The sequence below is a fragment of the Harmonia axyridis genome, chromosome 7, assembly GCF_914767665.1.
Source record: "Harmonia axyridis chromosome 7, icHarAxyr1.1, whole genome shotgun sequence".
Lineage (NCBI taxonomy): Eukaryota > Metazoa > Arthropoda > Insecta > Coleoptera > Coccinellidae > Harmonia > Harmonia axyridis.
Genome location: NC_059507.1, coordinates 24,850,056 through 24,922,144, shown reverse-complemented (window position 1 = coordinate 24,922,144; position 72,089 = coordinate 24,850,056). Strand labels below are relative to the sequence as shown.

Genomic DNA, 72,089 nt, shown 5'->3' with positions numbered 1-72,089 from the left:
TGCTATAAAAAACCACGTTATATTGAATCTTTGAAATATGAATTGAATCTTCGAATAATTTTTTAAATTTATATTTCATGTCTTGAGAGCCAGTGTTGTACTGGGCCAGTATCTGACAAAGCGCTCTATTATGTTTTGAGTGTAAAGGGGAAGACGAGCAAAAGCGCAAATCTAGAATTTACAATAAATATGCTTCTTTTCAAAAACAATCAACCTGCTCCGCAAAAACCACAACATCATGAAGAACAAGTTACAAATTCCACATCGAAACATAAACTACCAATGAATGCAATAAAAAGTGCTAGAAAGATCCAAATTTTCTTGTGGACTACGCCACTGGCAATAATTAAACTGAAATCCGAAATGCGGTTCTCGTAACCCTGGAATGTTCCCACTGCAAAAAATTAAGCCTTAATGTTTAATCATGTAAAGAGGCAGAGCTTTGTTTTCGTTTTTGATTTTTTATGGCCAGAATGGCCAAAGAAGAAGTAATGAGTGTCCCGCATCTGAATAGCAAGTGAATCCAGTTGCAGGGAGACTAGCTGGGACTATCAGAGGATTGAGTGGTGTGGGAAAACGCGCTATTCGAGACACCAGGTGCGGTGCTTTAGGGGAGAGTCCGAAAAATAACTTTGATTTATAATATTTGTAGTTCTATTTGTTTATGAATCAGATTATATATATCATGCTTGGATGAACCAATAGAATCCATAAATTTCCCATAGCTACGGCGTATTGATAAGTGGCATAAAATAATAAACAGATAGAGGGAATATACGCAATTTTTAATATCACCATGTTAGATTACGTTGTCGGATTGTGATCTATTTTCAAATCCACAATTTTACTATATCATTATGAATGTATATTATATTGAATGAAATATATTTATTTGAGTGATTCTCAATTGAATATGCAAATTTGAATATTTGGAATCCGAAATCCGATATTTTTCCTAATTGTCGAATTTATTGTATGCAGAATATTTATTATTTACTGTATCTACCTGCTGAAATCCAAGGTTTGGCAACTATTGCCCTCCTGGTGCCATCCATGGTTTCACGTTGTTTGGCGCGCTTGAAGTTTGTTTTCTGAATTTCTGATATATTTAGGTATTCATCTCAATATATTTTGAGTTGATATGAAACGTTAATTCACTATGGGACATAAGAAGTGCCGATCTTTGAGGAGAAACTCGCGAATTGAGTGAAATATGGTATAACTAATATGTTTTCATTTCCGCGCGTTTCATGTCAAATTTGGTTCATGTTGTGGACAAAATTTGCTTACAGAAAATGACATATCTATGTTTATTACTCTGAGATAAGTGTATATATCCTTGACAACGTATAGTATAATCATTTCCATAGTAACATTCGTGGACGTTCGCCAAAAAAATAAACACCACTCGAGCTGCGCTCTCGTGATGTTTCGCGAACAACGTCTCGTATAATCGAATATTGTCTAGGCTCTTATGATATTATAAGTGAATAATTCAAATGACAAACATCATAGAATGAGGCCTCTCATAGCTCATAGATGCGTTGGCCTCTTCATTTCCATTAATTTTCGAGTGACCGAGAATCCACATTATTATCATAAGTAATTGCACAAGTGCATCAAAATAACCGATAATTTTGCATGACAGCGTGTTGTTATAAAAACTGCATGAGTTCCACCTTCGGTGTCGGGCTCTTTCTCCAAAAATGAAAATGACCGAATGCAGTTTTTCAAAGAAAACACGCTGGAATGCAAAATTATCAGGTCATTTTGATGCACGAGTGTAATTCGGGGGAATATTTTCCGAATAAACTGTTACATCACTTGTCAAACTGTTTAGAATGGAATTGCCATAGCTTCGAACTGTGTAAGATGCATAGAAACTATGCATCTATGAACAGAACAATTATCGCAGTGCTGTTTCGCTTCCTACACTGCAATTATCGCTGTAATTTTCGATAATTGTTCTCCATATACATAGAATTTTTGACAGGAGGGAAATATTCATTATTATTATTATTATTCACTGAATCAGGGTCGTTGTGGCTCTATTAACCTTCTGGGAACTGCGACCAATTTGATCTTTTGTCCTTAACCATATCTATTCATAAAAACCTAGGGAGGCCGTCGATACTGTTAAAGAAACTGACGACATCTTTAGGAGCCTTGGCTATCTCTTTGTGAGTATCCAGGACTGACATTCCAATATGAGTGGTTCTTAGGGCAGTCAGCCACGCACATTTGCACATTATGTATTCGGCTGCTTCTACTTCCTTTCCATAGAGCCTGCAGATCTCATCTGCTGACTTACTATGCGGTACGAAAGGTATTTGCTCCGACAGTGTCTTGTCAGGCACAACATCACCCGAAACTGCTTGTAGTAGCTTCAGAAGCTTTCTGGTATAGGTTGGTGAAAACACCACAAATTTCTTTGCCTTTTCCAAGACCACAGAAGGGCTCAGAACTAACAGGTTGCAAGTTCATCAGCTTTTCCGTTTCCTTCAATACCACAATGCCCCGGTACCCATATTTGAGTTACTTTATTTCCTCTGGTAAGTTGCTTCATGGTATTACGGCACTCGTATGTCAGTAGAGACCCCTGGCTATAATATCTCAGGAATCTCAGCGTGGCCTAGATCCTAATTTTAGGGTGATATTTATTATTATTATTATATACCCCAATACCTTTGTTTCTTTCTGAAACCCAGACTAAACATACCTTGTTATTCTTGCCTATTTCATCGAGTTCTGTTCGTCACTCCAACATCATCTGAGAAACGGTAATATGTTAACTCGAAGCTCCGATTGCAGCCTGACTGTCAGAATGTATCGCTATATTACATTTCTGATAGTTTCTTACTAGTTCAATTTCCATACATCTTCCGATTGCAAGCATATCTGCCTAAAAGACACTTGGTCAGTGGCCTAATGATAGTGAGCATTTGGTGGCAGTCCCGAATACTCCAGCGCCAGTCCGTCGTGGTTTTGGAACCACTCGTGTACCATTTGATGGTATTTTTCCCTTTCCCAATTTTATTTTCTACTTAACATCGTTGTGAATGTTTTCTCGAAGCTAGTTTTCTTTATGATCAGGTCACTGGGAAGGATGTTATGTAATTGGTCAGAGAACCAGGTTCTCTAATTCTCTCACTACCGGTTGGTATCTTCCCTGGATAGTCTCAGAATGGCCTCACGGGCTAATCTATCTATCATAAGATGAAGGGGTGTGATATCTATAATGATCTTCAACGCCCTAGTAGTCATAGTTCCCTTGTGTTGTTCTTTGGCATACCAATTGCCAGGTTATTACCCCATAAGATATTATCGGTCTCAAAATCATGACGTACATCCATCGCAGTATTTTTGGGTTTCATTCCCAAGTCTTACCACACTACGTCAATGAAATGTTAAAAATTCAATCAAGAATCAGATTTTAAGCTTTGCAGATGACAGCACTCTTATAGCGTCCACGACAAACAAGCAGCCTGTATCAGCGTCAACATCCAGTTCCCAAAGAATAGCTCAAGCTGTGACAATCAACAAAGATCTAGAAGTTATTCTACAATGGGGTTCTGACAATCTGGTTGAATTCAATGCCTCTAAGACCCAGGCTACTCTGCTCACAAGAAAAACATCGACAGTTGCACCCCAACTAATAATGGACAATAAAACAATAAAACCAACCAATGGACTTAAGCTTCTAGGGGTCAATATCAGTCCAAATGCAACCTGGCATGAGCACGTCTGCTCAGTTGCCAAGTCAGCTGCACAGAAGCTTAGCTATCTATTTCTTGCGAGGAAATTGTTCACTCCAAAGCATCGGTGTATCAGAAGGCTTTTCTTTACCGAACTGCAAGGCTATGGAATACCCTACCTCAAGATGTATTCCCCCTTGGTTATAACTTACAGCAGTTTAAGACACGCACAAACCGATTTCTTCTAAATTCATCTCGGGGCGCTTGAAAGGGCGTTATAAGCTCAGTCTTTTCCCGAGAGATGCGTATAAAAAAAAAAAAAACGAATTTGTTACAACTTTTATATTTGAGTTAAAGGTTAATCTTTACTTTAACGCCCCCTCCCCAATTTTGATAATTTGGCTTTTTCAAACTCGTGAGATCCAAAAAACAATCATTAATCAAATGAAACAATGATAAACTTAATTTATCCACATATTAAGATAATTCGACAATTGTTTGGCTTCGCTGTAGCTTCATCAAATGCTTACTCGAATTACACTTAACATACCTTGAAGATTGACATTTTATGGAATAAAAAGAGACCTAAACACATTCAGAATTTTCGAATTTTTGAGTTCATTGCTGGATTATTTTTCTGAAAGACTGATCAAATATTTGTTCAACTAAAACAATATTCAATTTGACAGCGATGTCAAATCCATTTGGGTTTCTAAAATATTGATCAGTGTAAAATTAGACTAATCTATGTTTGTTTGGATTTGACATGTGGTGGCCCTGTACGAGACTATCGAACCTGAATATGCCTTAAAATTGATTTCAGAAATCCAAAACGACGCTTGACGTATAATTCAAGTGTAATATTTGGCCATTGTGTTAACTAGCGGAATGTTCAAATAAATGGAGTTAACCTTACTTTCAGCAATCCAAATGACGCTTGACCATAGAATTGACAGCTATTAAGTAGGTTTTTACGTTGATTGGCCTTTGAGAAACCGGGGGTAAGTGTCTTCATGTTCTATATTACTCAAAAGGTAAACAACATTTCATTGAAGAAATCACAAACTTAAAACTGCACTTACTCTTCGAACATCATCAACATTTCGATGAGCTTATCACACTACTAGATCTGCACTTTTACGCCATTTCCAGCTTACATCGACTAATAACGTCGTAATAATTCTGTACAACGTGGTCATTAACTTTTGTAGGTGTCCATAGAGTGTTGTAAATCACACGAAGATAAGAGTCAAGTTGAATGAAGAACATTGGAAGAAAGTATCATAGAAGTATCGTTACACAGCAAAAGAACCGAAAATATTTATAGATTGGTTTAAGCTGATGACGTTAATTATCTTTAAGCACCTTGCCGTATAGCTTTAATGTGCTTCTCTCATCTTGCTGTTATTTATTATGGGTCTGTCATGGAGATTCTTGGAAGTATCAATATTAATATTGTGAATAATTTTGAAATGGTCTCATTTCCTCATTTGAACTGAATGGGCTACGGAATTATTTTACTGAGTGTAAATTATACAGAAATTGTTGAAGAACCTGTTGGAAAATATTTGGTTACATAGAATCAAATGAAAAATTGATTAGTTGGAAGATTTGCGTCATTGAGACAATTAATAATTTGATGTTGTGAATTCACCACAGCACTCTAAGGAACTATCAGTCAATGTCAACAATAATTTTTAGAGATCATTGGAAAATTTAAGTGGATACTTTTATGAGACAGAGCTGCACATGATGTTAATTGACAATTGAAAAACCCTGTCTGAGGAGAAGATAGAAATTTTTCCTGAATTTGAGGAGCATTTGGAGAATGTGACAGAAAACCCGATTCGTAAAATGAAATCCTTACAAATCATCGTTTGAAATCACCATAGACTTTTTATAAATTTTGAAAAAACTGATAGATATATATTGGACTCTTATGTATTGTATATAGGGTGTACACTTTCGAAACGGCCTAATTTCAAGGGGAGATTATACAAGTGATTTGCAACAAAAATGTCATATAAAACACATGGTCGAAACGTTGGTGGTTATTCTTCAATTTAACATTTTTTGATTTCACGGAATTCATCACTTTTTTCCATAAAACCTATTATATCTTATTAATTTCTGCGTCCTCATCGAAGTTGATCATATATTCCGAAAGCGCATTAAATTTGCCTTAATATGAGCAGTCATGAGTGGCAAAAGGTTTTTACTGACGAGTATGGTGAAGTGGTGAATACAAATATTCGAATAGAAGCGAAATAAGTCGTATCTTTCTAATCGTTTTATGAATGAAAAACTATAAATGAGAATATGTTTACTTTGCAGTAAAAACTTCTCCATTTTGCAGGCTTTCGAATGACATATCAAGTTTTGTGCTAGCTGCTTTCCTTCTGCTGTAATATCATGGCTAACGTGATGACAATGAAAAAGACGAAAATACTCAAACTTTCCTTTTCCCTATTTTAGAGCTTCTTTCGATTGGATAGTGAGATAATTCTCATGGAAAATATCAATTTCTACTAAACTTAATATTTCATAAAATACAAACAGGTTTCATAAATAAATCAATTGAATTCTAGTTATTTTTACCGAATAGAAAAATAAGTTCAACTGCCACCTGCTACTCGAAATAGCGATTTATGGAGAGGGGAAAACCCACATGCGACTGTTGTTACCCATTTCCAACATGAGTAAAGGGTAAACGTACGTTTGGGACTGATGAGGGGCGAACTTTTTGGTTCAGTAATTCTTCCAAATCGTCTCAATTCTGAAGAATTCAAAAATATTTTCATAGAGAACCTACCAGGCATATTAGACCAAATGCCTACCAGACAAAATGTTTGGTTTCAGATGGATGGCTACCCGGCCCATAATAGTCGGACTGTAGTGGAATTAACAAACCAACATTTTGGAATGAGGTGGATAGAAAGATACGGTCCAGTGAGATGGCCACCCAGGAGCCCCGATCTGACCCCTTTAGATTTTATGTTTGAAGAGAAAGTGTGCAAAATTCGCGTTCAGACTCAAGGAGATTTATTGATAGAACCCACTCGTTGTGTGAAAGAATGCGTCAAAAATGTAGTGAACTTCGAAGAGTAAAAGAGTCAACAAGAAAAAGATGTGGAAAATGTATTGAACAAAGGAGAGGACATTTTGAACAATTATTTTTTTTATTTAATAATCAAATTTGGTTATCTTTTTAAAATACCTGTTTGTATTGTATGAAATATTAAGTTTAGTAGAAATTGATATTTTCCATGAGAATTATCTCACTATCCAATCGAAAGAAGCTCTGAAATAGGGCAAAGGAAAGTTTGAGTATTTTCGTCTTTTTCATTATCATCACGTTAGCCTTGATATTACAGCAGAAGGAAAGTAGCTAGCACAAAACTTGATATGTCGTTCGAAAGCCTGCTGAATGGAGAAGTTTTTACTGCAAAGAAAACATATTCTCATCAATAGTTTTTCATTCAGAAAACGATTGGAGAGATACGACTTATTTTGCTCTCTTCAGAATATTTATATTCACCACCTCACCACACTCGTCAGTAAAACTCTTTTGCCACTCATGACTCCTCATATTAAGGTAAATTTAATGATCTTTCGGAATATATGATCAAATTCGATGAGGATGCTGAAATGAATAAGATATAATTGGTTTTATGGAAAAAAGTGATAAATTCCGTGAAATCAAGAAATGTTATATTGAAGAATAACCGCCAACATTTCGACCATGTGTTATATGACATTTTTTGTTGCAAATCACTTGTATAATTTCCCCTTGAAGTTAGGCCGTTTTAAAAGTGTACACCCTGTATTACCCTGTATTAAAAGAAAGTATTGCAAGAAACTCATATTGAGGAAATTGTGTGATCAATCGTGACTTGAAAAATGACAACGTGTACGTTTTCTAGAACGAACGAATAAAAAATTGACTTATACCATTAGCCAATTATATATTTCCTTTATTGTTCGACGAATATTGTCCGAATTTCTTAATGGGTTTAGCCATACAGGAATTCCCTGAAAGTTCACCGAAATATTTCCGGATTTCCAATTTTGTTCGAAGTATTCAAGAAATTTCCTAGAATATATCCTATGTATCAATTATAACCATCAATTATGGATCTTTTGGACATACCTCTTCCTTAAAAAACTGAATGGCTCATTTTGGGAACTGTTACTCAGAATCATGAATAATGCAGAAGAATGAATGAAATTCGATTTTTAAAAGAATATCACATATGATTCTTAGAAAAAAATGGCCAGTGAGTAATTCTAGATTTTAAATTATAAACTTGTATTTCTTGGAATTCCATATATTGAAAGGTCACAAGAATGGAATGAGTAATACCAGTAGTTTATTCGTATGAATATACCTAATTTTTCAAGTTATTATACCTACAGGTGGTGCGAAAATATTGAGGGCCTGCTCTTTTTCTAATGATAATCTTCCAAAATCATTTGGGGAAAATATGAAAGATAAAAAGCTATAAGAACTATTCTCATAAAATATGGTAGAAAAATTAGCTTTCAGCTCAAACAGGAATCATGAAAAAAAATCGTTCTTGCACAAATTGACGATTTAGAATAATGCTAGTCCCAGATCTAATCGTTCTGGTACTATTTCTCCGGAAGAGGTTTAGATATAAAAGAATAAGAAAATTTCGATATTTTCCGGAAAAATCCTGCTGTAAAAGTCCAGTTTTCTTTTAGGTATACGTTTTTAAATTTAGGTGAATATTTTTAAGATTGTAGAATTTCTGAATCATTCTGTTAGAAAGACAGTCACACAGTACACGGCATCTGGACGGACGGACAGATACGATATCGACCTCGAATTGTTCATCAGTGAGTCGAACCACACAAGATTCGAAAATTACATGCATTTGGGTGAAGTGATAGACCTTTGGTTTCTTGTAACAAGCACGCAAAAAAATGCCAAATAACGTTAATATTTTTTGAACGCTCGTTTTTCGAGTAGATCGCTCTAACATTTCGAAATTGAAGGAATGGTTTCAATCAATGAGGTTTGATTTACTGATGATGAAATCTTATTATATCTTGCCGTAAACACGATAACTCCCAAATGAAAAGAACTAGAAATTTTGATAGTCGTCATGAACCTACCTTAAATGGATAGGTTCGGAAATCGAATGACACGGTTGCATTCGTTGATGTACAAAATTTGACTAGTGGTTCAAAAATTTGACCATTAGAGATTTTGTTTTTTCGTTTTTTTCAAAACTGCAGATTCAATCGAATTAAAAATTTGCATCTGGATGTAGAATGAGACTTTCGAGCCTCGTGCAGAATTTCATGTTGATCGCATAACCAGAATCATAGAAAATCCATGAAGAATATCGAAAAAGAAATGACCCTCTATTTCCTTGACCACAAAACCAACAGAGTTTAGATTTTGGGTGTTGATTTGATATTTCAAATCAATAATATAAAGCTCCCGGCAAAACTTCAAGCTGATCACATCATCAGAACCATGAAAAATCAAGAAAAATATCGAAAAAATCCTCAGTATTGCATTTTCGCGCTTTACTCATTTTTTCTTATTTTCAAATATTCCTTGATATTATATTCTCAGTGCCATACGAGAAGGTTTCATTCTCCCACAACCAGTTTTCGAAGAACAGAAAAATTATAAACCGAAAAAAATTCCATACGAATCATCTCCTGCTGACCGCGAGGTCACGTCGATTTTTCCTGAATGGCCGATGGAAAACGTTTCCATATCTCGGATTCCCACAGCCAACGCTCCGCCCCTGACGACATTGTGTCTTGTCAGACCAAGTTGGTGCAATTAACATTCCTGAAGACTTGCCACCAACCATGTCTTAGAACAAAGATATCTCTAGGTGATTCTTATTTTATAATACTACTTACCGTTGCGTGAAGGATGCTGTGAGAGAGGCATGGAAGCTCGCTGTCTCATCTTGAACCCAGAAAATTAAGAGTCATGGCCCTTCTAATGTGCTTAGTCAATACGATTTGGGCGTTGAAGGTTTTCCACAAACAATGATAATCCTATTCTTTGGGATGGACATTATTGGAAGCAACTCTTGGTGGAAGATTGATTTTATTTTCGACAGCTTTAACTTGGTCGTTTTATCGTTGTATGTTGTGGTTTAGTGCACTAGGGCGATTGAACTTTACGTTGGTCTTCTGAAAGTTACCAACAAAAAGTACAGCGTGTGGATTCATTTGATAAGCCTGCTCAAGGAAGAATTATTCTTCTTCTTTGAGCAGGCCGTTTGCCGCTATGTTGCTACAATTTTTCTCTTCACCCAGGGGAGTTTTACATGTGTCATTAACTTTGTTCTCAGAGCTTCAATTTGTTGTATTATACACTGTGTCCGTAAAGTATGGAACAAATTCATTTTTAGCTAAACAGAACGTTTTAAGATATAATCCTGAAACAGGTCGATTTTTGATTTTAATTTACCATATTTTAAAATATTAATCTAATATACAGGGTGAATTACTTTCGAGTAATGACGTCACCGTCATTTGTTTTAAGTAGAACACCCACATTTTGTCTCAATTTTTCGAATACTCTAGCTGAGCTGATTTCAAAAATGTATCACATGTTGATTCCAATTGGTACAGGGTGGACAAAAATACAATAGTTTTGTGTGTGCTCATAAAGTAACGCGTAACATTTTTTATTAGTTAAATTAACAATATTATCAATAATACTTATTGTCTATAGCAGCAATTGGTTTGAATGTAACACCCTGTAATTTGTTACATTTTTAGATTAATAAAAATGAGCTGTTTCCAAACATGTTTGGTACTTGTGGTCTAGCAGGCAGAATATGAAAGAAATTATTTCTTATCAATTTTAAAAAAACATAGTCGTCTAGTTTTTTGTGAAATCCCAATATTTGATTAGTGATTTATTGGTGTTCAATGACAGTTTAGTACTACAATATTTTTGGTATTCGTGAATGTTTTAATTATTGCTTATATTTAATTTATTATTTTTGTCCCCAATGTACCAATTGAAATCAACATGTGATATTTTTGGAATCAGCTCAACTACAGTAATCGGAGAATTGAGACAAAATGACGTTGACGTCAATAATCGAAAGTATTTCACCCTGTATATTAGATATTTATTTTGAAATACGGTAAATTAAAATAAAAAATCAACGTGTTTCAGAATTATTTCTTAAAATGGTCTGTTTAGCTAAAAATGAATTTGTTCCATACTTTACGGACACATTGTATACGAGAACAGTGCATACATAAAGTAAGGAAAAAGTCATTATTCACAAAAAGAAAAACTTTTCGAAAAAAACCGATAACACGTCACCTTTTATTTCAAGATGCGTATCTTTTAACGTTATAATCGCGTTGATGTTTCGGATATGACATCATTGATATTTTTTTCAAATTGCACCCGCCATTTTTCGCAAATGCCGTTTTGAAGACCATATTTTTCTCTACACAGCACATCAAAAGTTTTGTCATATTTTATAAGGGCTTTTTCGAGAAAATTAATGATATAATTATTTTAATATCGAGGAATTGAAAACTGAAATAACAATGAATGAAACAATATTACTCAACAAATTGTCACTAAGGACCAGTGAGAATTTATTGACGTTTTTGGATAGTGCCAAGCTCAGGAAGGACTTCAGTTTGAACATCAGATTATTTAGTTTTTTCAATATATCGTGTAAAATAATTCCTTCCTGAGCCAAGACTGTCAATAAATTCTCTTTGGACCTTAGTGACGGTTTATTTTTACATCAATTTAGTTCTCAATTCCTTCATATTAAAAGCACTGAAACATTAATTTTTCTTATGATACATGAGCTGCTTGAAAAAAAAAATTCAAAAAAATTGCGGTTGTTGAAAAAAATTTTAAAGACGTCATAGACGATTTTTTCGAAAAGCTTTTCCTTTTCTAAATAATGAATTTATTGCTTACTCTATGTACATACTGTATATATTCATATTTTAATAAAATATATCATAATTTATAGAATCATTTTCTTGGTTTATGTCAAAATCATTTTGTGATTTGAATTGGAAATGGGAAATTTGTGTACATAGAATTATTCAAAATCTAAATTGAATAACTGTTATTCTATTTCCTTCAGTTTAGCTTTTTCTTATTTTACATTTTTAATAACTGAAGAAACCACTGTGTAGCGAAACAATTCTAATTAAAAGAATGGAATTGTGGAAATAGATAACAGTCATTTTATTTCGATTTTCATGCCTAATTCAAATCACAAAATGACTTTGAGATAAACCAAGAAAATGATTCTAAAATTCTATAAATATAATTGCTTCGCTATAAATAAGTTTTTTCAGAGTTCACAATTTTAATAACCGTAAAATCCGAATAAGTCACTGTGTGGATTTGATTTTTTGAAAAATAATAATTTAATTATACTAACATTGTGTGAAAAAGATGGAAACCCAAAAAACCGACACAATTTGTGTAAGAAAAACCACAAGAATAAAAACCAACCATATTTCCATTCCAGCAAGCTTGCATGACCACACCCTGGTCACAAATCCCCAAGAAAATAATTCTCACGGTATTATCCAGTTGACAAGAACTTTAAAATTGAGAGAATATGAGATCCGAACTTTGGAATCAACCAGCAGGGTTCATTAATAATAGCGCTGCCCAATAATTGTAAATTCAAGCCAGCAGCAGGTTAAAACAAGCATAGGCGGTGAAAACAAAGATAGGGAACCCTCAGGTGGTACCAAATCATATCCCTTGTCATATTTGACGTGAACGTTCTAAACAATTTATCTGTCGAAATGGGCCCCCACACAATTGAATAACCTGTGACCACCTCACAGCGGACTGCCATGGGAATAACTCTTTGACAAACATTGCGAACTGGTTCACGAGCACTTAGATCGGGAGATAAGGAGGGCCATTTGAGCGACGGGGCTGGAAAATTGGTCAGTGCCGATATTCAGATGGGGTGTATTGTACACGCCCTTCTTGTGTGATAAGATCACCGGAAAAATAATGGTTTTGACGTAGAGTATCGATATTAGGGTATAGTAGTTTGTGAAATTCGATATTTTTCATATAAGCCTTTGAGATGGTTCGAATTAGTTATGGCTGCTTCACCGGTAGATATTGAGGTATTGGAGAGGTTTAAATTCTTTATTTTACCTTTGATAGTTGGTTTTTGATTTGATGATAATTCAGAAAAATACTTGAATATTGAAGGTATTTCACAGGCAGTAGTGATTTATTTTGTTGACATTGGCCATAGAGAATGACGCGGTGGTCAACAAATTCGTGTAAGAGGATTTTCAGCAGTTATGTATTGATATATTGCCTATTGAGTTATGTTTGTGCACTGACTAATTTTATTGGAAAATCATCAGTTAGTTTTTGGCCTTTATTCTTTCTTATCCTTCAATTCATTGTGGTGATTTCAATTGTCATCATTCAATGAGAGGGCTGTGCAAAATAAAGATTATGAAGTTGTCCACTTCAAAATTTTTTTTATAACGTCACCAACATAAGGTGATGAGAGAATAAGGTAATTCTTTTCGAAACAAATCACATTCAATGAAACAATATTTACAAAAAAAATTGAATAGAAAAATATGGATACCGGAATGAAATAATTATTATAATTGCTAATAAATAAAGAAAATTCAACGAGTAATAATAAAAAAAAAGATATATACATATACACTCGATAAAACTATGTTTATAAAAATAATAAATGAATGAGAATAAATCTTGAAATATACACTGAATGACGCAAACATTTAAGTTTGAAACTTGATACCAAAATATGATTCAAAATTCACAGAGAAAACATAACTCATAAAAACAATATTAATTCAAGTGCGTTCGGTTCCATGATTTTTCTTCACCCAATAAGTCGAGCAATAAGTGCTCAACGCGCCCAAAAAAAGTTCTCAAGTCAAAAAAAGCTCTGCCAATTATAGCTTATACCTATGTATAGTAATTTCATTGAAAACCGGAAAATTGTTGTGAATCCATTTTCCTTTTTTTCTTGCCCTTTCGATTGAGAAAGTGATATTGAGGGTGCTGAAAAATGAGGCAACCAAAATCTCACGGGGGCAATGTCCCCTCCTGGTCCCCCCTACAAGCGCCCATGTGGAAACTATAACATTTATTGCTCCTGGTTTTTTTTTTCAGATTTGATTAAAATATAGGGTGCTTTTTTTCGAAGTATATAACTTTAAGTTGGCATTACTGTTCAAGATGGCGACCCATTCAACAGCTGTCAAGTGATTTATTCTCAGTTTGGTTTGGCAATTCATAATAAATAGACTCACGCCTGAACAACGCTTACAAATAGTGCAATTTTATTTCGAAAATAATGGTTCTGTGCGGAATACGTATCGCGCACTACGTCCATTTTATTTTGTTTTAGCGATGAAGCGCACTTCTGGTTGAATGGCTACGTCAACAAACAAAACTGCCGCATTTGGAGTGAAGCTAATCCTCATGTGTGTGTCGAAACACCGTTATATCCAGAAAAACTGACTGTTTGGTGCGCTTTATGGGCTGGTGGAATCATTGGTCCGTACTTCTTCAAAAACGATGTTGGCCAGAACGTTACAGTCAATGGTGATCGGTATAAAGCCATGATTACTAACTTTTTCATTCCTGAATTGAACAACCATGATGTCCAGGAGCTGTGGTTTCAACAAGACGGCGCAACATGTCACACAGCTCGTGCCACAATCGATTTATTGAAAGACACGTTTGGTGACCGCCTAATTGCACGTTTTGGACCTGTGAATTGGCCTCCAAGATCTTGTGATTTAACACCGCTAGACTACTTTTTGTGGGGCTACGTAAAGTCATTGGTCTATGCGGATAAGCCACATACCCTTGACCATTTGGAAGACAACATTCGCCGTGTAATTGCCGATATACGGCCACAAATGTTGGAAAAAATCATCGAAAATTAGACATCAAGATTGGACTTCATCCGAACCAGCCGTGGCGGTCATATGCCAGAAATTATATTTAAAATGAAATGCCACAAGATCATCTTGCAGATAGATAAAATTCATGTCAATCGAATAATCCATCGTTGTTTTATTGCAATTTAAAGTTCTATAGCTCTAAAAAAACACCCTGTCACATAAATAATGTGACAGTAAAAAAAATGCAACACAATTTCCAATTAAATACTCAAAAGATCTTATGGATTATAAAATAAAATATTTCATTAGAGAAAAAACTTTAACAAGGAATGTTTTTGGCATCAATTCAAGCTGTTCAATTCAAACAATTCTTAGAGGTACATCACTTGACCTATGAATTAAAGAAGAACATTTTTGCATGCTTTTATAGTTGGGGAAATTACTTTTCAAAAATATCATACTCAAATATTTTTTAAATTGAATGAATAATTCCTATGATTTACCGTAATATAATTCATCTAATTTTACGGCAATGAAATTTCACATTTTCTCCTCATTAAATCAAGAAAATCTCAGAACAATGATGTTATATTCGAAGATTTCCTAGTAAACTCCGTATATCGTACCCCCTGTATGTTCAGGTCAGACATTTAGCAGACAAGACCATCACTGGATTTTATCTGGATTTGATTTACCATTATAGCGTTCTTATTCAAATAGAAAGATGATATAAGCACAGAGGATTTTAGTATATGCGTCATCTCTGCCTCGTAGTTCTCACAAGTTATGAATTATGACCATAAATATTCATTCTGGTGTCAAACATCCGAGATATTCGAATTATTCACGAGAGATTCATTAGTTATTAACAACTACAAGCGGCATCATTTGAATTCTAAGTTTCCTGACATTTTAGAAATCAAGGTCCTAATCATTTCAATCAATATCATCGATTTGGGTTACCATTGGTGTTTTTGAATTCATCATGTAGAGTTTTGATTTAAAATGTTTGAATTTTCATGGAGCTCGATGAAGGAATTCCATATTTTAATTCAAATTTGATAAATATATAAAGTTCCCAAATAGAAACGATACAATTTGAAATGATTATAGTGGCCACATTGTGTACTATTTTTTGACATTTCTTACGTCAATTGTGTTCAGTAGGTTATGATATTTATATATAAAAAGATACACGTTTCAACAACGTTCAGAATTGTCAAATTTTTTTATCAAAATCAGTGCTTATTCAAGAGATGTAACAAAATAACAAAAAGAATGACCAATAATAGACTATATTGTGGTTAGAACCATATTGAACTGTATCATTCCTATTAGCAAAGCAATTATATGGATGATATTATGTGAATCAAAATCACTGGAATCTTATAGATTGTAAACAATTTTGTTGGATAAATTTCAATTTCGCCAGATTAACCTCAAATGTGTAGGTACCCTTTGAAATTCTGACGTATTTTAATTTTCTTGTTTCTTGTCTCTTTTAGAATTTGTTATTGCTTTCAAGGATGAATAGCAATATCTGGAGAGTCAAACGATGAATAAATTCAGGTTTTAAATAAAACTGAAATAATTATGACAATAAATATTTAATAAACGGAAAAATGAAAACCACTATAATGCTGAAGGTCATTATGGACAAATCTGAAACTGAATTGAAAATTTCAGGCTTTTTAGATCTAATCGATTTTTCACCTGACATATCGCTTACTACTGCGATAATCATCTTCAGAGGTTTTTAGGTCTTTGATTATAACTCGACATTGTATTTCAATCAAAGAAATCTAGCGGAGGTAAACATCACGGAATTTTTTAATTCTGTTGAAAGCCACTAAACAGAGTGTTCCTAAATTGGAGGTACAAAGGAAAATGAGAGATGTCATGGATAATTTTAAGAGAAATCCTATGAACATGGGCCGCAAACGCTTTATTTTGGTGATTGGTGGATTTTCGTTTATCGTATATTCATTAATGTTCGCTGCAGATGGTGTAAATAATTACCAAATCACAATTAATTAATTAATTCATTACAGCTTACTGACTGAATCTTCAAAGTAATTTGGATTTTCCTGAGGGTTACTAAAGAATTGTTTGAAATTTCTTCTCGAACTCAGTAGCAGATACGACAAAACTACAAGAAACCAAAAAGTTTCTTTTACATTTTTCATTTTTCTAAACTAGCAGTGGTCCCCCAAATAAATATCTGGAGCAAAGAAACGAGCACTGTCCAGAAAAAATATGATCTTTTTTTTAAATTTATTTATCACACCATTCAACAGCAAATGAATGGGCAAACAAATCACAAGAAATGAAACCTTATTAAACCAAACACATTTCATGTGAAGAATAAAAAACAGAAGAATCTGGTAGATTTGCATTTAAAATTAGTAAATCACATGATGAGAACTTTAAATTGGATTAGCTATGTCAAATTTGAGTTGAAGTATGCTTCAGCAATTTTCATACACCCCTCAAAGTGCTGAAAAGTAGAAGATTGATCTCAGATAATCCTGCCCTGAAGAATTACCATATTTCTGATGATAAATCACGCGAGCAAGTTGAAAAACTCAACCGAACTCGTGAAGAACTCAAAAATCGGTTGGATAAAGGTGAAAAGAATATCACAATTAAATATATAAATGGCGAACCCTCCATCGTTTCTTCTCTTGGTGTTTCTTCATCAGACAGCTTGTGGCTCTCTTCGAGGAATGGACAATCTTGTACACGAATCTGGCTTCTATCACGGCAAAAAAAAACATCCAATGCTAATAATATAGGTTAACTTTGAGTGAAGTGTGTCGGTGTTAATTAATTTTTGTTGTGCTCTTTACTCTCTGGGATTTTTAATTTCTGTTATTTAGTTTTCTTTTTAATTTTAGTATATTGATTCTGTTATTTGGTTGTTTATTCAATGATGTGTGTGTATATGATTATTTTTTGGTGAGTTTCATAGGCTTGAAAGCCTCTACTCCATATTCAATTGTAATAATAATAATAATAATATTTTGTAAAGGGAAGATGCTATGAGAAAAAATCAAACTTCAACACCCTGTACCAATTTCGAAAACAAAGCGTTTGTGGGTCCATTTTTATGGGACTTTTTTTTCTCAAAATGATCCGAAGAATCTGTCGTTTTCGTTTGTACCTTCAATTCAGGAACATCCTGTATATAGAACAAATTAAAATTGAATTTAGAACATAATCCATTCGAAGAAATTTATCTGTTTGGTCCATTTCGCAAAGGAGAAATAATCATTCATAGTCAAATTCAACATTGATCAAATTTCCTATATACTCCAATACCGATTGCGGTAGTCCTACATTCAAGCCATAGAAAATCATACGATGACAGCTTAGCCATAGATACATTTTTCATTCCTCTTTTTCCTTTCGCCATCTCAACGATCGTTGCATATTTGCGAGACTTTTCCGAGACACCTTGTATCGCGAATACTTAGCGAGCAGACCACGTAAAGCCTCGAAATCGACAGGTGTGCTCTTCTCTCGATCCTTCCTTAACCCCTCAACACCTGGCCGAGGATACGAGACAAACTTACCGTTGTTCTTCCGAACGCTGGCTACTATTTTTATCGACTATGTAATCTACGAACTGGAAATGAAGGAATGAACATTGAATAAATTGACGGTGTTATAAGCCAGATAAACATCTTCACGTCTGATTTTATTTATTTTTCTGGAGATAAGCATCTAGCAACCCCCCACTACTAGTCGGAGTTGTTCATTGTGACTCGTGTTTCTTCTGTTCAGGGGACGTTATTAACCTTCCATGTTAATTTTTGGTAGATGTTGGAATTGGTTAATTTTTTTAATTGTTTTGGAGGATAGTTGAAATTGATTGAGTTTTAGAGCGCTCGTCACTGAAGATCGGTCAAATTAAAGAATGCCTTTCTGTCCGTTAACACGATAACTCTGAAATAAAAATACTAGAAACTGGAAATTTTCAGTAGTAGACTTCATCAAAATTTAACAAAACTTTAGATTCGTTGCTGTTCTTTACTATAGATGATCTATTACCATTGCATCGCGTGCATCTCAGGCTGATTTAAATACTGCATTGTTAAACGGGTCAATCATAATGTTATAGTCATTAGAGTACTTTTTTGCAAGAAATTGCCCAAAACGTTCCATATTGTCTTCACCATTGCTTCTCTATATTCGGTCCCGTCTTTCTTTCTCTTATTGACCACCCAATCTTTTAGTATTAACGTTAATTCTTCTAAGCTCCTATGTTCATTCAATTCATATTCTCGTTCGCAGCAAAAATCCATAAATATTCCCCAAATATATTTGTTAATGTATGTTGTATTTCTGGGAATTATTCCTATTTAGCGAATGAATTCTTTGATGTACTTTGATCATACGCGACGTTTTGAAATTTATTTGGAATGAAGTTGTCAAACTCAATCGTGTTGTCATAGTGATTGATAATTGCACTGAATTCAATTATCAGTGTAATGTTGACATGATTGGGTGAAATTGTTTCATATAACACAAAATGACAAAATTTGATTGGTTGTTAGAACTGTCAAAAAATTTTCAGGATAGTTCCTGATCTTGAATAACGCGGTTGATTTCGTTGATCAGCAAAATCCGATGGTTGACCGTCAGTTGAGTTCAACCGAGCGTTAACGAAAAAAAAATAAGAGGTTGAAGACATTGAGGCATATAGAATTAACAGTTTTTTTCCTTTCTGTTCGGACTAGGAAATCTAAGAGAAAACTGTTAGAATTAAGCGAGCAGTGTAGCCAACCGAAATAAATATGGCCATAATCGAAATGCAACCGATGTAATCGATGTAATCAAAAAAATGTTTTTGATGACAACGTTTGCTCATATCTGTAATATGAGAAAAAAAAGTTTGATAACGAAGTTTGAATCAAATTACTTGAAATAATTTTTTTTATTACCAATTCGTTTGTTCTTACCTTATACTGGATTATACTGGGTAGAATTACGGAGGAAAATGAAGGATTCCTTGGATAATTTCAGATATAAAAAGTCCCATGAATATAAGCCCGCAAATGCGCAAATTTTGAGATACAGGGTGTTTCTAGTGTGTCATACTTTTTAGCGATGCTAAATCAGTTTATTGAATCGTTATCAATCTTCGCTACATTCATTATTTACAGCTAACTATGGATCTTTATAATAATTTGGATTTTTTTGGAAATCGATAGTAGATACGATAAAACTATAAGAAACCAAAAAGTATAGTATTGGACCAGAGTTTCTTTTTACATTTTTCTGATAATAGTTCTGAAGGAAAGAATCAGGCACTTTTCCAGAAAAAATATGACCCTATGGATTTGCATTAAAACTTACCAAAATTAGCATATAACATAAAACTTCAAATTGGAATATCTATGGTCAATTCAAATTGATTATCTTGTAAAGAGAAGGTTCTATGAGAAAAAAACTTAAACTTGTATGTATATCTCAAAAACAAAGTGTTTGGGGACTTATGTTATAGGACTTTTTCCTTGAAATGGTCCGAGAAATCTATCATTTTTATTCGTTCTTCCAATTTAGAAACATTGTGTGGATATAGTCAATTCTAAACTGATGTCTTCACAAATAAATTGCAATTTGAACGAAACACAAAATGCTACAACACATCCCACACAATTTTTCTATGCGAATTACTCAGTTCAGTTCTTTGATAACTACACTATGGAAATTTTGTGACGAGAATGATACAAAAAACCGAAAACAACGGGTGAGTATATAACGATGACGAATGCAAAAATCACAGATGGCAAATAAGAGGCCGAGAAAGCGGATAGATAAAGGAAAATAATAAACCTCGGACATAGACGTGCCCGTAGTGCAATAAAAGTACTCATCTTGAAAGCGATAATAAATCTATAAACCCTAAGAGGGTCCGATTTTTTACTGCCGTGGGGATTTCGAAGAAAAGTAAAATGATTATTGGTTCATTTTATGGACAAATTTTCGTCTTTGCGAGAACACCCTCTATAAGTGATGACGTCACACACCGCCATTTTAGTTCTCCTGTCAGTGTTCGGAATCCAAACAAACAAATTGTCATTCAAATTAGTACGTTGTCGTTGAAGAAATTCGCTTATTTTGATGAATAAGATTATTTAAGGAACGATTTTACCATTAATTGATAGACAGAGATTAATGCCAGTAAATTCGAACTTGAAGTTCAACTAATAAACACGGCTTTTTACAAAATCTGGGGAATGATACAGGATTCAAACTTACCGGTATTAACCTCGTTCCTTCTGTCTATCAATTAATACTGAAATCGTTTCTCAAATACTCTCATTTATGAAAATAAGCCAATTCCTTCAACGACATCGTACTAATTTGAATGACAATTTATTTTTTTGGATTCCGAACACTGACAGGAGAAAAAAAATGGCAGTGTGTGACGTCACACTAATAGAGCATATTCGCGATTGGGTAATTTGAAAATCTTGGGGGGTAATTACCCGCAGTACCCCCTCATTTCTACGCCCTTGCACTTCGTACATAATAGAATAGTGGAACTCAAAATAACTTGTATTGAAAATCAATGAATCGCTATTATATTGTTGTATCGTGTTCTCTTGCTTTATTTGCTTTGAGTAACATTTGTTTTGTCCAAAGGTACGATTATTTACATCAATATTTTGGACGAAGAAGAAACTTCCTGGAAATTTATATTCGGTCAGTATTCATTGCCAAACCAAACAAAAAAACTAAAGAAATCCACTTTCCTTCTCAAAACACGGCTGTCAAACATTTCAAAACCCATTTAAACCCTTCGGTATCGATTTCAAACGTTGGCCGAACTGTGCGATTATCCCCCTACGGGATTGAACCGTCAGAATAATACGTCAATTGTCGCAACGAGATAACACGCGAGGACCGGCCTGTATCTTCCCCTGGTCCATTACCATTAAATCTCGAATACCTGGAGTAGTTGTCATGCCTATTTTCGAATGATACGAGAACACCGACTGAAAACCTACCATTCCAAAGATCCGACCATCAAAGCACCGATACAAATCGTTCGGACCATAGTTTATTGAGTTGCAAAAAGGAACAGTCCAAATAAAAAACAAAGGGCTGACCGGAGGCCTACCTGATTGAGCCGAATTTATAATGCCAGCCTTGTAGAGGCGGACGGTGTCGAGAGAACATCTGATGGGGTATCTTTACTAATTACTGGAATCACTCCGGTTTCATTACGGGAATATTTTCATCTTTTTCTGGGGTAATAAGTATTAGGGTATAATCAAAGATCACAGGGATTAACCAAATGTGTCGCATTAAGTAGTAAGTACTATCAATACTTTCTAGTTTGAGATGTGGGCTTAATTCATAGGTATCGGGTGTTGAATACATATACATGAATATTTCCCTCCTGTCAAAAATTCTATGTATTTGGAGAATAATTATCGAAAATTACAGCGAATTTTTCCCTCCTGTCAAAAATTCTATGTATATGGAGAACAATTATCGAAAATTACAGCGATAATTGCATTGTAGCAAGCGAAACAGCACTGCGATAATTGCACTGTTCATAGATGCATAGTTTCTATGCATCTTACACAGTTCGAATCTATGGCAATTCCATTCTACACAGTTTATTCGGGAAATATTCCCCCGAATTACACTCGTGCATCAAAATGACCAGATAATTTCGCATTCCAGCGTGTTTTCTTTGAAAAGCTGCATTCGGTCATTTTCATTTTCGGAGAAACAGCCCTCCACCTTCGGTGTCGGGCTCTTTCTCCAAAAATAAAAATGAACTTATGTAGTTTTTATGACAACAAGCTGTCATGCAAAATTATCGGTAATTTTGATGCACTTGTGCAATTACTTACGAAAACTGTACCTTCTTACTTTTTTAAGGAAGTAAATAAGAATATTTTGAAAATAGGGACTGTGGGGCAAGTGCGTCTTTCGCAATATCTTCTTTGACCGGCAATATATCCGGCAAAAAATAATATAGTTCACCAGTGAATCAGTGTAAATGAAAACCTTCATGAAAAATAGTGAAACTTAAGTAGATATGGAGATTTATCGTGTCTCGTTATATTTTATGTGAATTTAACAAGGATTTTTCATAATTTATAGGGAAATTCTAAATATTTCATAGAATACGTCATATAACATCAAACTCATGTTATTAGGCTTGATATTTAGAACGTTGCCAAACATAAGCGTACTTTGCAAACATTAATTTCACTTCTTATGACACATTGGGGCAAGTGAATCTGGAGTACTAAAAAAATCACGAATTCATCCTATAAATACCAACTAAAAGAAAAAGCAAAAACAGCAAGAACCAAAGCAGTCATAGAGACTTTGAGAATGCTGAACCAAGTTATTCGAATAAAAAAGAGGAAAAAAGAATAAACTCTGAGGACAAAAAAAAATTGAGACAATTTTCATGAAGAATGAATAATGTGTATTGTGAAAGAAGAGTAGAATAACTTACTTGCCCCACGATATGGGGCAAGTGAGGCATTTGAAGTTTTTTTTTCAAGTCATAAATTCTCACCTAAAAATTATTATTTTGTTAAATTTTTATAACTCATTTGTGTTGATTATGTATTTAAAGTTTTGTCTCCATCAACAAACATTATTTTATTCGCATTTTTGAGGAAGTTATAGTTCGTTAAACCTTAAGGTGTCTCAGTTGCCCCACCCTCCCCTATATTTCATGATGGTATAGGGTAATCCGAAGCACAATGTAAAATTACAATTACAATAACTTACAGTGAACCAATTTGATCGAACTCAAATTCAGAAATAAGTTGCAATATAATATAATATAATCTGAATTTTTCATTGAATTTCGACAATATATCACAAAACTCGACTGAAATAGAGAAAATATCGTTTAATACTCTTTGCAGAAGGTAATTTCAACACAATACACTTCGAAAATTCGCTCCTTCGTCGCTCATTTTTGAATTTCGCATTCGTGTTGGAATATGAGCCCATTCTGCAACTTGTTTTAGAATATACTATTTTTCTGATAATGCTCCAGAAAAATGGAATATAACTCCCGAAACTTCTCACCTTCATCATTGCCCCAATCAAAATATCTCAAATATAATTCCCTCCAAATTTTAAAATTTTCCTCAAATTTTTTTGTTTTCAAAATTTTCTCATCACTCCTCCGGACCGCATCTCCGAGTCCCCTCGCCCGAGATTGTAATCAGACCGTAGAGGCAATAAACCAAGTAAGTGGGCATGATCAATGCACATAAGCCATAAGATACTGCAGGAGATGATGATGTGTAACAAGACGCAAGACCCTTTGGAGGGGATCGGCCAGGTGCACAGCCTCCGGGCATGCATTCCGGATGAAACACGCGCTCTTTGCTCATCCTCGCTGCCCCCCTCGGCCCCCCTCATCTTCAATTATTCGTGTTTTCATCCACACAAATTATGCATCGGCCATTTCGATCTTGATATTAACACTTCGAACCTCTCGTATCTTTTTCTATGGTGTCGTACTGTTTTTGTTTTGGAGACGATTACGTCAGTGGGGAGGTGAAATCATTGCTTCTTCTCGGAAGGTTTATTTCCTCCTTATTTTGACATGACGTAGCCTTGAGGTGGCAATAATGTATGTTTATTGAGAATTCATTCAAATTCGATGCCATTTGGAATTTTACGTATGTTTGTTTTTTCAACTTTCTACGCAACTGATCTACTGGGAAATCACACCTGTTTTTCCTGGGAAAACTGTTATTATATGTAGTTTCAAAACGTACTACAAGGTTCTTTTTAGTTCATTTTTCAATTGTTGAGGTCAATGGATTGGGGGAAGAATAATATTCAGTGGTGCTTCGATAGATATACAACTATCGCCATCTTCTGGTTGTACTGCAAACATTCGGTATCTAGGAAACTGTACTATATTTATTATACGAATCGTTCCTAAATTGAAAAAAGTTCTAACTTGTGTAGTTTTGAGTTCACATTATGGCCTATGGAAAATGAAGAATTCAAAGAGTATTCAAATACATTTAGCTTTGTCCTGGTGTTCCTCAGGGATCCATCCTAGGACTTTCACTGTTTTTATTGTACATAAATGACCTGCCATCTAATGTTTCAGCTGATGTTGAAGTGATCTTCGCTGATGATGCCAGCTTTTGCGAAGAGGGCAAAACGCGCTCACCATCCAAAATCTGATAAAGAAAACTCTTGCTCAGGCAAAACTATGGTTTTATGCGAACAAACTGAAGATGAACATAGATAAGACTCAGCATTTGCTACTCGAAACCCGACCAACACAAAGAACCAGCCTTAAGCTACTATAGGGGTAACAATCGAGCCTGATCTTAAATTCACATGTCATATGAAAGATATGAAGAGGAAGCTGTCTAGGTCAATATTCACTGTGAGAATATTCAATCTGCAAAGATAGCATACTTAATCTACTTTCATAGTATAATCTCCTATGGCATCATCATCTGGGGTGATAGTCCACATACTGTGGAGATATTTATTAAGCAAAAAGAGGCCATTAGTGCATTGTGTGGTGCAGGACGCCTGGATAGCTACAGGGGTTTGTTTGTTAGGGAGTATATACTAATGTTACCATCTCTCCTGATCCTGGCCTGTATGTTCTTTGTTCCTGATAACCTAGATACTTTTCAGAAGAACAACTTTCTTCATGACTACTCTACCAGACAGGCTAACAATCTTGCCCTTCAACATCATAGGGTAGGATCTTTCCAGTTGACCATCAATCATACAGCCCTGAAGGTTTATAATAAGTTACCCCAACGTTTCAGGCAACTAACAAAAAGAACCCTGAAAAGCCATTTACGGAAAAATCTACTGGAGAAGGCCTACTACTCCATAATATATTTTATGGATCGGTGATTTATCTGTTTTTTGTTTGCTGTTTATGGTGTTGATGTTTTTTTATATATTGTTTCTATATCAGATGTTGACTCCTCTAGTACTTTCGATGTGTTAAAATAATCTTCCATGTATTTATCAGGTGGATGAATAAATAAATAAATAAAAAAACTATGAGAGTTATCTATATTTTTCGAAATTGAGAAACTTCAAATATCTGAGGTGTAAACGATAAAATTGCCAAAAAGATCTTCAAAAGTGGACCTGGCACTATCGAAAGTTTCCGATGAGGTTGTAAAGATTTGATTTCAATTGAATTATTTGAATTTCACATATAAAAACATTGGAACTTGTTTAAGAAAACTATTTGCCGATAATACAATTTTTTTTTGAGGGCATCATCTACTTAGAAGAAAAGAAGAGAAATATTTGATCGTAATCCAATCATTAGTTCAACCGTAATTCCTTATATGTGAATAAAACTAAGAAACAACAAGCTGCCATTAAAAGTAAAAAATAAAACACCAGCAAATCATTCAGAGTTCCTTAAGAAGGTGCACTAGCATTTAAAACAAACAGAGAGTTGCAAGGAGGGATTTCAAGAACTTAAAATTCCTACAATTCCTGCTATTTATATAGGGTTTTCCAATAAGAGGTTTCATTTTGATGGACCAATTCGAAGACCAATTCGCACATTTGCGGCTGCATGTCCTCGATAACTTCACGAATTTCATCTCGAATCTTGAATCAATTGGAACGATGGAAATCATTGGCATAGATAATATCTTTCATGTAACCGGAATAAAGTCTGAAGGTGTTAAATCAGAAGATCTCGAAGGCCAATTAATCACCTATTCGAGGAATAGCATGGCCTGGAAACTTTTTTTTTGAATGTAGGATTATTTCGTTTCGTCCGTGGCACGTAGCATTGTCTTGTTGCAAATAAATATCGTCCACATCAAAATCTTCCAATTTCGGACATAAAAAATCTTTCATTATAGCTTAGTTGCTTAATTGAACCAGCCTCATTCTAATCATAACACCTCATCACTGTAGATTTTGCGACCAAAATCTGGATTATTTTGAAACCTACATTTAAAGGACCCAATCAGCAAAAATAGGACAATGCTGGTGATCAACCGGCTTAAGTTCTTGTGTTAAATGAACTTTAAAAAACTTAAATCTTCATGCAAAATACGCTATAATGTCGTTTGTGGAATCCTAATTTCCAAGATCGTCAAGGAATTAACAAACCTGGGTTTTCGTCAACAATACGGTCTACAGCAGCAATATTCTCAGTGGTTCATCTTGAGCGACACACACGGTTTCAATACTTCTCATCACTAACTTGTTTCAAGAGCTCAAATTTTTTCATCAGTTTTACTGTTGCCGGCCGAAATGGAGTTTCACGACAATCCAAAGTTTTCAGTTTTACGAACTGTGCCTGCGAAATTTTCCCCATTTTCTGGTGAATTTTAACAACTTCAATGCGTTGTTGAAGCGTAAATCCCCCCATTTGTAGTCAGGGCCGCCGCCAGGAGCGGCATACCGGACATTTTGCCGGGGCGCCAATTTGTAGGGGCGCAGAGTCAGTTGATAAAACAAGACTTTTTGCATCTTTAAAAACTACGTTGTCTCTTTACCATAGTCTTTTGAATAGAGCGCCGAACTTTTAAACAATGCAGGACGGTTTTTGATGAAATCGACGAAATGGCGTTTGATAAATATGACAAGGTGATTTTAAATTGAAAAATACGATTTCATATGAAAATGAAAAGATGCCTGAGAGAAATAGTAGAGGCACCTTCAAAGAAAATTCGTATAAATGAGGCAAATCAGGGCAGCGAAATCTTATTTTGCCAGGGTGCCAAAATGTCTGGCGGCGGCCCTGTTTGTAGTAATAAGATAGTTTTTACTTGTTATATGTCAAAAGATTCAGCTTCGATAGTGATACCTGCCCAGCTGATATTCAAAAGAAATGCTCCTATTGGAAAATCCTTCATTATCTTATGTTTATTTGAATCTAAAATAAACATCTATCTTCACAACAAATAGGTAGGTACAACAATAAATTTAAATCAAATAGTTCTTACCACTCATTTGATACAAGAAACAATTGATCATTCCACATCGTATAGATGCAGATTTTCCCTACAGAAAGTGGACTAAAATCTCCAAAAGGCAATAAATGTATTGACAAAAAAAAGTTTAAAAAATGTGTAAAAACAATAGACGAATTTATATAAAGTTGAACCCTTGAATATCTGTTGAATTGGCATGTAATGTATTGATAGAGCGAATATTTATTCTTATTATATGAAACTACTATTCTTATTATATGAAACGCCACTGTGGCTTCTGTTGTCAACATGTCGCCATCTACAACATTTGAGTTGAAACTCTCGTAATTAAACAGAAGAAACCTGCTGCAATTAATTCTCAATTCTAATTTCTAAGGAAATAAATAACCTGGAACATTTTGAGCAGCTTAATATTTATAAAAAATTATTGAACGAGAAGTCTCGAGTGAAGCCATGTCTTCAGTAGCAGAAAGAAATATAATAATTTTATAGTTTTTTTCAAACTTTTACCATTGGCTTACGATCAATTCCCTATTTGTCATGACAATTATAAGACTATTTTGAAAAAAAAATAATGAATTGTCACTAGTTATCAACTTTTATTTTATAGTTCTTCTACATACATCCACAAATTTGAATTCACGTAAAAAACTGATTCCTATTTACAAAAAAAAACGATGATCACAGACTCGCTTCAAAGAACTGATACTCATGTATAAATAAATATCTCTAATTGGAAGGAAATGAAAAAATGAACGATGGTGAAATTACAATGAGGTTAAGTACAACTATATACAAAAAAATACTAATGATTCAATTATATGTCGTTGAAGAGAACATTCCGGATCATTTTGTGGACACACTGTGCACATTCGGATTCTTAAATCGGAAATAATATCGGTAAAAACTTCCGCAGAAGTAGTCACATACATTTTAATGATATATTACGAAAAAGTATTCTAGAGGAGCAAGAGATGAGGCAGTCTGTGTATTCTATAAAATATTGTGGGTATTTTATTCAAATACGAATAAAATAATGAAAATCATTAAAATATCTCAAATAAATAAAAAATTAACGAAATTCTTAAAACAACTCAATTTTTTTACCCGAAATAAAAAAAAATTACACAATGAATCACAGAATATCAGGATTCTTCCACTCTCCTTGAGTTTCTCGATCACTTGAAAATAGTATAGACTTAAGTATCCTACTCTTTTTACCAGGGTAACAGATGAAGTTATAGTCAACCAAAAATCATAAATTACATAATGGAATTGTAAGATGTGATTGAAAAAAACATTTTTGTGTTTGTTTTCATAGTTGACCATAACTTTCAAACCAACAGTTTTGATGATGTTCAGTAGGTATCTACATATGTATATAATCGAATTCTTTCAACATATGGTTATTATAAGGGCTTTTTCAATATCTAGTAGTACCAACTAGATATTGAACATTTTTTCACTACACTTATTGTCATTTTCACTGGTGAGTAACAATGTATACTCGCAGCAATTGTAATCACTAGGACTTGAATAAACTATCGAGTGAAAAGTAGACACCAGAAATCGACGCAAAGATCGAAATCGCCATCACCAGCACATTTTTATACAACTTCCATTTGAAAATACCCAAGTCATCTTCCCAATTCACCACCAGGTCTAAGACTGCTGGTACGAATAGTCCAAGTGTGGCCAAAAACACGGCACCCACAAGGTCTATAATGGTACCAAGGTCTGGCACACTGATAGCGATCACAGTTATGAAGAGTACAGCAATAATTCTCCAAACGATCTGCACTAGGTTGTGGAACTTTGGGGAGAAGTAGGAATGCATGTACCTCCAAGATATCTCCATGGGTACGTAGAATTGAAGCATGAAGGTCAAGGATACAGCAAGGCTTATGCATCCTCTGGCCACCTGTGCCAAACTGAAAAAAAATAGAATTTGGTGAGATTCGATAAAAAGCATTGGGGATCTCCTCATTATATGAAGCACTAAAAATTGATTAAGTACATACGAATCGAATAATTTCATCAATTTGATCTACTGCGAATTCAACACTTTGGAGGCTCAATATTTGTATTGCAGACGATATAACATTTCAATTTGTTCATGTTTCATATTTCTAAACATAACTTTAGTAAAACTACATAGGCATACAACCTTGCTTTCGCCGTTTTTTCTGAAATTCGAGGTTTTATAATAAAAAAATCTGATTATACATTTATGATTCAGAGTATTGGCCATCGCTGGCCGCTTCTTTCTCCCATCTTTCGGGTGAAATACGAATCCCGCATTGAAAAAACTGGACGTCTTTTGAAACGATCCGCGAATAGATCCAATCCCAACCAAATACTGAGCATCACCTTGAAACCGTGAATATTCGGTTTGGCCGTCGAATAGAAGCATGACCGGGATATCCTCATGGTTTTTTGCCATTGAGATTATCGTAATGAAACCAGTTTTCATCTCTAGTCACAATGCGATGCAGAATAACCTTCTGTCTTTGCCTTGCAAGCAGCTGTTCACAAGCAAACAAACGTCGTTCAACATCTCTCGACTTCAACTTAAACGGCATCATATTTCCTTGTTTCTGAATCATTTCCATGACTTTCAGGCGTTTTCAAATGGCTTATTGCGTCAATCCCAATGATCCTGCTAATTATTGTTGCGTTTATTGAAACGAGTCTTGATTGAGTAATGCCTTAAATTCTGCATCTTAGAAAGCCTTCTCTCTTCAACGTCAAAATCACGGTTCTTGAAGCGTTGAAACCACTCTGGGCAAGTTCTTTCACTTAAAGCGGCCTCACCATCGGTATTTGAGAGTATTCGATGAGTCTCAGCAGCAAATTTGTTCATATTAAAGCAGAAAATTAAAGCCTCCCGCAAATAATGAGCGAATTTGGCTCGTAAACTGATATGTTTATGTGATTAATAACTTCATGATGCAGGCACAAATCGACTAATATTTCGATCGCGTTATGTTTACAAATACCTGAGCTTATTGTTTGACATCTACGATCTATTTATGTCGACTACCACTTACCGCTATCTATTGCAAATCGGCGGAAGCAAAGTTGTACACCTTAAACATTATCCAAACTTTCTGTCAGAATATACAGGGTGTCCCAAATTCGATGCTTACTGAAAGTATCTCGAAAACTATAAGACTTGGAGAAAAACTCTTCATAGACCCCGATTTCTTTTTTCGAAACAATAAAGTATCATAAGGCAGATCAGAAATATCTCGATTCGTTCTCGAGATACAGTGCTTTCTGAAAAATTACTGTTTCAAATGTTTCGCTATATCTTGGTTTCCGTTCGAGATATTCAAAAAATTCTTAAACGTTTTTTTCAGTAATTTAAAAGAGCTTTTTTCTACATTCATGCAAAAAGCAAAACTTTATTGAACTATATTTAGTGGAAAAAGAAGTTCTTTATTGCACTAGTGCAATTAAGTTTTTATTGCACTCATCTGTCTACTTCAACGTGCTGTCATCATGACAAACAAATATTTCAGCCTGAAGGAAATAACGATGTACAGTTACCAAGTACTAGTACGTTTACAGTAGTAACAAATCAAGAAGTGGATTTAAAAAGTACTTCACTACGAAATAATCATATTGCAAATTGCACCAATTGTTCATTCACTCTCAACATTGAGGGTAAAAATAAAGTTTGAGTTAAATTGTTCGCAACGTATTAGTTCCTGTTTCAGTGCAAATCGATATTAATAATAAAGTATTCAAGTTGCGCTTTTCATTTTCCTACACCTAGTGCCGCACCTCAATAAATCATTTTTTGCTTTTTGCATGAACGTAGAAAAAATGTTGTATGCAACTCGTGCAAAAATTGTTTATTGCACTCGACGTGTTTTCCAACTCGGCCTAACGGCCTCGTCGGACAATTTCACGTCGAGTGAAACGTTCACTTTTTACACTTGTTGCATAAATAACTATTAAGGGCTCATTTTTTCTAGTCTACTCATACCAATACCTTTATACAGTTCTGTAGTCTATAATGACGCAATTGACAATGAAAAAACGAGTCTTAAACATCAGTTTTTTCAAGTTGAATATATAATTCTTTCTAGTTAAGATGGTTCTGATGTTATGTAATGAAGAGTTTTCCAATAAGAGGTTTCATTTATTTTTATTTTATTTTATTTTCATTTCGCTATCTGAACAGCTGTCGCTTTTAAAGCTGTAATTTTTCACATTTGAGGAGTAAAGACTACGCAATTACAAATAAACACGTTTCAACAAGGCGGTGAAATCGTTAAAATTCACAACACTTTACAAACACGGTGAAACTGTTGTAGTCACTGTTCTCAAAACTGAATCACTTTCAGTCGTCGTGAAACACCTTCTCGACCAGCAATAGTAAAACTAGTAAGACTAGTAAGACAAGTTAGTGATGTGAAAAATGAAAAGAAAGTGCGTAGCTCAAGAATAACTGGGAATATTGTTGCTGTAGCCTGCAGTGTTGACGAGAACCCAGGTTTGTCGATTCCTCATCGATCTTGGGTATAAGGCATTCCACAAAGGAAATTACAGATTATTTTGCACAAAACCTTGGGTCTTAAGGTGTCCAAAGTTCAGTTGACACAAGAACTTAGGCCGGTCGATTACCAAATGGAATGCACCAAAATGATGAGGATTTACATCGAAAAATTATCGTCAATGATGAGGCTCATTTTCACCTTGAAAGTTACGTTAATAGGAAGAATTGCCTCATATGGGGCACGGAAAATCCAAGGATAATAGTTGGAAAGCCTCTCCATCTTTAACATGACACTCTTTGGTGTGTTTTTTGGGTTGGTGGTATAATCGGACCATATTTACTCCAAAATAAGGCTGGTGCAACTGTTACGATGAATGGATTGAGATATTGAGGTATTATTAATTGGAAGAAAACTATATGTGGACAATGTTTCAGGCTGTATTATTTCTCGAAGAGATGATGACAATGGATCATCGAGATCTTGTGATATAATACGTTTAGACCAGAATCGATTCAAGACCTTGAATATGGAATTCGTAGCCGCAAATGACCAAATTGGTAATGATAAAGATACGGTGCTATAACCATATGACCTTGGTGGCCATTTGGCTAATATATTTTTATCGGTAATGGCATACCTCCCTATATACAATGAATTGAATATCAATCAATTTCTTATGAAATATACTCGTTGTTTTTCGAGTCAAAATTAAACCTCTTGATGGGAAACCCTTCATAAAACTTTTTGCATTTGAAATATTCATTTTTAATCTTGAACCAAAAACCACTTACTCTTCATCTTTCAAATTGTAGGTAACACTCGCTTTGGTATCTTCGCCATAAACTAAATATCCAAAGAAACCAATTGACCCAAACAAGAATACAATGATAACCATAGCAGTATTCAATACACCAGGGCATCCGATGAAATTGGACTTTACCATCGAGTTCTCGACTGGTAGGATGGTTCCAATGCCTTCCATGGCGAAGATTACGGTCACCATGAATTTCGGCAGGCCAGATATGCCTTTGGCCAAAGATGGCATACCTTTGTAGTCCGGGCTTCCGAGTTCCTCTGTCATGTAGTAGGCTGTGATGCCGAAACAGACCATCATGGAGACATTTGCTATAGCTGAGAATGGCACCAAGAACTTGAGGGGCCTTATTTGGCAGGCGAAGAGGAGAAAGACTGTGAGGATCAACATGAAGGTTTGCGAACCCATATCCAGATCTGGGAAGTAGTGGTTCTTTATCTGAAAGTGTTGGATTAGTTGAAGCTATTGAAATAAATTTTAAGACTTTGAAGAGTGAATAAGTCCTTTATTGCACCACATTCTCCTATTCAAATTCTGTCATTAATGGTGCACATGCCTTCGAATCTACAGGATGTATATATATATGTTAAGTGAATCAGTGCGATAAACATCAAGGGGTGTGAGAATAATGCTAGTTTGCTATACATAGTTTGAACAATTAAGCGGGGCACTACAAGGATATCGAAAAACGTTAGAAATACAGGTTGGCTTAAATTATAAAAAAGTTATTTAAGGATGATTTAGTGTTGGTGAGAAAAAATATAAAAGGAAAGTTTGGTCCTGTATTACGTTTTTCGATTTCTTATAGTTTTAATGTATCTGCTACCGAAAAAAAATTTGAAACAATTCTCTTGTGATCCTCAAGAAAATTCTAATTATTATAGTTGGCTTTGATAAATGGATAAGTTATATTATGAGTTATTTACCAAATCTGTAGCGAAGATGAATAAAGATTCTATAAACTGGTTTAATCATCATAAAAAAGTAGGACCACAAGAAACTCCCTATATTTCGAAAAAAAGCTTTTGCGGGCACATAATAATAATAATAATAGGCCTATATTGACAATAAAAAGAAATATTTGATTCACATATTATCAAAACAAAAATATATTTCATTTCAATCACAGGGCGGAGTTCAGGTGGGTGTTAACCATCTGTTCTTCCACTCAAACCCTGAAGAAGAAAATAGCAATTGAGTATTATTGTGCTTTATGTCAAAAAAAAAGTACAAGTACTCTGAAGAAGAAAAATTAAGAATAAAAAAAAACAATGGTGAGAAAAAAAAATCATAACGGTGAGAATAAGAAATAATGGTTTAGAGGAACCAAAAACTTATCTCACAGGTGCACACTGTTCACTGAACAATATGTCCCAGACACGTTTTCTGAATGAATTTACTGATAATGATTGCAGATGGATGAATTGATTGTACAATTTGTATACGAAAAAGGTAAATGATCTCTCGAAGAGGACAAGCCTATGAGGAGGGGCTGATATAAGTCCACGAGTTCTGATATTCAAATGGTGAATATCAGATCTGTATCTGATCTTCCTGTGAAGGTATGAAGGAGTTGCTGTGGTGACTATACGATGGTAAAGAACTAGAGCTGATAATTTAAACCTTTTCACCATATTGAGCCATCCAGCTTCCGGCAATTTATGACATGTTTATAAGATTTTTTTTCTTTAAAATCATTCAAGGAATTTCTCAATTTCCGTCGTACCTTCAATTTAGGAAAACCCTAGTTACAAAATGGCGAATGCTCACATAAGTTGTTCGGAATTTCAAATGATAATTCATCGAATTCAAGTTTCGATATGAGAGTAATCCGATTTTTTTTACTAAAGTTATCAGGAAATCAATAGCAGATCAATGTATGGCGAATTAATTCGAAACTTTTCTGAACGGTTACAGAATGGTGCATGCGCCAATATTATAGAGAGTTACCAAATATGTATGAAAGTTTTTAAGGAATGAATCCTTGTCGAAAATGGAATTGAGTCTTTCATGAGGATGAAAGCTTTAAGGCTTCATCTTGGAAAGTTACATGCTTCTAAAAATGAGAAAAAAATGTTTGAACTTGAAATTGCTGACGAGTGGAATGAAAGGCATTAGCAATGTTTTACCAATGAAAAGGCCAATTATTAACAGAGATGAAGTGATTGAGAGATATCATATGCTGCTGGCCCTATTTCATTTTCAACAGAACTTTTCATCGAAATTAAATTTATACATCAGAAATATTTTCAACTCTTTTATTGTATCCGTAAAAGCAATAGAATGATTATATTTTTATAAGAATATTAATTAAATACAACATTATCCTTCATGAACATATCTTCTGAAAATACTTTCGCAAAAATCTTGTAGGAGGCTGTCATATTTTTTTAGGCCAACTTCATTGGTAAAACATGAAATTCCGTTCATTCCAGTCTCCAGTCTCTGAATTTTTTCTCATATATTAGTAGGAGGCGTGTGACTTTTCAAGGAGAAGCCTTAGAGCTTCTGTTTACATGAAAGTCCTCCTTAAATTTTTGACTGAGATTCTCACTTTCACACCCATTTTGTAACACCCTTAATTATAATTGATGATGTCGAGGTAATTGAGATTTCATATTATTTCGGGAATATTTTGGGAAATCAAATATAATTGTAAAGAATTCATGTATTCAGTTCTATGGTTGAAGTAAATATTTTTCAACCCAAAAAATAACTTCGTTCTTTTTTCAGAATATCACAAGAGATATATAAAAAAAAACAATCTCTAATGTGTTATTACTCACCTGGAAAAGAGAATCACCGATGAAAACAACATATACTGCATTTCCGAAGAAATATGTTAAAATCAGTCCAACATCAACGAATAACCTGTAAATAGACAAATGAAAGAATATTAAGAAATCGTATAATCTCATCAATTTGGCCCAGCTTGAAGAATCATTGCAAACATTAAACGAATATAATATATAGTCCATTCAGGAATTAATGAAATCGAAGCAGGCCTTGAACGTTCAATCGCGGCTTCATTTCTGGTTACAAAAATATCACTTGAAATTGCTGTTGTTTCCTAGGAATAACACGACACATATAGGTATTATTTTTATAATTTTCTATCCCAAATTTGCGAAATTACGAAGTATGATTAAAAAGTAAAACACTTTATTTTCTCATATATTTATTGATATCACAACAATTTTTTCGTCAAATTACATTTTGACTTCTTCAGGTGAGTATGGTGAAATAAATTGTATGCGGAAACGAAGTGTTTCACTTTTTAATCATTTTAGATGACCGAAACTAGCAACCCCCTAGAGAGGGGTGATTGTCGGCTATGTGGCTTATCTGTCCAAACATTTTTGTTTCCATTTCAAAAAAATCATAGCTTCAGTTATTCTCCAAAGAATTTTTGAATTTCATTATTCGAGCTGTGAACTAACACATGAATATATGAAATAATTGTCCATTCCTAGATTTGTGGTAATCCTTACGATCATCACTATCGAAAGAGTTAAATTCTATTTATGTAAAAATGCATCACTTGTTCCAGCATTCACAATAGTGACCTTTTGTCTCAACCCATGAATATACACGCCAAACCTTTTGAGTTATTTTCTGGAGTTCACTGTTGAGTGTGACTGCTATTTCCAAATAAACAAGTTTTATGTAGATGAATAATTTCCGCATTTTGATGCTAATATTGTCTGTATTTAGGTACTACAAAATATATTCTATTATATTTTCCTTTTATCAATAAGAATTGATCCTTCGATTTATGTTATGTTATCCTTGATTGATTGTAATCTAGACTGATTACACATGAGAACACATATTGAAATCAAAGGACAAATCTCATCGAAGAATATACTCAAAAAAATGGTATCATCTAGATCTTGGAATATATATCATTAAGGTGATCGATTGAATTCGGTTTTTCGATTCCGAAGGCTATCAACACATCTTGTCAAGTCCACAATTTTCCATTTGAAAATGTTAGGAATATATTCACTCATTTTTATTTGAAAATTTTTTCTTGATAAGAACATCGTTTTATATGAGTCATAATTTTATGAAATCAGTATATTTTGCATATTTATCTAAGCGTTGTTTAGTTTTGAAAAATATAATTTGGCCAGTAAGATAAAAATGTAATAAATCATTGTTTTAAAATTGCAACACAGTGTAGATGGTATCAAATGGATTACAATCTCTGGTATCGGAATTGTTTCAGCAACGAAAGCAAGGGAATCAATTGCAAATTATTTGTTGTATGTTCACTTTGGAAAAAACTATTCAAGGAAAATGCATTGTAATGTTTCAATACCCGTGGAAGATTAGAAATTATAAAATCGGATGATTCGTCAATCTATTATGATTAAAGATCATCTATTTCATTGTCAATTGGAATTGATTTTGTGATAAACATAAACAGGGTCGTCGCTAGAGGGTAGGCAGTTGCCTACGGTGTCAAAATTCAAGGGCGACATTTCAAGCTTGATCGAAAAAATTCACATGTTAAGAAAATAAAAGTACCGAATGAGATTCAATTGGTAAAGCAAGGAAAAATAGAATTAGCATCAAAAATCATAAAAGGTGTTGCCTTAGCCTTTATACTCATAAATAACCAGATTTCCCATATCTTATCCCACCATAGTACTTTTTATTGACCCTTAAAAACAAATGCAGGCTTGTCAGCGTTTCCTTTGCTAAACGGTGCCGAATTTTATTACGTATTTGGGACGGTTTTTCTGCTCGGCAATACTGAAATGAATTGAAAATTGGTTTCTTGTTGATGAATATTTTCCCTATATTATTATCAAAATTTTTTGAAGAAATGCTTTCAATTTTTTTATCGTTCTATAGAAGACCCCGAGTACCCAATATTCATCTTTTGATTCTGCAGAGTTGACTTCTGTTAGGTTAGGGCAGAAAATTGGGCCTCTCCTAGGGCGGCAGTTTGGCTTGCGACGGCCCTGAACATAAAATCAAACATAACTGATGAAATTCTTGAAAACTTCTGTTGAAATCGAACTCGTACATAGTTATAAATATTTCAATTATTAAATCATTAAATTTGAGTACAGATTCAGCCTAAAAATTCTGATTCAATTTACTAGCATTTTTACGTTGATGATGGATCTTAAACACTAGCCATAAATACAGAATAATACGTCAGTGGTATCATAAAAGTAAATTTCAATAAATGGTTTTTCCATAAGAGATAGATCACCGAAAAATTAATATTATAAATTATTAATCAACAGTTTTTATAATTGTTGACTTCCTTGCGGATATTATATAACAATAAAATATTCTTTTAAATGGTGCTCATTACTTGACATCGTATAATTAAAATTTTCTTCTTCGATGAATATTTTTGTATGTGTTCCCATATTGAAGACATAATATGTGGTATGCTTTTCTTATATTACAGCATTATTACCTTAATTTTTTTCAAGATGGAAAAAACCCCGAAACAAACGGAACTTCGAAGAAATTTCAATGATTATTGTCTTTGATAATTACAATTTTTCGAATAACAGAATGTTAATTTGATATTCAAAACATCGGAAAATTCCAAGCAAATTTTTTTTTTGGAACAACAAAGTCTGCTAGATCAACTAGTATCGAAATAAAAGGATGTAAATTTCATATGATAAATATATTTCATGATAGGCTGTAAATCATTCTAATTACTCATTCCTTGATGAACTCGTAAATCTCAGAGATAGGTGAATGAGATGGAAGAATGTTGGTGTGCAGACCCATGAAGGTCTGCATCTACAAGGATTCATCAATTAAACGACCTTTTCCCAGCAATAACAAGAAACGATTGAATCGGATTTCACTTATTTTTCGATTGAGGTTAGAAAACGTGATGGTTTGAAGGATTTCGAAGAATTCTGTGATCGCTGAAGATATGTAAGGATTCATAGAGGTGAACACTCCTACAATTCCTGAATCATAAAGCTTGCGAATTGATTTTAAAAATAGATATAGAAATATATGCATGGAGTTTTCTAAGTAGGATATATAATAAAGGTGACTTTGCTTTATTAACTTTGAAAATTGCTTTGTTACCTACATAAATACAATGTGTGGTAACTCTTATGGAAATTTAAAATTTTTCCGATATTTGCATAATTGCCTAGTTGACTAATTTCAATGAAATTCAAGATTTAAGGGCATCATTTGTTGGTATTTAACACTCAATTTGACAACAATAATTGATTATGTTTGGACATATAATTTTTGATGGAAAATTTCAAGTTTGTAGAGTATTCAACAGTTTGAAAACAAAATGTTGACATCGTTCAGAGTGAGGCAATCTAAATGTCTAAATCAAATTTTCAGCAGTAAAGAGTTTTTAAATAGAACATAACAATCGACAATAAAATGAGTAAATTACTCTTGCAACAAAACACTTGAACAATGAATTTATGTGCAATAGTGACATATTATTAATTAGTTGCATTTGTTGGGGATTGTTTCATTGAAAAAGAAAATTAAATTTTGATGTTGCTTAGTATCATTTGAACCGATATATGTAGTTTATTTCCTGAGAAGAGATATTCACGGATGGAATAGTCAATTTTAGAATATTATACACCCACTTCATACATAGTATATCAATAATATGAAATTCTTCTCAATTTTTTTTTAAATTTTTGTGTTGGGTCTAAAAATTTTCATCTCATTGAAACACTCAGCTAGAATGCAAGGACATGGAAACCAAAATTTTGCAGGTGATCACAATTGGCGACTGAGATTTTGTGATTTAACACTTTTAGACTTATTCTTTTGGGTCACGTGAAAGATAAGGTCTATACCAAATCTTCATAATCGATATAAGGTCTTAAAGATGAAATTCATGAAGTTATCGAGTACATACAGCAGCAAATGTGCGAATGGGTCATAGAAAATTTCCGTGGCGTCCATTTGGTTGATATCATTTTCCATCATTAATGAAATAAAAATACATTGAGTTCGTTTGTAGTATGCTCGTTTTCTTTATATTAAAATAAAACCTCTTATTGGAACTGTGATAGGTATATCTGGTTTTCAACGGCGCAATTGGCGCATGAATGACGAGCGCTCAAAGGCTCCTGCTCCTTGTCAGTGCTTTCCTCATTTTTCATTTTTCACTCATCATTTTGTGAATTCTATCTCGGAGTAATTTTTTATTGAGTTTTATTTACCTATCTGAGATGAAAAAATATATATCCTCATTTATATTATTAGTTTGCATAATCAGAAATTTTCATTCACTTGAGATACAAATCTGTGAATACATAAACACATGCTCAAGATTCTGTTACACAATTTGATCTTCATGCAACTGTTAAATAAAAGAGACTAAAGTGTGTCAAGTACGACTGGACACCTTCAATTTTATGTGACAATAATACGAATGCAGTGCACAAATAAATGTTGATTCATAACTTCATCTTTCTGTAGTAAACTGAGGAGTTTTAATTCGATCTAAAAAAAATACAGGGTGAATCAATAGTGCTCGATCGGTCGATAACTCTTGTCAATTTTGGGCTAGGAGTAGGAGAATTATTTAAATTTTGACGGAATAGACAGCACTCAGCGCATAATCTTGAATTACTTTTGACTTTACAGGCTGGTCCGAAAGTAGTGAAACACGATACCACCCTGCTTTTCAAATGGAAATACTCAATTCTTATTTCATACTCATAATCTCCATGAAATTCTAATTTCGAAATAGGTAACCCACTTGTCATAATCTATCTGAGGAAATTTTGGACGTAGGCCCCTTTTTTTTAGAAATTTCATAGTTATGATGGTTTGAACTAAAGATCATATCTTGAAAACCGTTCCAGATAATTGTACGATTTATTTTTTGTTGTTTTGTATATTAATTCCAAATGTGGTGCGACATGATGATCACAGGTTTCACGAGTTCACATCCCAGCGCAATTTTTTATTTTTATTGTCTTATTTTGCTATAAGTACAAAAAATGAGTGTTTGGACAATCATGTACTATTATTCGCCGAAACAAATAAATTTTTTGTACTAGTGAAAGAACTTAATTTTTCAAAATAAGTAGCTCATTTTCCACTTTAGGAAGAAAGGTGATATGAGCTTTGTTGTTAAGAATGTTATAACGAATAGAAATGCATGAAAAAATATGGGGTGTGTCATTGAAAAAATATCATTTTATGAAATATTATGACAATGCGACTGTCATTGTGTTTTCGGCATCGAGAAAATGCTACTAGTTTGCCTATTTAACCGACATCGTAGCAACAATAATAACGGAGTTGGCAATGGTGCCGACTTAATTTGGAACACCCTGTATAGTTAGATTTTTCAATGGATTCCCAAACGTTTGATGGCAAGTTGAGGAGAAAGTATTTTTAATGACGAGTTGAAGGAATCTTCTCTGTACCTACGTTTTCGGTAGTTTTATCGACACTGATCTTCTCTGCATAAGAAATTATCGCTCTTTTAACCGGAGCCCTATAATTATATTGATTATCCGAGCAGACTTTCGGAATAGATCACTATCTCACCTAACAAGTAATTACTGCAATGTAAACATAAGGATACAGGAGCGAATGGAAAAAAATTGGGCCACGCCACTGAGATATGCAATTCAGACCGACCTTAGAGCAGTTGGACAATGTGTATGTCGTCAGTGGATACCAGTGAAAGGTATATGTACGAGTATAAATGCTTCCTTATTCTTTTTTCCTCCATTGAAAAAGGATAATTGAATCGTGATTATTGTTCTCCCAGCCATTTTTAGATATGTTGAATGGAGCTTCGAAAAAATGATTCTGCTTACAGGTGTTCATGGGTTGTGAAGCAATATTAATTTGACACTCTAACAAATGACCATATTTTTCGAAAATGCGTACTCAATGAGTATTTTCATCTATGGTTATTCGGAAGATTGATATGAGAGCTGACATTTGACAAAAATTTGACATTTTACATACTAGTCAAGTAGATAATAGTAATTTACGCAACAAGTCCGGAAAATAGGGTTTTTTTGGACGAATAGACAAAATTCCAGGACAAGCGTAAGCGAGTCCTGGAAGTCTGTGAGTCCAAAAAAACATTTTCGGGCGTGTTGCGTACAATATTTTTTCGGCAACCATGTAAAATAACACTATCGCTGCTGCTTTCCATATTTTATTGCGATTGCGATCAAAAAACATGCAAATTTTTGAAAACTAATTTCATATGAACTGTCAGCCGTTATCTCGGTTGCTACGGATTCTATGATTCTTTTCCGGCCTAGTCCGGGAAGTACGTACTTTCCGGACTAGGCCGGGAAATGCTTCTTTCTCAGAGAAAAAGCGTCTGCTAAGTGAGCACTTCCCGGACGGTTGCCGAAAAATACATTTTACTTGGAAAAAATTCCGAACTTAATGAAACTTCTACAGGTTGTTTGGGGGTGCTGGGGGATGATTCTGTCAAGTTATCCAACACGAGGACCCTGTGGTAACTTGAGGAGGGACGGAGAACCTCAACATTTTCGGACTTTTTTAAGTTTTTTGCTCATAACTTCTAAACTATGTAGTTTTCAACCAAAAAGTTCATTTTCAAAGTTGACGACCATTAAATTCTCTACAATTTTGCATCCACAGACTTTTTCGTAAACCCAATATGAATTGAGCTTCAGTCGATCAAAATAATTGTCCAGTGACAAAGCAAAAAAAAGTGGGGTCTGCTAGAAATAATTCCGAACTTAATGAAACTTCTACAGGTTGTTTGGGGGTGCGGGGGGATGATTCTGTCAATTTATCCAACACGAGGATCCTGTGCTAACTTGAGGAGGGACGAAGAACCTCAACATTTTCGGACTTTTTTAAGTTTTTTGCTTATAACATTCAACTTAATTAGTTTTCGACCAAAACGTGCATTTTCAAAGTTGTAGATAATTGAATTCCTTATAATTTTGTTTGGCGACACTTTTTTCTAAACCTCATATCAACCGAGATACAGCCAATCAAAATTAGAGGAATTTCCTCAAAATGTCAAAAATTGGCAAAAAACAAAGGTTTTGACCCTCTAACTAACAATTACCAGCCGTTCTATGGTAATTATAGAGATATAGATATATATTATTATTATTCTTATAGAATATAGAAAGTAGCTTTGACTAAAAGCCTATGTTTATGTGAAGAGTAGATATTTCAATGTTATTGTGGCATGTGATCACCTTACTGTAAATCCCTATCAACCCATAATTATTTTGAACCTCAATAATAAGATCAACTGGGGTAAAATAAATAAATCAAATCCGAGAATTAATTGGAAATAATGATTGTATATGTATAACCCGAAAAAAGTCCAAAAATGTGTGGTTTTTCGGCCCTCCTCAAGTTAGCACAGGGTCCTCGTGTTGGATAACTTGACACAGTTATCCCACACCACCCCCGAACAACCTGTAGAAGTTTCATTAAGTTCGGAATTTTTTCAAGCAGACCCACCTATTTTGTATTTGTCTACTGAACTATACCAGATTGAACGTTTTTGTGTTCGACAATTAGAGTTGCTCAAGCTTGACTTAAGTTTAAAAAAATTTTAGCTGTGTAGAAGATTCCCAAGAAAAAGTAAAGTTAAATGATAATTTTATTTTCATCAAATTATTGTAAATAGAATATGATTTATTGATTTTTTGCACATCACAATGTTATCACCGTCACTTCTATCGTGATTCAGTATTTCTACATGAAAATTAATACTTTTGATCTCTATTATATTCCACAATGGATGTAAATATCATGATTCCAATTATAAGTTCTATTATCTTGATATCTGATTAGGTTCCACAATTGATATGAAGTTCAATCAGTTTTGAATTATAAACACAAAATAATAATAATATATTACTTCACATTATATTGATATTTAATAGCTATTATTTATTTACTTTGATGATGGATAACAGTATTTACACACACTCAAAAAAAAGTGGATAACTGGAATTTTAAGTGATTCTGTGACGTCAATAATAGAATAAAACTCAATTTGAAACTTGACAGACATGTAATCACTGTATCTTCGATAAAACAAGGTTAATATCCATTATTTGGAAGGATATCAAAATAGCTATCTTTTTATTATTTTGCATATTCAGTCACGTCAGTATCGATATCATATAAATTTATACAGTTATGTAATCTTCAAGGGTAAAATTGGCGTTAGATTGACAAACACTCAGAAGCACATGGCTTCACCAGAATGCATTCCTCGTTTTTAATTTTATACAGGGTATTCCCGAATTAGACGTAAAACATTCAATTAGACGTGAAAGATTTTCTCAACGTTTTATAATTGTCAACCTTTAAGGTTGGATTTTCAACAATGATTTGATGTCAGTAGGTAGATGTTAGAATGCGGATTTGGAAGAAGCTTTGGAGCACAACTTTCTGGACTTCATCGATGATTTAGGGCTCAACTTTATTGGAAATTTGTTATATTATCACGATGATGGACCACCACACAAATAAAGACAAATAGTGGAATGATAATTTCTTGAATAAATGGACAGGTCAAGAGGGACTGTTGCCATGGCCACCTCGTTCACCGAATTTATATTTATGGCAAGATATGAAGAACCTTATCTATCATGTTAAAATTACATCACATCAATTATTACTGATGCGTCAAATCAAATAACCAACGAACCATATCTGATCTGCCGAGTAAGAAATCTTCAGGTGGACATTTCGAACAATTTTTATTGTTTATTGTTGAGGAAGGTAGATGCAAAGTTTGAAGTTGAAGTTCAATCATTTTTTTGAAAATAATTATTTTTTTTTGATTCTTGTAACTTCTAAACGAAAATGAATCGGATCTATTTTCATAGGGAATACATTTCCAACTTGTCGTCGTATTTGAAGAACACCCTGTAATACAAGGAAATAGTCTAACTAATGAACGCTTGATAGCGATTCCTAACAAATTGCTTCTTCCATCTCAACGCAGTCATACATGATCGTAATGTCAATTTCTCTATCAAATCCGTCTGCATCACTTGAACCTATTCCATCAATTTACTCTTACACACTAACCTGATCTGAATTTTGATCATCGTGGATGTCCGATTGCTTATTCGAAATTCCTTTCCAAACAAGTCTTCTCATAAACGAACATGGAAAGGGGAAAGTTGAGCATCGCAGACAGCCTGTCTTTGAGGATGATCTCGATTCGGTAACTACGGAACACGTGGTTTTTGTAGCCTGCGTATAGCAGATATTGTTATTCGGCTGGAGTAGGATCTTATAAACGAGCAGTCTTAGGATTGTCACAACAGGAAAATTTTAAAGAGTTTCCAATAAGAGGTTTCATTTTGAATAGTACACTATCTAGGTAGCGGTCACTTTTGAAGTTGTCATCTTTTGACATTTGACAGGTAAAACCACGCCATTACTAAAAACGTTACGATACGCTCTTCAACAATGCACTGCAATTGTTAAAATTCACTACAAAAATGCTGAAAATTTTGCAATCACAGTTCGCAAAACTAAAGCACTTTTGGCTCGTCCTGAAGCACCTTCTCGGCCAGCAATACCGAAACTGGTGAAGCAATTTGAGCTATTGGGAGAGTTTAGTGATTTGAAGAATCGAAAACGTGTGCGTAGCTCATGAAAAAAAAAAGATAATTGCTGCTGCAGCCTGTGGTGTTGACTTAAATCGTATTTTGCATAAAATTTAACACCTTTATCTTCAATAATTCGGTCATTGAAATGCATCGAAATGATCAGGATTTTGATTTAAAAATCATACTCAGTGATGAGGCCTGCTTGTATCACGGAAGCTTCCTTAATGAGAAGAATTGTCACATTTGGTGCTCGGAAAATACAAGAATAATTCTTGAAAAGCCTCTCCATCCTCAACGTGTAACTCTTTGGTGCGTTTTTGGTGCTTGTGATGCCACTGGCTGGTGCAACTGTCACTGTGGTTTGATTGCGTTACCGAGCCATGATTAATGATTTTTTATGGCCGTCATTGGAAGATATTGATGTGGACGACAATTATTTTCAACAAGGCAGTGTTACATGCCACACATGCAACGAAAGAAAGCTTTCTGTCCGTGTTCTTTTTGGCCACCGAGATCAACACCTTTGGCCTTTTTTAGGTCTATGCCAATACTCCATAATGGATTCAAGACATTAGAAATGAAAATCCTGAAGTTATCGAGGACACACAGCCGCAAGTGTGAGAATTAGTCTCGGATATGGTGGTAGTAGCCATGGTGCCAATTTGGTTTATTTCGTTTTCCGTCAATTATGGCTTAACTTCCTCTTTCCAATGAAATAAAAATGCTCTTAAAACAATGAAACTTCTTCTTGGAAAATTCTGTATTAGGATTTGTTAGTTTTCTTTACCTGGATGATGTACGAAGTTAAGTGTATGACTTCAGAAGTATAGTCACGCTATAAGTGGATATCTAGTGGAAAAATATTTCGTTGATAAAAATTGTAACCGAGTAAACCTTGGGGTACTTTCATCTGAGCATGACTATATGCTCAGATAAAAGTAAAAATTCTGTTGAGATGGTTAATACCAGGAATAATAATTGTAGAAAATCCAATTTATTGATTATTTTCGAGCTAGAATTTTATCAATCGAATCACATGTCACTTTAGCGAAATATTAGATATAAGTATGCTTTTCTGTTGGTGAGGTTTTGAAATATTTCGATTAGAATAGTTATTTATAATACAAGTGCAGAAGGCATTGATATTCTTCCACGAGTTCAAAATTCTAAAACGAGCCACGAAGTGGCGAGTTTTGGAATGAACGAGTGGTAGAAGGAGCCTTCTGTACGAGTATTATACATTATTTTCTCTAATTCATTGCATTTTCATTGAAATTAATGAAATATTTCCATAAATATAATTTAGTGATTTTTGCATTGAAAAATGTTGGTTGGCAGAACTGATTTCTTTAAGGCAATTTGATGAATTGACAGATAAAGCCGTAGCGGAAAGTTCGGAGTGCCAACATAGAATAATAAAATATAACCATGAAAACTGTGCGTTTCTGATATATTCTCGCACGATTTTGTTCTACAAGATGTGGAAGAATGCACGGAATAACCACAGAATTAGAGAAAACTTATTCCGATTTTTCTCAGGTGTCCTTTCATCGGACATTGTTTTCAAATCTTTCAAATATATTGCAGGGAGCAACTTAAGATTTTGAAAACCCTTTCTTAATTATTTAATACTAGTGGTAAAATGGTAAATGTATTCATTTGATTGTTTTAGTTATTGTATATGTTTGGATGATGCTAAATAAGTTAATTGTTTATTGTTTTTATGCTACTTAAGTTAACTCAGTTGAGGTGTCTCATTCATTGTTTGAGTAAATTTCACAGTGTTTTTAAGATACTACACGATTCAAATTTGTGCTACACTTCAATATAACGTTTACAGAAGATATAGACTACATTCTTGATCTACATAAGAATGTTAGAGCAGAACGTTCGGCCTTCGTTTGTAAAGTAACAACTAATCATGCAATATCCGTCTGGCATAAATCGCTCTTAATAAGTTATTCTGATTACTAACCTTGCGAAATTCGCCCACGGCCTCAGGGCTTTCGGTCCATATTTGAATACAGCGTGTGCCGTTTCTGAGAAACCCATCGAAGGTCTCTTCTCCATTATGCACATTTTTTGTGAAGCGACAACCTGGAGAAAAAGATTAAATGGATTAGTTCTCTCGATATCCGGTAAAATAAGTTCTGTCTGAAACTGAGTTATTGGTAAACAAACTATTAAATAACAAATCAGTAGACTTTAAGAATTCGAATATTTAAGACAAATTCGCCAAGAGCAGTAACTTGGCCAGGTGCTCGTCGTTCATATACCTCTTGTGTTCTTAAAGTGATGAGGACTTTATACAGGGTGTCAACTTCGAAAAGTCCAAAACTTCAAGACAAGATTTTACATGTCATATATCACATGGCTGAAATATTGATGGTAATTCTTAAATTATATTTGTGTTTTTACAAAATATCTAATTTTTTTTATAAAATTAATCACAGCCAGTTATCCTTATAGCCTCATCAAATTTGAGTACATAGTTCAAAAAAACATTAAATTACACAAGAATTTTTTGTGCCGAAAAATTTCTTACTGCAGGAGTGGTCAGCAGATAAACATAACTATTTTCAGATAAACAATATCAGTCATGTTTTTCCAATAGGTTTATCGATGAAAAATGAATAATTGTAAACATGTTTTCTTTTCGGCAAAAACTATCCCATTTAGTGATCTCTCGAATATCATATGAACTTTTGTACTAGCAGCTTGTTTTCGAAAAAAAAATTTTTGGCGACATTGTTTACTCATATCTATAATGTGAGAAAAAGAGGATTGATATCGAGGTTTGAACCAAATTACTCGAAATTATTATTTTTTATTAACAATTCGATTGTTCACATCTTATACTGGGTGTTCTTGAATTGAAGTTACGAAGAAAAATGAGAGATTCCTTGCATAATTTCAAAAATAAAATGGTCCATAAACATGAGCCCGCGAACGCTTGATTTCAAGATACGGGGTGTTTCTTTCAATTCTACTTTTTAGATTTTTTTGCTTAATCAGTTTATCGAATCTTCATTAATCTTCGCTACCAAAACTAATAATTTATTTATTTACCACAGCTACCCAACTGGATCTTTAAAATAATTTAGATTTTCCGGAGAATTTTTATAGAGAGCTGTTTGAATTTTTTGTCGAAATCGATCGCAGATACCTACGAAAAAACTTCAACAAACCAAAATATGTTGTACTGAACCAGAGTTTCTCTTTAAATTCTAACTATCAGTGGTTCACAAAAAAATAATTCCGGAGGAAAGAAAAAATTCACCCTGTAGATTTGCATTCAAAATTAGGATATCACATGATGAAACTTCAAATTGGAATATCTATGTCATTCCAAGTTGAATATCTTGTAAAGGGAAAGTGCTATGAGAGAAAAACTTGAACTTTAACACCTGCATCTCAAAAACAAAGCGTTTGCGGACTCATGTAATAAGACTTTTTTTTTAAATGACCCGAGAAATCTGTCATTTTCATTTGTACCTCCAATTAAGGAACACCCTGTAGATATAGTCAATTCAAAACTGATGTCTTGACAAAAAAATTGCAATTTGAATGCGACACAATGAATTGTACAACACAGCCCAAACAATTGAATACCGATGACGAATACAAAAATCATAGATGGCAAATGAGGGGCGATGACGAGAAAGTAGATAGATAAAGGAAAATAATGAACCTCGGACAAAGATGTGCTTATAGTGCAATAAAAGTACTTAACAGTATCTTGAAAGCGATAATGAACTCATAAACCGTAAAGGGGTCTGATTTTTTACTGACGTGTCGATTTCAAAGGAAGGTAAAATGATTATTATTGGTTCATTTTATGGAGAAATTTTCGTTCTTCGTCTTTGCGATATTTCTGAAATTTTATTCTTCGAAAATCTTGGGGGGGGGGGGTAATTACCCTCAGTATCCCCCATTTCTACGTCCTTGGCGGTTACCACCAAATTAATTTTCTCAAAAATCAAGCTCGAAAGATTTTGAGATCCCCTCAGTAGACAACAAATTTGAGACATCAGATACATGTACAAATAGTGTGGTACCAAGAATCGTGAAAATGAATGATGAATGAGACAAAACGATGACCATAATGGGATTTAAACACAATTCATTCGAAAAGCGGCAGTCTCTAATAAATAATTCCATAATAAGCGAAATTACTTCCCATAAGACGAGGCTCTATCAATATCCGGCCGACTACAAAACATCCAGTAGTTATATCAGACCAAATTGTGTATTATCCCATCGTAATAATAGACATTCGACACGGTAGAAGGCAATTGGACTTAATCGAAACCATTAAACAATCGAATTTCTGTTGCAATTCTAATTGGAATTGTATCATCCGAATTCTCTTTAAAACGCAGATAAAATTCTGCACTCCTCTATCATCATTGAGATTTCCTTCTAGCGCTTATTCCTTTTTGTCGCATTCCTGCCGAAACAAAAGAATCGGTGCCTTTTATCTCAATCCCCATTGTTATGCAGATTTATTGGAGTGGATATTGGGAAATCAGCCACTTCAGTTCTCTTATCGTTCACTATGAAAATGTGAAAATATTCCACCTTTGGCCGTTCTATGATTTGAGCTTATCTGGCTTTCCCCATGAGGTTTGTATGTTTTGAAATGAAAGTCAATATTTTGAGTGATACTACGTCCGCACTAAGACGATTCGACCCTATTGTTTGCTATTTTCTTTGTTGCATCTATTTCATTGTTCCGAGAAAATTAAAATTAGAATTTAACAAGATGATGAGCACCTATATGAGTCATTTTCAGGTGTTCATATAATTTTTCACATTAGAATTGTATTGTGGCGTGGCATGAATTATTAATAAACCATATTTAATAACATTATTGAATAGTATGCAAAAGTTGTATCTGTTCTTAATTCGCCAGTAAACACGATAACCTCAAAATTAACATTCTAGAGACAAGGATGTTTTTATGGTTTCAGAGTAAAAATACATCATTTGTATTCTCAATAATTGAATATAAATTATCCTATATATATATGGAATAAGACATTCATTGCAAAATGTCGAAACTAATTTCATGACGATCGTTTAATTGTAAAATATATGTTTTCAGAACCACAGAATATATTTTGATTGATGAACTGATTTCGATTTTTTAGGTTATTTGTTGGAAAGATCAAAGCCATACCAAGATGTAAGAAGATACAAAGACAAAATTCTCATAGCGTGATAAATAAGAGCAAGCGTTTTTTTTTTCAATTCGTGGATTCAAGAAATAATTCATTTCCTCCGACAGAAATAACTTTGAATGCAGAATGTTATTCCTTCGTGATTTGCTGCCGATATATAAATGCTCCTGCCATCATGTTATTGAATTCCTCAGTATGCACAAAATATACAAAATGAAGTTGATGAAATTTCCAATCAAACTCACGAGATTGATACAGAGTACCTAGAAAATAGAAAATTTACGGTGAATATCGATTGTACAAAGTCAACGATCAGATGAATATAAGCCAATGTTCCCCAAGGATCAGTGATAGGACTGCTGTTGTTCAACTTATACATGGCAGACATACCGAAAATGAATAGATGCAAGATAGCCCAGTTTGCAGATGACACTGCCATCTACTATCACAGTAGATTGCGGAAAACAATCACTAGGCAGTTACAGATCGACCTATATAAACTGGTGGAATACTTCAAGAAATGGAGGAACAACAGTAAGGAAAGAGAAAGCAGATAGCGTCAAAATAGAAAACCAGACGATTGAATGGAAAAAGGAAGCAAAATAATTGGGAGTAATACTGCATGAAGGAATGAATTTCAACAAACAGCTAGAAGAAAACAGAAAAAAAACAAGGCAATTGCACGGGAGACTGTACCCGCTGCTCAACCCTAAAAGTATACTTTCTTCAGAAAACAAGCTGAAGATAATAAAAATAGTGCTAATACTAAGCATTACGTATGCAGGAGTTACCTGGTACAATACGAAAGACAATAATAAGGATTAGTTGCAAAATACGCTAAATTCAGTAATCAGAACAGCGTTTAACGCCCCATGGTATATAACCAACCAACAAATCAGAGAAGAACTGAAAATTGAAACTTTTGAGGAAATAGTCAACAAACAAAGAAAGAACAATAGAAACGCTGAAAAAGCACGAGAATAAGGAATTAAAAAAGATATATGAATCAAAATAAGAATGACAGATAAGAGGAAATACCTCTTTCGAAGAACTAAATAGAAGAAAATAGTGACATGAAGTAGAGAGGAAAGCCTTCCGATCAGACAACAGTAGAAAATAGGAGAAATTAAATTAGAGGCGTAGGGAATGTAAATTCCGGACCTTAAACAAAAAGAAGATCTGAGAGAGAAATTCCAAAGTTGATTCCTGTACTCCCCACAAGGCGGAATTAAATGGTTTTATCATAAGTGGATAACCCCCTAAAAACCATCAACTTTCATTCGAAACATTTTTCCATAAGATGATTCGTTTTCGAGATATTCGACAGATTCAACTTGAAAAAATCACCCGGTATATCTATAAATATATCGAAAACTACTCAGAGTATAATTATCAGGTACAACGTCGATACGTTCTTATTTCTCAATCAAATCCTAGAGAAAATGAATGAAAGAATATCCTTGCACTTTGAGTGAAGGACATACTTGGCAATACCCTCTCCACATGAGAGCCTCGTTAAATTTCCAAAAAATCTACATAGCACCGCACATAATCAATCCTGATGAAAGGAGGCAAACGCTACGAAAGTCTCGAGACCTCATATTAAGTGAGAAGGCGGAATTGAGAATGAATCTACATCAGCATCTCATCTCAAGGTGAAGCTCTCAAGTCTTAAGAGATGCCGATCATCTCAATTATTTCTAGCTGCAGGGCCTGCATACTCGACGCACTGAGACAGATTTTTCGGGGAGAACTTGTTTGATTCTACGAATAACGTTTAACTTTTCAAGATCGTAAATGTGGAATCGATATGGAGGTTTTCATTTAGAACTAAAAGGTAACAACTTGCCCCATTCAGATTTCTGGATTACTTACGGTATATTTTGTCGATAGGTCTTGTTTACTGGTTGCTAGGCGATATTCATAGTAAAACTAAGATGCATAGAATACCTGGTGTGTTTACTGATTCGATTTTGTTTCAGACTTTTTGGGAGACCCACCTGTTGCTTTGGTGGTCTGCTTCACCAGAGTGCTGTAAGGTGGCGCTCTTTAAAATTTTTCGAATTCCCGCATCTGCCTGGTGCCGTTTAAAAAGGAAATACTGATTTTAGACACTGCAAACATTCACAATAAATTACAATTCAGTTCATATCGAATTTTTACTCAAATGAATGGAATATAATGACAGACCATAGAAAATAAAATATTATTGTTCTATACTCAAAGTTCACGACAAGAGCGTAGAAATAGGGGGATACTGGGGGTAATTACACGGTGCTCCTAAATTGGAGATAGAAATGAAAATGACAGATTTCCGGATCATTTTAAGAAAAAAAGTCCTATAACATGAGTCCCCAAACATTTTGTTTTGAGATACATGTGTTGAAGTTCAAGTTATTTTCTCGTATAACCTTCCCTTCACAAGATATTTAATATGAATTGGCCATAGATATTCCAGTTTAAAGTTTTCACTATATGATATGCTAATTTTGAATGCAAATCTACAGGGTGATATATTTTCTGGAAAGCTGCCTGCTTCCTTCTTCAAAATCTATATTTTGGTGAATGACTGTTAGTTTAGAAAAAAGTAGAAAAAACTCTGGTCCAGTACTAAACTTTTTGGTTTGTTATAGTTTTGTCGTATCTGCTATCGATTTCGAGAAAAATCTCTAGTAATCCTCAGGAAAATCCAAATTATTTTTAAGATCTAGCTAGTAAGCTCTAATGAATGCATTAATTATAAGTTTTGGTATTTATTTACCTAATCTGTAGCGAAGATTAATAAGTATTTGATAAACTGTACGACACACTAGAAACAACCTGTATATTGAAAGCAAAGCCTTCGTGGGCTCATATTCATGAAACTTTTTTTTCTCAAAATTATCCAAGTAATTTCTCATTTTCCTTCGTAACTCTTATTTGAGAACAAGGTAAGAACAACCGAATTAGTAACAACAAAAATTATTTCGAGTAATTTGGTTCAAACTTCTTTTTCTAACATTACAGATATGAATAAAAGTTGTCGTCAAAAAATTTTTTTTCGATCATCCCTCCCCAAGAAAAAAAAAGATCTACGCCTTTGGTTCACAAGAGTCGAGAATTGAGAGTAATGTCAAATGTAAACGATGTATGCGCCATCTGAAAAGCCCGCGATCCCTCGAAATCAAGTAGGTATAAATCCGAAAAATCTCCCGTTTTGTCTGAAAGTTTTACAGGTATAAGTAGACACACCAGGTATTCTATGCATCTTAAGTAAAACCTTCAATTTCACAAAAATCAAATACCGAAAATTTCAATATACAGGGCGAGTCTTGAACTTTTATTTTAAATTCAACTGTAGATTCGTCTCTTCGAATAAAACATTTTTTCATTAATCATTTTTCCAGATTCAATACAGGTTATAAGTTATAATCCTTCAATGGTTTTAAATAGGCTAATGCATTCCTGTTCTTTCGATATTTAAATCAACGAGATAACCCAGAAATCACTCATTGTGAACATAGAAAATCTATTAATTATATTATACAGTGTGATTCACGGTAATGACCTATTACACGTTTAGGGAAAACTAATCATAATTTTGAGCAGAAAATTTGCATGTCTTTCTCCCTAATATTTTCAGATCTCTACAACTTCCGGTTATTGCGGCAACACACTACTACTTCCTTAATTCAAATGGCACACCCAGTATATTATAGCATCCTTAGATAGATTTCTTTGATTACAATTTCAGCAATATACCATACCTCTGGTAAGAGGCAAATGAATACTTTAAGGGTTATCAACGAAGAACTTTAAATGAGGAAAATCCGCAATTTCTAACCGTTTGGAGTAGTCTGTGACTAATGTGAAAACACAGAAAGAAACTAAATTCGATGTAAATAAAATAAAACAAAATAATTTCTACTGGATTATTTAATAGTTAGCCACAATTGTTTCGCGACGATGTGGCTTCTCACAAAAAAAATTAGAGATATTCATAGAAAACAATAAAGATAAAACTGAGAAAAAAAATAAATTTCTTCCGATAATTTGGAAATTCCAGGCGGCAAATTCGATGTTTCGGTAACTAAATTTAACATTTCACGAATTTTTATTAATTGTTCGTTGGGATTGGTGAGAAATCCACAAACCAGTAAAATTTTCAATTACGAATAATTGATCACAATGTAATAGAAATATTAAAATTGAATGATTAAGCATATTTAATAGAGCACGTACAGAAATCAGTGTGCTGTAAGATCATTTCTTATTGTATACCTTCAAGCAACCCAACAGAACAATAGGCGTATTATTTTATACTCTGACGAAATCAAGAGAGTATGTTCTGGCTTTCAATCAAATGTAGTCTATAATTTCCATTTTATCATTACCCAATTGTGCAATTGGTTTTTCACAACACTGATGCTGGTCAAAAATGATTGTAGGGATTTGCGGTGTCTCAAACATTATTTCTAATTGCTTTTTAATTAATATTAAGCAATTTTAAGATGAATGGAATGATGAGGTTCAGTGTTGGACTTCATATTTTAAATTTTTATAATGGGTAAATCCAAAACATCTATTGTGAGACGATCATCTTGAATTTTATCAATAGAGTTTCAAGATGAACAACAAGGATTTGAAAAATTTGTTGAATAACGTGAGAAATACTTCCTATGATGACAGTACACTGAGGAACTGAAAATATTTCGTTTCAGTGAAAGCAACCCAAACTTTCAAACATTGGTTGAAATAGAATTACGAAAAGGTATTATAAAACCTTGAGAAAAGATATAACCTTCAGTATCGAGAGAAGAAATCATTTCAAATATACTGCTCCACAAAATTTGAAGAATTTCAGATATACTAACTAACAAAAAAACTGCAACACCCAAATGAAACTGTTTAAATTTGATATTTTTTTGGTAAAACACAGATAGTAAAGCAAGGAGTAAATAATTGGAATTTGGAGAAAAAACGGGGTTTAGTAAAAAGGTTTTTTTAATAAATTTGTTAATAATATGTTTGTCCACCTCGATTATCTATACACTGCTCTACACGTCTTGGCATTGATGCAATAAGATGGTCTATGTCTTCTTGAGGGATACTTTCCCAAGCTACCTGTAATTCAATGTCTCAGAGCCGCCGAAGTCCGTGGAGGCTGGGCTTCCAAGCCTTCTACCCATGATGTCCCAAACATTCTTTATGGGCGAAAGATCGGGCAATCTGGGCGGCCATGAAAAAAGATTAACATGAGCCGCTTCGAAAAAGTTTAAACTAACTCTGGCAACATGAGGTCGAGCATTATCTTGCTGAAATATTGGATTCTCGAGCTGCTTAAGGTAAGGGAGAACATATGGCTCCACTATTTCTTGAAGGTAACGCAGTGATGTCAAATTACCTTGAATGATAACTAAAGGTGACCTACTTGCATGTGCATTAGCACCTCATACCATAACGGCTACTGTCCGGTATACATGACGCTCAACATCAAACTGAGGTTCACGTCTTCCTACCCAACGTCGTCTAACCCTTCTTCGGCCATCATGTGCATCGATATTCATCAAAAAAGACGACCTGATGCCCTTCAATATTCCAATGTTGACGTTCTCTGCACCACTGTAACCGTTGCCGGCGATGCTCAACCGTCAGAGGTAACACAAGATGGGGTCGATAATTCTGTAGTCCAAAAGACCTTATCCGGTGGTAAACCGTTTGGACATTTACAGGATGGCCTTGTTCTCCTAAGCTCTCATCAGCCAAAGATCGAGTTGACGCAAATCGGTCTCCAATGGCCATAAGTCTAGACGTCGATCTTGAACTTCATTTATGCCCCTTCGACGTCCGGTGCCTACTCTTCGTCGATTTTTGGCATTATCAAACCACGCTTGACAACATCTTATAACAGTAGTTCGATTTCAATTCGTACGGTTAGCGATTTCTCGAAATGACAACCCCGCCTCCCGTAGACCAATAATTTGACCTCTTTCAAATTCACTTAGCCAGCGATAAATTTCGCGTACACGTGCTCTAGGCATTTTAACAACAACTGAACATCGACTATGGATCTCCTCAAACAGCTGGTTTGTTGTAAAATTCAAAAATATTGCCAAAACCGACTACAATATTAGGTAACAATAATTTTTCACATGAAAAAACCTTCAAGATTTTTTCTCCAAATGCAATCATTTACTCCTTGCTCTACTATTTATGTTTCACCAAAAAAAATTAAAATTAAATCTGCTCCTTCTAGGTGTTGCAGTTTCTTTGTCAGTCAGTATATTTCGCGCTCTTAATACACAAATAGATATTTCAGAACTTACCAATATGTGTATAGTGTGTGCACACAAAAATCCAACCAGCATAGTCCCTATGAATCCAACTACGAGTCCAGCATACATGAATGCCATAGGAATAGCCAATATCCCAGTACCCATCGAACTTTTGAGGATGTGTATGAGAGCACCAGAAAATCTGCAACATCATAACCACAGTGAAATTAATTCCAGGGAACCAAGATACTAATCTTTTATTTTAAGAAATGAATTGCTTTCGAGAAACAAAAGAATGGACCATTAATTTCACCACGTAATCATGATAGTTCTTAAAAAAACGTTGTTACCTCAATTAATTCTATTCATAACGTTGCTGAATTTAATTTCATTGCATAAATGCGTTTTTTCGACTCGGAAAAAACCTATTTATTGAAGCTCATATTTTCTTCGGATTAGGTGCTTCATAATAGAAGGTTTTTTTACTTATTCATAATCGAACAAATCGACTTCAGATATAATAAAACTTTTTTTTTTCATTTTTTTTATGATAATTACGTGAAAACATTGTTAATTACAGACTTTCTTCGATGTATTATTTCTGCAGCAGATAGTATGTACAAGTATGTAACGGGTTTTTCACCATAATTTGACCCTACCTTCAACTTTGTTACTAAAAGAAGTACAAAAAAATCTTTTCAACAAAAGTTTCACGAAATCGACTAGTGTTTTCTAAAATGATTTCAAAAAATTAAATATATACAGAGTGAGCAACATATTGAATGCAGCTTCATTTTTTCAAATGGAACACCCTGTATATTTTTCTATATTTGGCTAGCTCTTTTTCCCCTGATTTCGAATATATAAAATCGACTTCAGATATAATAAAACTTTTTTTTTCATTTTTTTTATGATAATTACGTGAAAACATTGTTAATTACAGACTTTCTTCGATGTATTATTTCTGCAGCCGATAGTATGTAGAAGTATGTACCGGGTTTTTCACCATAATTCGACCCTACCTTCAACTTTGTTACTAAAAGAAGTACAAAAAAATCTTTTCAACAAAAGTTTCACGAAATCGACTAGTGTTTTCTAAAATGATTTCAAAAAATGAAATATATACCTAGTGAGCAACATATTGAATGCAACTTCATTTTTTCAAACACCCTGTATATTTTTCTATATTTGGCTAGCTCTTTTTCCCTGATTTCGAATATATAACATATGTTTGGTCTGTCTCTCTTATTCTGAGTACCACAGAGTTTCAAATTTTAAGAACCACCTAGCATGCTCAGTAATCAGTTTTCAAGTGGTAGGCTGCGATAACTCAAAATGCCCTTTTTTGAGTTATCTCGTTGTTAACGATATATGACATACGTTTTTCACTATAAATTGGAACTCTAAAAAGTGCATTTTGAGTTATCGCAGCCTACCACTTGAAAACTGATTACTGAGCATGCAAGCTGGCTCTTAAAATTTGAAACTCTGTGGTACTCAGAATAAGAGAGATTGACCAGACATATTATATTCGAAATCAGGGGCAAAAGAGCTAGCCAAATATAGAAAAATATACAGGGTATTTCATTTGAAAAAATGAAGTTGCATTCTATATGTTGCCCACTCTGTATATATTTAATTTTTTGAAATCATTTTAGAAAACACTAGTCGATTTCGTGAAACTTTTGTTGAAACCATTTTTTTCTACTTCTTTTAGTAACAAAGTTGAAGGAGGGTCAAATTATGGTGAAAAACCCGGTACATCATTGCTTCAGAAAGTATGGAAGCTCATATTTTCTTCGAAATTCTTCAGGATAGAAGATTTTTTTTATTTATTCCTAATTGAACAAATTGTATTTCGTTGGAGACATTTTTTTTTATTAATTTACATGACAATTACGTGAATACATTTTTAATTGCAGATTTTCTTCGAATAATTAATTCTGCAGCAGGTAGGCAAGTACATTATTAATTCAGAAATTATGAAAGTTCTTATTTTCTTCGAATTTCATCATAACAGAAGATTTTTTTACTTATTCATAATTGAACAAATTCCCTTTAGATATAATAAAACTTTTTCCATAATTTTTGTATGACAATAACTTGAAATATTTTTGCACTATTACATTGCCACAGACTTTCTTCGATGAATTATTTCTGCAGCAGATAGTCAAGTACCTATATAGGTACATCATTGCTTCAGAAATTATGGCAGCTCATATTTTCTTCGAATTTCTTCATGACAGAAGATTTTTTTTACTTATTCATATTTGAACAAATCGCCTTTGAATAGAACAAATCTTTTCCTATCTTTTTTATGACAATTACGTGAAAACATTTTCAATTACCGACTTTCTTCGATGAATTATTTCTGCTGCAGTAAGACAAGTATGTTAATTCGAGAATTAAAAGACTCAGAGAGAAACCTTTAAGAACACCCGAGTTTTTTTGGGAAATGATCAGATATCAGAAAGCAGATGATATATTATAACTTGATTCGTTCTCGAGTTACAGGGCGTTTTTGAAAAATTAGTGTTTTAAATGTTTCGCTGTATCTAACATTTTCTTCAGTAATTTTTATGATCATTACAGTCATTTTTCAGAAATACCCTGTAACTCGAGAAAAAATCGAGATATGTATGATCTTTTTTCTGATATAATAATAATAATAATAAAGGCTTTTATTCTACAAACAAAATACATATTCTCTCGCAAAAAAGAGCTCGGAGGTCCTAGAAGTTTTTGTTTTATAGTCGTCGAGATGCTTTCAGTGAGCTTCGAATTTGGGACACCCTGTACATTATTGATTCAGAAATTATGGAAGCTCATGTTTTCTTTGAATTTCTTCAAATAGAGGATTTTTAAACTTATTCATAATTAAACAAATCACCTTAGATAGAACAAAACTTTGTCTATCATTTTTATGACATAAATTTTGATTACACACTTGCTTCAAGGAATTATTTCTGCGGCAGGTAGACAAGTACATTATAGCTCAAGAAATAGGATGAAGTTTCGAAATACATAATGACTTGTCACTCCAATAGAAGTGAAATTCATACAAGTAATTCAGTCGCCCACGTATTCCAATTTTCTACACTTTAATCGCTGGAAAGTCACCGAAAACAATATTTAAACATAAAATATACTTACGTATTCGGGTGTTCCAATGTCCTGTGTTCATAGGGGTCATATTGTTTTTCGTTTAATGTTTCCTTTCTTCCAATTGGTATTTTGATGTCATTTGGTGTCAAAGTGGTTCTGTAATGGATACACGGATTTTACATGATTGATTTCTTATTCCGGAAATAAAGGGTTTTCCAATAAGAGATTTCATTTTGAAGGGCCCGCTATCTGTGCATCTACTTCTTTTGAAGCTGTTTAATTTCGACATTTGATGAGTAAAAACTAGGCCATTACTAAGACTGAAACGGTACACTCTTCAACAATGCACTGAAATCGTTGAAATGCACTACAAAATGGTGCAAATTTTGCACTTTTTGATCATCGTGAAGCACTTTCTCAGACGGAAATAGTTAAATTGGTGAAAAAATTTGAACTGTTGGAACAAGTGATGTGAAGTATCGAAACCGTGTGCGTCGCTCGAAAACAACTGAGAATATTGCAACTGTAGCCCATTGACGCAAAATCATGTTTATCTATTCCTCTGGTGCAACTGTTATGGACAGTTATGGTAAATCTTTTGCGCTACCGGACTATGTTTGATGATTTTCTATGGCCGGAATTGGGAGATGATTATGTGGACGACATTTATTTTCAACAAGATTGAGCTACTTGCAACACAAGCAACGAAACATTCTCAATTTTGCCAGAAGAATGTCCGAGATCTTGAGATTCAACACCTTTAGACTTTATTTTTAAGAACACGTGAAAGATAAGGTCTATGCCAATGCTCCACAATCGATTTAAGACCTTAAATATAGAATTTGTGAAGTTATCGACAACATACAGCCGCAAATGTGCGAATTGGTCATGAAAAATTTCACGATACTACAACCATCGCCGGGGCGGCCATTTGGCTTTTTTCATCGTTACAATAAGATGAAAATTCATCGATTTCTCTTAAAATATCCTTTTTTAACATCAAAATAAAACCTCTGATTGGAAAACCTCTTATAATTATAAGGAATAATATTTTCTTGTTTTTTTCGATTTTTGCTGGTCATTTTTCAATTTTGTATATTTTCATTCTTTTATATTTCATTCCAAAACTCCGTTTTAATGAACTTATTTTGTTTTATGTAATATTTTACTCAACCAGAAAGATTAACATTGAAATGAAAATATTTGCATTTTTAGTTCCCGTTTATATCTAGAAGACCTAATTGTCCTTAGGAGAAATAGCTTAGGGGAGGTCGGAACTTCATCTAATGGACTTTTAATCATCACGATTAGCATCGCTTTAATAGGTACTTACGTTGAACTGAAATTGTCTATCGTAAACGTCGAAGGATATCTGTCAATTTTTTTGTCTACCATGGTTCAGTCTGTAACAAAGCACAAGAAATAAAATCAGATTGATAAGTTAACAGACACATGCTTATGATGAGAAAGGCTTGGCCATAATTAGGCTAAAGCGTTTATGATATATCATAAAGGAGAATATCCGATTCTTCTAATGGGATTATTCAAATATTTGCTAAGAATTTTATGATCGCTATAAATTTGAATGTTCAATCAAAGCAATTTTTTTCCAACGTGACAGGTGGGTACATTTCAGATACTGATATACACCATGCCAAAAAAGTAACGTAATTTGTCGATAAATCTTGCATCGAAAATCATGAAATAATCCACCTCCAACTTTTATCATTAAATTCCACCATGTAGAGAGTTTGGGAGTGAAATTTGGAATTCGATTCTTTACTGCACAGATAAGAAATGAATTTTTGCAATATATTAAGGAAATTATTTCAGCCAATCGCAATATATATCTTTCAAAATAATGAAAAATAGGGTGTATAATAACAATTTCAAATTTCTTGCTTTTTATGATTCTTCTTAATTTGAGCCTTCTTCTACTTCTTCAGCCCTCTTTCATCCAGTGTCGGACATATGCCTCTTCCAGTTTTTTCCATGCTTCTCCGTCTTTTGCTGTTCTCATCCAAAACAAAAATATTCCTCTACACTTAAAACGCAAAACCTACGACAGCTGTATATTACCATTGACAACTTATGTTCTAGAAATTATGGCAATAACGAAAAAAGTGGCAGAACAACTGAGAGTAACTCAAAGGGCCATGGAAAGGATTATGGTGGGTATAAGCTTGAGATACAGAATTCCAAACACCGAAATACGAAAAAAGACCAGGGTAATTGACATCATGAGTAGAATAGCGAAACTTTAGTGGGTGGCACATATTAGGAGGCAGAGTGTGGAGAGATGGTCACACAAAGTGACGTTTTGGAGACCTCGAGAGACAAAAAGAAGCATAGGAAGACCAAGAAAAAGATGGATAGACGACATAGTCGATGTAGCCCGAATTTAAGCCTAGGGCTTGTATATTCCACATTAGTCCTCGGTGGATGTAGACATTCAGGAGTCTTTCCAGCACTTAGGGGGTCTGCCGACTGGTCTTCTGGTACCTGGGATTTCGTCTCGGGCTATCCTAGCAATTCTGCCTACTTTTTAATAATTTATTTTTTCTTTATACTTATAATATAAAATAAAGTGGGAATGTTGAAGTCAAAAATGATATTACCAGTGCATAAATGATATTACCTAATGCATATTAATGACCTTTTAAATTCAACCAAGAATCAGATTTTAAGCTTTGCAGATGACAGCACTCTTATAGCGTCCACGACAAACAAGAAGCCTGTATCAGCGTCAACATCCAGTTCCCAAAGAATAGCTCAAGCTGTAACAATCAACAAAGATCTAGAAGTTATTCTAAAATGGGGTTCTGACAATCTGGTTGAATTCAATGCCTCTAAGACCCAGGCTACTCTGCTCACAAGAAAAACATCGACAGTTGCACTCCAACTAATAATGGACAATAAAACAATAAAACCAACCAATGGACTTAAGCTTCTAGGGGTCAATATCAGTCCAAATGCAACCTGGCATGAGCACGTCTGCTCAGTTGCCAAGTCAGCTGCACAGAAGCTTAGCTATCTATTTCGTGAGAGGAAATTGTTCACTCCAAAGCAGCTTTTATTACTTTATAAGGCTCAAGTGCGTCCAGCTATGGAATATTGCTCTCATGCTTGGGGTTCAGCTCCTAAGCACTCGTTACTCCTACTTGATTCCATTCAAAAAAGAGCAGTCCGCCTAATAGACGATCCAACTGCCAACCTTCATAGTCTCGATCACCGTAGGAAGGTTGGAGACTTATGCCTTTTTTACAGATACTACCACGGAAGGTGTTCTGCTGCCATTGCCTCCATGATTCCTCCAGGGGCTCAATTTGATCGACGAACAAGGCTAGCCGATAATAGTCACCAGTTTGTCGTGCATCTTTCTACAGCTAGGACATCGGTGTATCAGAAGGCTTTTCTTTACCGAACTGCAAGGCTATGGAATACCCTACCTCAAGATGTATTCCCCCTTGGTTACAACTTACAGCAGTTTAAGACACGCACAAACCGATTTCTTCTAAATTCATCTCGGGGCGCTTGAAAGGGCGTTATAAGCTCAGTCTTTTCCCGAGAGATGCGTATAAAAAAAAAAAAAAATTATACTAGAAAAGCCTTTTGACTTATTATTACCAAAATCATCATTTGGAATTAACGTACATATTAACAATAAATTATTGTACTGATATAAATTTCATCAAAAATTGGTGAGGATGGGCTAGGATTTGAATTAGTTCAATAAAAAATAATTGAAATGACATTCACGGAAATTATATAATGTATGCAAACAACAAAGGATCCTATGTTAGACGCCGTTAAAATAATGTTTTGCATCCTGTTCAAAAATTGCCTGATATTGACATATGACTGTGATTAATAGTGTCACAATTTTGTAAATAGTAAATTGTGTTTCTAATAGTAAAAGCTATTACTTTCACGGATGACAATGTAAATTGTTGGCCAAGGCGTTAAGCCAAGGTCATGATAAATATGAACCGAAAAAATCAAATATTTGTATGACGAACAAATCAAGATATTTATTACGTAAGCCCTAGATCACATATACTTAATATAAGGAATGTTTAGCATCTAGGAATTGTAATGATACCAAGATATCTAGGTAGGATTTATTATTTAGATGACCTTAATATTTGGTTTTGTCGGAGCATGTGATGAACTAAGTATATAAACTGAATTTGAATTAGGTATATTCATGATTTTGAATTTCAGCTTTTGATCCAAATGATTGATACCTAACAAACCAAACAAGCCAAGATCATTTGTAATGAAAGAAACTTATCTGCCATTTTACAGAATAGTTATCTGTTTTACTAGGCAGCAAAGTAGTAGATTGACTGCCGCGGCTGATAGTTCATAGTTGGAATTCAGTCAACAGATATTTTTTTCTTCGATTGTTGTTTGTTAATGATACAGGTAGGATATTGCATATGCAAATTATTACAATTCCCACAATCTTTTTTTTTCTGTTGTATATTAATTATTTTGAGAAAGAGCAATACAAATTGTTAATTTCAAACAATGAAGCATATATGTCGATGAATCTCAATATTAGCATAGGAAATTTGAACGGGGTATTTCATTTCATTTCAACGTATGATACAAGAGGACAGATAAAAACCTCAGCCAAAACTCTGTCTCCCTGTATAAGTGTAGTGATTGGTTTATGTATTTGTTTACAAATTAAGCTGACATATTCATATTGAAGGGCTTCTTCTTCGTCCTGTTGTGATATATTAAAATGAAATTTGATAGAAATCGCAATATTTGGAATGATAGGTTGCTATAGAAATGTATATGTCCATGATAATTATCTATTGTTTGACAACTTATGAAATATCTGATAGTTTTTTGGAAAAATATCGAATATATTCATATAATGGACAGTGATAGCAACGTAGAAGTACTTACTCCTCCAGAAATGAGGAAGATGGCAAAAAATATTGATTGTCAGAAAATGTCGAATCTTTTATTCGCATTGAAAATAATTACTTTGCAGCCTTGGCAGGAAAAATCATATGTGTCTGTCAATATTTGCCTTCAATCGCAAAAAAAAAAATGTTGCATGCCGTCCGGAAAATTTTGAATGTTGGCCTTCTTTCTTTGAATATTCGAATGGGAAATCCGTTAGAAACAATTGTATGATTTTTTTTCATTGAATTCACTCTAGAGGTGGTCTGAAAGACGCGGCAATTCTAAAAAATTTCAACACATCCATTTATTCAAATAAATGGCTTTCCTTGTTTTTTTTTGCCTGTCGGATAACCTTATGGGTGGTAGTCTCCATTTTTTGTTGAGAATTTTTGTGCCAAAAGTGAAAAGTTTTGAAAATTTTTCCCATTCATGTCTTGTACGGGGGCAGACAGTAGGTTTACTTTCCAGTTTCCACAGATACGTTTCAAAGAGATAATTTTACTCAATTCTACTCAATACCTACTGACGATATCAATTACAGAAAGCTAAATCAAAGAAATTATCCAAATAAACATCAAAATATTTGGAAACATCAATTTTGATAAAATGAAATGAACACCACGTGATCAAACACAAACATAGGTAGTCTGAATTCTCTTAACGAGAGTTGAAGAAGTCTAATCAATATTTGTCGCTCATAAGATCTGTTCAGATGTAATAATAATATAATAATAATAAACTTTATTTAGCACTCGGCTATTGAAAACAATACAAATGTAATCCACTAACTTAATTAAATTCTTCATAAATATAACTCATTAAACATTTTTTGAATTCTCTGTAATTATTACAATATTTGATCTTTTCAGGTAGTTTATTGAAGATAACTAATCCCCTGCTAAATGTGGATTTATTCATTAATGTAGTATTAACTTTTTCTATGTAAAAATCATCTCGACGTCGTGTTTTATAATTATGTATCTCCTTAGCAAATTTCACTCAAATATTCAGGTAACATTTTATTCCTTGCTTTGAATATTAAATCTAATGTTCTATAAATAATCCTTTGATTGACACTCATCAATTTCAAACAATTTAACATATTTCTTATGGGAGTTCTTTTATCACATTTCAAAATAATTCTCATACCTCTATTTTGCACTTTTTGTAACCTATCTATGCTACCTTTATTTAAATTAAACATAACTGACGAGCAATAATCCACATGAGGAAGTACCAATGATCTAAACAACATCAGTGACGTATTCATATCAATTTTACCCCTTATTCTAGATATGAAACCAACCTTTTTGGACATTTTATTTGTGATATAATCCACGTGAAACTGAAACTTTAAATTCTCGTCTAAAATCAATCCTAAGTATGTCTGCAAACTTTTTTCAAATCGAACTGCACATCATTCCAATTATATTGAAATTATTAAAAAAATTTGCAAGCATCTGAGCATATCATATGATGATGATTCACACTATGTTCCTATTTTTTCACGCGGTCTTCATTTCATTTTGTCAAAATGAAATTAATGTTGCCAAATATTTTGATGATTGATTTAATTTAGCTTTTTCTTAATCGATATTATTAGAAGGTATTAAGTAGAGTTGAGTAATCGTAAGCTGTAAGCTTGGAAACTATACTGACAGCCTCCGTATAAAACAGGGCATGCCATTTAAATATGGGCTTATTGACATTTTTGAAGGTCAAATTTAACAAAAAATGCAGTGACTTTCGGACCATCTTTGAATTGATCCGTAAATTTCCAAAACACTTGATAATTTTTCGGGAATGCAACAAAAAAATCGTTCAATTATCTCGAACTATTTTCAAGATTATGACCTCTAGTACCAATATATCCATGACATTTTTCAACAAAAAAGTAACACAGATAAATGATGACAAGTGGGGTATTTCGAAATCAAAATTCATGAAGATTATGAGAAACGGCCGGAAAAGTAACTTTTCCGGACCAAAAACAGTACAGGAAAGTTCGTTGCTTAGCGACGAATCAGAATACTGGATTAGCGTATTTTGTGGTCTGAATTAGTTCCGAGAAATAAGCCTCTTCTCAATGAATAAAATATTTATTTACTTGAGAATCCTGAAGAAAAAAAAAGAGTAATAAACTATGGAGTTTTTCTGAACAATCTATTGAAAAATTCCTCGACTGATATATTGAATCAATATGATCAATTAATCATGAATATCTACATAATTCAAACAGAAACGTGGAATTTGTAATTGAAGGTTTATCATTCAAATAAATGCATTGTTGTGCTAGTAGCAAGGTTTGCTATATCTACGCAATAAAAGTTAGAATAATGCAATTAAGATATCAAGAAGCAAGTGAAAGTGGAATCATAAGGAGGTATATTGTTGGCATTACATCATGAAGGAAGCTTGTAATTCTAGATATTGTCGTTAAGGGCTACGCTCTGTTACCTTACAAAAAAAGACTGTTTTGTTGAGTACACTAAGATGTGTATCAATCTGAATAAAATTAGAAAGCATAATTTGACCGAAAGAATGAAAATCTGTAATCAGGTTATGACTTGACATGGGTACAAAGGAGGATAAGATTAACTGAAGTAATAATCGAAAGAGTTTTCCTTCACGTCGAAATAATGAACCTGCATCACATTCAAAAGCATTTGATACGTTTATAAGAGAATATAAACAAGCTTTAATAATACGATCGTAAATTATATACTCAATATACATAATATGCATAAAACTCATTTTTCATTGTTTAAGTGGATCATTATTCAATTGTGTAAGTGGTAAATTATTCTGAGGAAACAGAAAATAGTACTTATTTCATTGCGATTAGAAATTATCTGGGATAAGATTGCGAAAATGAAATGAATGCAAAGAATTCTAGAAATTGAACTGTCAATTTTCATTCCATTTTTTTTTACACACTTGTAATTTTATTTCATTATTTATTTCAATAAACCTTGCAAATTGTGTGTTTTAGTTTTCTTCAAAGTAATTTTCCTCTCAAATCCCAAATATTTAATTTGAGATGAATTGAAAATCAACGTAGTGAAAAAAATAATATATGAACTAATGAATAAATTAAATTATAGTAAAATATTGAATAAATTATAATAAAATTTTAGATTTTTTATGCACTCTTTTTCAACAATCTGTAAATTTTGAATTTTTTAGCCGAGAGTGATCTCGAACGATTGATTTAAACTCACTGATAAAGAATTTGAAATCCAAATGGAGCTTTTTTTCATGAAAAAAAAAACTGAAATGCAAATATTTGTGCAGAAAGATACAGGAAGTTTTTTTTTTAATATAGTTTTTTGTGCTTCTATTACACAGATCATAAGCCCAACGAAACAATTACAATTATTACACAAATATTTTCATCATCATATAAAAAAAATCCGTCCTTTCTGTATCTTCCTTTAGTATGGCATTTTTGTGATGTATCGATTTTAAAAAGTCGAATATGATCAAAAATGCATAATTTCAATATAGAATGCCTTTTTTCAATGAATTTGTGCTGAAATAATTGAAATACCACATATCCAAAAGGATTATGTATTTATCATTTCTATATGCTTTTCATTTCCCAAAAAAAATTTTTTTTAAAAAAAATATATGGCATTGTGATGAAAGTATCAGGTAATTCTATTTTTGTTTGAAAATGAAAGAGAGGATCAATCAGATCTTTACTATATGAATGTAAAATAACAGTTGGAAAATTCTTGTGATATTTCGGTAAAGAAATTACATAATTACGAATTTTTAAAAAGCTCGTAAAGGATCCTATCGTCAAATCAATTCTTTTGTTATTTTTCGTTCATTAATGATTCCATGAGTATCAAAATGTTTCATTTTTATCAAAATGACTGGTATTTAAACCATCCTTTTCTCCTAAAGAAAATTAAAGACATGTAAAAAATACTTTTTTTTCCTTGTTGATGATTAATTTGGTAAGATTTTTGATTCCCTTTTGAATTCTCGCTTAATTCCACATCAGCCTCTTCTCCCAAACATACCAGTGGGTCAATGAGAACTAATACTTTCTTCAATCTGGCTAAATTACAGGCTCCTTGCCGACGTATACAAAGTTGACCGCAAAGAATTTTCACTCTCAATTTCTATACATATATAATTCTTTGGGTTCAGTTTCGTAGTTACGTAAGATTTATACTTCCATTGAAAGGAACGAATATCTATTTGTTTTTATTACAATGTCACGAATTCTATTTTTACATCCCATTATTCTACTTAATGGCGATTTTGATTTTTTTTTTTCGTTTTGTTCTACGTAAAAGTTATATTTAGAATAATCCTATTTTTATTTCATAAAATTCTCCAATCAATAAAAAGCTTAATAACCATAGCCAGTTTTCTTCTATAAGAGCTAATCCAGTTCTGTCTTTTTTCTTGTTTTGGAGGTTGACTTGCAAAATTGGAAAGACTGGTTTCAATAATTTTTTTAACATTCCAACGTCAACTTTGAAATGTCGTTGAATTATGGAGGCAGATGGAAAATTTTCATTCCATTCAGACGAATATATATCCTTCTACTTCCTATAAGCACATGTTTTTCAGTTTGACATTTCAATTTTCTAAATTATTTGGTTGGTTCAAAAAATTGTTTTATGCTAAATACGAAGTAATCATACATTCATCAAAACATTATAAGTGGTTGAATAAATACAAAGCTATTTTCGTCATATTACGGAGACGTGGCGAAAAAATACACTTTGAATGAATACAACCTTCATTGATCTCAATAGGTATTGAAAAAGTCATTTTTCATATTAGGACAGATAGAATTCATTTTCACTCCAAAATATATAAGCAGGTTCCTTAACCTATTCGAAAGAATTCGATTTGTATTCAACGTTACCATATTTTTTGCTTGAAATTCTATACGTTTTATCTTTTATCGCCCAATTAACTAGGGTTTTTTTTTACTTCCGTATAGATTTCAACCTCTATTGGTATTCTGGAATATCCGTAACAAGGTCATTTTAAAAAGGTGTAATTTTATATTAAATATGTAACAAAGGACAACAACGGCAAATAAGCTTTAATACTTTTGTTGGACCTAGTCAAGCTGAAATTCTGATATCTATACAAATAAACAAACGTATACGGCTGGAATTCTCACATTCATTTGAATAGGTAATTTAGGTCTACTATTTTTAATGATAGGAACGGAACAAGGAAGAAAATTTCGAATAAAAAGTGATTATTTTTCGAAAATTTCGACAGCTATTGCTACAAAATTATAAGGTAAACCACATTTATTTTGCAAACTACGGAATGTGATGAATCAATTTGAAAGCCTAATATTACAGGAATAATTTTTCATAAAGTAACAAAGAATTGATTATAAAATTACAAACAAATGTTGGTACGATGTTAAAACGAAAAAATTTATTTTTCTATGAAATATGTACTTGATTCAATTATTTGTGATATATTTTAATGTTTTCAAACAAATTTTTGTAGAATATATTTCAAAAGGTTACGAGATTCTATTAATTTTTTAAAAGGTATACGATTTGAATATGTGAATACTCATCAAATATGAATATTTAGTAGAATTTTTTTTTAAATTAAATTAACGTGGCTAGCCAACTAATCCATTGACACATGGTACAATGTTCTATTCCTGTAAGTATTACAGAAAATAATGTTTACAAAATATTTACAAGTATATACAGAAAAAAAAATAGTACTAAAGTTACATTGATCAAATATAATTGTACAATTGGCATTCTTTAAGAAATGTTATTATTGCTTCAATTTGTGTGCTTTTAATTCAGAGATATTATTCATCTCCATGCTTTAGTACTGTTTAATTTTTATTGAAACATAAAAAACCAATCGGAAACTTTACGGAGAATCAACAAAGAATTGAAAAAACCTAAATATTTTTCCGAATGGAAAATGTTTTTCTTGAAAAAAAATAAAAACAAAATTTCTGTTTATGCAGACGTCATAATTCAAAATGAAAAAAAACATATGTAAAAAACAAACGAACAGGTAAAAAAATAAACCATTCACCTACCTTTTAAATCGAACAATTATCCAATAATATCCTCAAAAAAAAAATGTGTGTCAAGGGGCACAGTTCAGGCCCACGAAAAAAATTAAAAAATAATAAATAAATAAACGCACGTTACCGGCACCTAAACGTCAAAACGCGTGCATGTATCAACAATACGTTCGACTGTCGGTTTATAAATCACTATCACGTCAATATATACCGAGCTAACTTATCTCACGCGGTACCGTGAGCAAAATGCATCGGTAAGCAGTGTAGTTGCGAAGTTTGGTAGTTCTAATTGAAGGTGTTGAGTGGTGATAGCAGGACAGGGAGACATGGAGGGAGGGACAAGGTTGGAGGTTGATTACCTTCCTCCCAAATACTCCGCCTATGCACCTGCCAAAACGGTAACACGGCGGTATTTGGCACCTGAAGTACCATTAGTACCAATTGAGGTTGTGGATGATTCAGATATGTCCCTGATATTTGCTGGGATGTTTTTGGTCTATTGCAAGGTTTATTGGGATTCCTTTTAAAGTTTTCCTATGGGGAACAAGGTTTTCTGGAGTTTTTTGTTGATATTATGAGAAAAGGATCTGGTATTTTTTAGGATAGTTTTACCTTGGTACTACTTGGTTTACGGGGTTACCAAAAGGAACTGATTTCGATATTATATTTCTTATATACAGGGTGAGTCTTTGACTTGTATCGGGTGTCTCATCGTTGTCTAGTGAGGGGATCTCGATCTTGATCTCCTAATTCATTGGTGCCTCAATTTATTTTTTTTTACTGTTATTTTTGAAGTTCTAATACAAAGTTGTGTTTTTTAAATGTATATCATAACAATTTCTATAACAAAAAAAATCGTTTAATTTTTCCATTTTCAAAAATATAATTCATGATTCATAAATGTCTCATAAAACTCAAAAATCATCAAAAGTTTCAGTTAAACACGCCAAATCAACAAAGCGGCAATCTATAATAATCTGTGAACTTCAGATAATTAAAATATTCGGTGGCCAACAAAATCTGTGGATTTCACATCGTTAGGTTTTTTCTTTGGTTGCATATAAAGAACAGCATTTCTCAATT

General features: G+C 33.6%; 1 protein-coding gene across 1 annotated transcript; it reads right to left on the bottom strand.

Annotated features, from left to right (window-relative positions):
- Positions 1–28,159: 28,159 nt before the first annotated feature.
- LOC123684259 (proton-coupled amino acid transporter-like protein CG1139) lies at positions 28,160–71,275 on the bottom strand. The gene is made up of 8 exons (XM_045623442.1): positions 71,019–71,275; positions 61,365–61,434; positions 60,080–60,187; positions 56,978–57,128; positions 47,465–47,586; positions 35,689–35,773; positions 32,880–33,340; positions 28,160–29,511 (listed from the first exon to the last, which is right to left on the bottom strand). The coding sequence occupies exons 2-8, from the start codon at positions 61,424–61,426 to the stop codon at positions 29,106–29,108; spliced, it is 1,395 nt and encodes a 464-aa protein (XP_045479398.1). The 5' UTR covers positions 61,427–61,434; positions 71,019–71,275; the 3' UTR covers positions 28,160–29,105.
- Positions 71,276–72,089: the final 814 nt, after the last annotated feature.

Bases quoted from the DNA above. Each gene is read 5' to 3' on its own strand.
- LOC123684259 (XM_045623442.1), bottom strand. From the start codon at position 61,426: ATGGTAGACAAAAAAATTGACAGATATCCTTCGACGTTTACGATAGAC. The intron at 60,188-61,364 runs GTAAGTACCTAT...TATCCATTACAG, and splicing joins ATAGACAATTTCAGTTCAAC to AACCACTTTGACACCAAATG. The intron at 33,341-35,688 runs GTGAGTAATAAC...CAACACTTTCAG, and splicing joins TCGGTGATTCTCTTTTCCAG to ATAAAGAACCACTACTTCCC.